Below are 72,089 nucleotides of genomic sequence, written 5' to 3' on the forward strand. Positions count from 1 at the left end.
AATGTTGACACAGTGTCATTCATTATAAGGTAGAAGTATGATGATACAAAATCAGAGTATACAGATAAAACAATGAAATGATATGGATGATGGATGTAAGAAAGAAGAGAACTAGGAAGGGAAGGTAAAGCATGGGGGTCAGGAGAAGAATGAGGAGAGAGAAAAGGAAGTTTTTAGAATAGAATATTCAAGGTCGGGATTCACAGTCCAGAAAAAAATAGTATACTTGTGCATTACATGTACAAATTTAATACTAACAATTTGATATGTTTTTTAAAGCTGCAACAGTTCTTAAGCTATTTGAGATTCGGATCAATGGTGCTTCAGTAGTTTGGTCCTGTGTATGAAATAGTTTTTATGGCGAAAACTGCCCTGGTTAGGGAGGATGATAGTTTGTACATGTTGCATGTCGTGTTTGGTATGTGTGTAAAGCATCATTTTTTGTAAAGCGTTCAATTATGGCTGATGGGAGTATTGCTAAATAACATTTAATTATTTTGTTTGTTTAATATTCAAGGAGACTTTGTTTGCCTGGATCCAAGAGAGGGCTTTTGGCTTTCTTGCTGTGTGTTTACAGCAGTGGGCTCTTTTTTTCTTCATTTCTAGTTATGAGTTATGTTGTTCAAAGTTGTTACAGATGTTATCTTTTGTTTTCATTAATTGGTTGCTTAATTTCTTGTTATGGTTTGAGGTGGGTTTTGTTTTTTAGGTTTTAGAATTCTAGATTTTTTTTTAGAATCCCTGGGGATTTTACGGTAGTAAACCCCATTTATTTAAGTGGCAGAATTCATTTTATGCCTCAACCTTTCATATCATTCCAAACACACAAATATACTATACATGTGTATAAATTAAGGATGGCCGGCCAAGAATGAACAGTAATATGATCTGTTATTTTAACAAGACCTCAAAGAAATCATGAAATATGCGTAGGCTGAGTTGATCAATTCTCCAAGTAAATGATATCAATATCATCTATTTTGCCTTCGTTTGTATTCTAACCTCATTTTCTGTGGCAATGTCAACTTCACAATATTGCACCATTCTTTTACCCAGGTGATGTTAGAAATAATTGTTTATTCGTAATCACAATTATAAGACATTTTTCTACTACATGCATGTTTAATCTGTAGATTTTTGCAAATGTGGTGCAATGCCTGTGGTTCAATTGTATTGATTGGTACTAATGCCCTTTTTATGTACACGTTCGGACTTAACTCCTAATTGCATATCATCGCTGGACGTGTTTAACTTGTCTCTTGTAAATTTCATGATGTGCATGTGCCTTTGAAGACTGTCAAATAATTGTATCGAAATAAAGTATATTTTACAGAAATTCAAAGAAGATAAACTATTGTTTATTACAATTGGCATTTATTTGATTCTATCTCGTCTTTTTCCTCTGTAGTACAATACACCTGCTGGTGTATGAGATATTTATAGAAATAACATGATAATTCTGTGATTTTTGTTTTCCCTCTTTAACATAAGTCATATTTTAAAATTAAGAAAGAAAATGATTTGCTAGATAATACTGCATAGTTTTAAAACTGTAATTATATCCAATTTTATAGTGGCAAGTATGTATATGTTTGCAGGAGGTGTGTTAAAGAATTTAATAGAATTCGAGGATGAAAGGAAAGAAAATATTCAGGGAAAGTGGTTTGATACCACATTGATCGAGGAATTGTTAAAACATGTTGAAAAAGATGACAGTTTCGTCCTTAAATTGAATGAAGATATAGTTAGAGAGAGAGAAAGAGAGGAGCACAGGAGAAAGTTTTGCAAACTTTTTGTGTGGTGGTGTCATTAAGTTCCGTTGGTACGTACAGTGGATGGAATTATTAAAGTTAATTTCCTTCATTATATCTTTCCCAGCTTATCTATTAATAATTTCAACGTGTGCAAGCACTGTAACATCATTTGCGATATAGTGATTCCTTACAGTTAAAATAATGAAGACATATCAGTACGCAATATAGTACAAACAAGCTCAATCTTTATTTTGTATATGTGTCTTCTTTCTTCAAAAGACATAAACGTTATTCACAAAACATAACATTTTCACAAGTCGATACGTCAAAATGCAAACATGTATAAGAAAAGAATAAATGTTACAAACATATTTTGATGATAGTAAGAGAACAAAAGGAATCTCATACAAAGAAGCAATGATATTAATCCAAACTCTATACCACTAGTGATAACGATTAATTTAAAAACATTTACAAATATGAATTGTATTCTTTCCTTGAATTGCCGAAATCTTCCCCCTCCCCCCGAAAACAAAAATAAAGAAATATAAATATCCTTATGATAGAATAATGGTTTTTATATACATGGGGGGGGGGGGGGGGGGGCTAGAAAGAACGGAACACCTGCGATCTACAATTACAACTTTATCATTGACCTAATTCTTACTTCATTAAGAAGATCATTCTTTTTCGAAATGATAAAAAATGATGTCAAGATCATCAACTTTGAGTCATTATGTCATTGTAATTGGAAAATATCCGGTTTTCTTTCTTTCTGAGCCACACAATATAGTGTGACAGTTCATGGGCAATCCCTTTAAATTACCTTGATCTCTTGACACTGATAAAAGCTAAGCCAACATTTTTATTGAACCTGAGTAAGTGGAACTGATGTTGGGATTCCTAGGATTACATTTGTAATGGCTTCCATCAGGGGCGGATCCACGTAGCGATTTTTCCGGCCCGCCCCCCCCCCCCCCAGCCCCCCAAAACGATAAAAAAAATAGGATAATAACGTAAAGTTAACCGTTATAAAACAAAAAACAAAAGCGCCCCATCCCCCCCCCCCCCGCTTATTCGCCGGCCGGCTGAGACGGCACTAAATTTTGTATTAAGATTTGGCTACCCCCCCCCCATTGGCGCCGGCTGGATCCTCTGCAGGCGTGGATCCACGGGGGGGGGGGGGGTGACGGGTCAACAACAACAAAATCTCACGAATTAGGTCACACAAAAAAAAAATAGTGGTCTCATATTCACCGGCTGACTAAGTCGGCGCAAAATATTTCCTGAAAAATTGCACCCCAAAAAAATGCTTCCTACCCCCCCCCCCCCCGCTTATTCACCGACGGCTGAGTCGCAACTAATATTTTCTCACGGATTGGGCCCCCCCCCCTCTTCCCGCCGGCTGGATCCGCCACTGGCTTCCATACAGTAAATCAAGATCATATTTATCAAGACTTTTTACATGATACACAACGGTCAACTGTTGACCATAACTCTTGTTTCTAAGATTGATATTATATTGTGGAAATTAAGATTTGAAAGACAGTATTGCCTTCATTGTTTTAAATACAAGCAAACATAATAATATCCTTTTTTGCATGAGTTAGTTCGAAGTTTACAAGGAAAAGATAAAAATCGACAAACTCCACGTTTGCTAGGTCTTATGCCTACTTCCCCGATTGACAATGACTAGATGCAGACACCGCACTTTCATAGCTCAAATTCAGACGAATCATGTGTAAGAAGAAGTAAACGTTTTTTAGTATCTTTTGACATTGGAATGGGCTTATTGTGATTTTCTTTCCTCAAATTTGATAAAATATTGCTTATAAAGCCTATATTTATTACCTCCACAGTTTCATGGTGTTTTGCCTACCTCCCCGATTGAAGGCGTTTACATGTATGCGTGTGTGTGTGTGTGTGTGTGTGTGTGTGTGTTAACATTGTTTAATTGTTAGTTTGGAAACGTTCTCTGCCTCTTCTCCATCTCCCTATTGAACAATCACTTTCCTTGAAAATAAAAATGGCCTGTCTATAGCTTAAGTTTCTCACCCATGTCATTCCGATTAAGCTGCCCTCTTATATTAGTAAGCGTATAGTGGTTCATTCACTTGACTGTTCAAGGGTTGAGGGTTCGAATCTCGGCCTGACGCTAACGTCCATCCACTTTGGTATGTCTGTAAGGAATCTCTTATTGTAGTTTTATGACCTCCTTCTTTTTTCTTCTGAGGAATGAGAGCATTAATATCACGACAATAGATTATTAGTACCTCGTTTAGCCCTGGTTTAAACATGAAATTGCTTGTTAAAAGCGTACAGCGAAAAAAAGAATTGACAGCGCCTGAACATTATCAGCTAATGAACATGCACATGAACATGAAAAGAGAGATTACTTACTCAGATTGCTTGAAGAGATGTATAAAATGTTCAGGTTTGTCGCATTAAATCTAACAATCCCTAATAGATGAATGATTTAGTCTTCAGTTTGCCAAACGGTTTTCACTTTTCATTTATCAAGGGACATTTTTTCTTCTCAAGACATGAAAAGCAACAGTATCGGCGTATCATATTTCTGAGCTGTTGAATTCCAGATTCTCAAAATTCTATGAGGCTTCAGCTTCATTGTAATGGATAAACGAGTCATTGATATTATGCTTTATCGAGAAGCATTCACAGAGATTCTCGCCCAGATAATAGGCATTTGCGCGCTTTGTGCTGTGCACTTGATATGATATTAAACGGTCTAAATCGATGAAATAGGATTTTATTATGATCCATGGTTATTTGATATCACTTCGTATCGGCGAATGAAATAAAGAAAAAAAGTAGAGCAAATATTTGAACTACCTTCTCATGGTAGACACAGCTGGTGTAATTTTCTGCATTTATAGTGCATTGCAATATGACGGTTGATAGACGTTTTGAAAGGTGGCTTTTAAATTCAATTTCCATGCGATGAAACAAAATGGAAATGATCATTCTATAGGACTACTATACTTTTACCACTCCTGCTACTGCTTCTGTAATCGCTACGACAGCTACTATTTCCCCCGCCTCCTTATACAACAATTCCTCCTCCTCCCCCTTCCCCTTACCGCTCTTTCTCCTCCTCTTCCTCTCTTCCTCTTTCTGCTTTACTCTACATAATACTGCATTACTACTTAGTATTGTACTATATACTTACACTAATACTACCACAGCTACTTCTGCTATACTACTTCTATTAATATTACTGCAATACCACTATGGGGTCGTGTGTCTGGACGCTTTACTAAAATAAAGCCGTTGCATTTGCCTAAAATACATACAAATAGTACTAACCCTCATAAATATTTGTCGTTTATAATTTTTTCTAATATAACTCTTCATTAAAACTATGCTTCTGGCCCCCGTTGCACAAAACTTACCATTGATGGTACTTTGCCTTTATATTCATATTCATATTCATATTTATTTCTTTTCCAACAGAAAGGTAAACAAAGATATTACATTTGATTTCATACGTAATTCATTTTTTCAAGAAACTATACAAATAAACTTTACACATAATAAAATTATTACAAGAATTTCTTAATTTCTGAGGAAATGGGGGGGGGGGGGTCCACTAAAAAGCAGTGCTTGTAGTTTGTGGATCCCCCAGTGACAATCCCTTTAATGACAACTCAACAGCCAATCAAAATCAAGGTTTCCATGGTAGTAACCATTGATGGCAAAGTTACCATCAATGGTAAGTTTTGTGCAACTGGGCCCAGTTATGATAACTATTAATGCTTTTACTACTGCACTGCTCCTCATGCAATACAACAACAACAAGAACAACTCTACTATTGCTACTACTAATGCGGCTGCTGCTGCTACTACTACTAATACTGCCTCTCCTGCTTGACTACTCTACTGGTACTACAAATACTACTACTACCTTATCCACTGACCTTATCGTCCTATCACAGGGAAACAACACCTCTTGAATGGAGAAGAGGTCATTGAGTATATGAAATTAATGTTTTAAATACGAGATCTGATAAAATTTTGTTTCGTGTTCGTGATGTTGATGAGTATTAATAGTATTACATTTTATTCAAAATATGTATATATACATGTACCGGGACAGAAATTCGACGTGTGTCATGACTTACTCGTGCTTATGGAGTGCCTATTGTTGTTATACAAAAAATGAAGAAGAAAAGGATGACTTGAATGAAATAGTTTTCTAAGATGTAAGGAACATTGATATATATCTTGAATATATTCCTTATCGATGTAGTAACAACGAAATGGTTTACGGTTTTTCTTCAACTCATGAAAGAATAGTGAATTTATCGTTATTTATTTTTCAAACTAAACGACGATATAAAAGCATGTCTTCTCAATATCTTGTATGTCTTATATATATATTAATGTTCTTCTTTATGATGAGTACAATTGTTGATATTTTACCCTTACTGCTCCTTCTGGAATGTAATTTATTTGTTTCGCTGTGCTCAATATGTATCGTCGTGAATTATGATGCACTTTTTCGCTTTAAAAAAAAACAACAACGAAATTTTCATACTTTTTAATTTTTGAAATGGATCGCAGACATTTTTCAAGATGTATTTCCTTCTTTATATCATGCAAAGCTGATGAATTTTGATAGTATAAATACGAATGGGGTAACACAGGATTGAAGTTACATTCTTTACAGCTCATCATCCTGTCGGTTTCATCTTTCATTAAACGTGGTTCAAAACATGCGGTTAAAGAAATACTTCTGCTTTTAAAAAAAATCGTTTCAGGGCATCAGCTCACGTTGTTTCATAGACTTAAAGCTGTCCTATTTATATTCCTAACTCTATTTCTTTTCACTATACGGTTGTTGTTTTCAACACCGTGGTTACTCTTATGAATTATCTACTCACTCGTAGATTTTATTTACAAAAGGATGTTGAATCTTTCATGCAGGCATGAAATCAACACTGTTGAACGATCCTTTTAGTTTGTTTATTATTATTATGATTAATATTATTATCAAATATCATAATCCATGTACTATTCGTGAACCAAATCAAGTAATACTTTTCCCGTTGTCCGATCGTAAAGTGTACGGTGTTACTCTCCTTATCAACTACTTGTAGATACAAATTGATATCAATTTATTCATCGTCGTTGTGTAAATATATTATTTATTTCATAGCAAAGAAATGTTCTCTTACTCATCGAAGTTGTTTTATTATATCTTTTCCTCTTCCCTCCCCCTCTCTCTCTATCTCTCTCTATCTCTCTATATCTTGTATTCGTATATAGATCTATAATAGCGAAAATTGTTTGTCATTTACTATGTTAGTATTTGCATTATAATATAAACTGTTTTAATATTCAAAACCACTACTCCACCTGCATGCGCTGTATACTGAAAATTATCATTGGTTATACGAATGTTTAGTCATTCCCTTTAAAAAAAAGCATTTTCTTCCTTTCTAATGAATTGTACAATAATTGGAATGTTGGCGATGATAGTTGGTTTTAAACATAATTATCATCGCAATGAACAAGTAGGAAATGGTGAAAATAGTAACCAATGTGAAATGTGGGTTTTCCTTTTGTTATCATTAATTTTATGACATAGACTTACTGCCTTATTGATTTTAGTTTATTGCTCTAAATTATCGTCAATATCTATCATTGTTTTCAGTTACTTCGTATATGATAATTTTGAATACCCATATCATTTTACAACTCATGTTTCTCGAATGTTATCATATCTCTCCAGGTAATTTATGATCTCGTAATATGCTGATATTTATTATATTAATAACAGTTAAAAATCTTAATATATAGATTTGTTAACTTTACATACATGTAAATGTGTAAAACCGCACGGGAAATTATTTTTGCCTCCAACGAAATAAATGCTATTTGCAAAAAAGAAAACGAAAACCGGTATGAATCAGTGACAGATCGATAAACGGTTGAAAAATTCAAAAATGAGTGATCTGGATATTGAGAATTGTTCAGGTTATCTCATTTAACTATCTTTGCGTAAAGATTTAGGAGGAATTGTTAGAGCTCTTCAATGCCTTTAACACAAATTAATTGCATGATTAGTCGATTCCATTTGGAAAACTAGAAAATGATCGAGACAAAAATTACGTTTTCTACTTCAAGATATGTGAAAAATTGTGCAGTGCCCTCGTCTCGTTTTATACAAACGTCGAGATAATTGTCTGACGGTGAGCGCTTTCAAAAGCTTTATGGTGCTTTTTCTATCGTGGAAAATGTTACAGATGTGTGTCAGAAGGTGTTTTCTTTCGGTCGTTTACGATGTCATTATATATTTGCTGTATTGAATTAATTCATAACTCACTTTTCAAGAAAAGGAATATGTAATGGTCTTCTGTATACTTCGTTCTGCGTATAAGAAGAAACAATGAATTTATTTGATTGTTAGTGCGTTAATTTTGCTTTGTAATTTGATATCTGGTCTACAGCTCAACTTGTCAGTAATACATAAAGATATAATAAAAGTTTACAAAATCATGCTGTAAAATGTATTATTGGTGTACTTAAGTTGCATTGCAGCGACGGAGATTGGAATCGTTTGATGTTGTCATTTTTGTTTGACAGACAGACTCTAAAGAGAAAGAGAGAGTAGGAGAGAGGGGGAAAGAGATCGAGACAGATAAATGTCGCAGCGAGAAGAAAAAAAGCTAAACAATCAATGAAATAACTGGATACATACTTGAATAAACAAAACGAATGAATGATTTAAAATATAAATATACAAATTAATAAATGAACAAATACATAAATAAATAAATAAGAACAAAATATAATTATATCTTACCAAAAAAATATAAGCACAAACGAATAAACAAATAGATACTAATACATAATACATAAATAAATAAGAGATTATAAGAAAATAAGAATATGAACAGTTTTCTTGGAATCCTGCCCTATATACCTCCCCAGCCAAGAAGCTACAAATTATTTCCCTTCATTTTGAAAGGGAGAGAGGGGTGGCCCCTCCGCCCCTGCATCAACCTGAAGACACTGCATCAATATATTGTCACCTTCCTTCGAACTAATGCACTATCCTCTTATTATCAATACATTTTTTTTTCGCCGCGTGGTCATTTCTTTTTGCATGGGTGTTCATTTATTTCATAAAGTTTCTGCAAGCTCATTTTTCCGTTTTTGTGAAGTATAACTACATCACTGAGAAACAAACTCTATCCCACGGAGAGAAAAGTATTTCGGAATTCTTGATTTTAGATTTTCTTTCTCTTTTATTGAGAAGATTAGAAATGGAGTGGTTTGGAAAATAATTTTGTAGTGAATAACCTAGTACTTTAAAAATTCATTAAACACCGAGAAAAATACAACAGAAAATCATGCACTTCAATAAATCTCAATGTAATGCAACTTTGATAACGTAAGAGTATTGAAATAATGTACACGCATGATTTGAATTTCGAAAAGGGGGGGGGGCGGAAATCAAAATTAACGAGGAGCTTAGAAATATTTTTTTGTAGAGAACAATGAATAGCAACAACCAAAGAACATGAATACAAATGAACTATTTAACACCGTATTAACTGTACGTTTTGAGAAAGACGGGGAGTAATCAATGATAATCTCTAAGTTACGCTGCATCGTAAGCCTTCTCCAACGAAAAGTATAAAGAAAATACCACGGGAAAATACCTTTTAGGACCATCCATAATGATGAATATTCACTCTAATGCCTGATGCGTACCACTCATCCATTTTCTGATCCTAATGCACCATTAAAATGCAAACTACTCGGATTTAACTATTTTGGTTTCATCTCTGAGACGCATCTCGAGTTTGACATTAAATCATATGGCACAATGGATAATCCTCAGGATGAAATAGAATACGACAGAGCCAAGACGCCTCCGGGGCATTTGCTTTCTAGAAGTCGCTGGAATAAAAACAAAACAAAACAAAACCAAAAAACCTCTTTCTTTTGGCGAGGTTTCAATATCAAGGAATGACAATTATAATCTTTCTTTGTCAAGATAAAAAGGAGCGATCTTGCCGAAGGGTACTCTGGTACAGCCTTGAATAAACACTTGTCCCCAATGAGAATGACAATATATGTGCATCATTGAATGAAATGTAGAGAAATTCCCCACCTACTCGTTCCAGTTATTTTATTGTTTGAAAGTAAGAGATACACTATATCTGAAAAGAAGAAGAAAAAACACGATGACAGTAAAACGTCCTTCACTTGCGCAGTTTCTTGGAATGAGTAGTGTTTCTTTCTTTTATTCACTTCGGAAAGATATTGGTAAAAGTAGGCCTACAAGTTAAACCTTTGATAATAAATCTTTGGTTGATTTTCAAACATGGTCACGTCTCCCTCTTTTCTTTTCGCCCTACTACTTTTATCAAACAAAATAATGTTCATTTATCACGTCAGTATAAAGTAAAACTATATTGATCATACTACATCGAAAAACGATGCTCTACATCGGCCTGTTCATCTATTCTGAATATATTTGTCATTGTCATTATTACTATCATCACATCCATCATTACCAGCATCACCTTGTTTCACCACCATCATAATCATCTTGTAAAATTGGTAATTTAGAGCATTCTGGATCAAAAAATAAAATAGAAAAGCGTCACACAATTCTTCACCATCAGCATCCTCTTCCATATTTAACGTCAGAACTCTTACATACCTCATTCTCTAATAATTTCGAGTACAAGAAAGAGAGAGAGAGGGAAACTCAGCGAGCTACATACTCCTCGAGGAGCAAGGAGGGGGGGGGGGGGAATCTCATCTTGGACGCACATGACATGTTATGTGTTGATTATCTAATATAGCAAGATTTAAGATACGGCCCATACTACGTAATTACACAGATTATGAAAGTCACAATAACAGTATTTCTAACAAAAGAAAACAAACAAAAATACTGATAATTTCACGTTAAAAATCTTTTATTAAGTACACAAATAGAGTGATTACAAATATTGCACCAGTTGAATAACATCTTTTTCAATAAATAAATGCAATAATCACATGAGCCATTTTGGAGCTTAAACAATGATCAAAGTAATCTTCAACAATGTCATTACTTTTGCACCTTATGACAGCGAGCCAACATTATCAGCAAGGATAAGTATATATGCCAGAGGTTTACCAGTACACAAAATACTTCACCATGTTCACTACATGTATTGAGTTGTCAAACCCGAGTTTACATAAAAAAGACGGACATCAAACACTAAACAGGCTAGAAAAAAAAGGGGGAAATACCTTAAACCTAAAGTCCAATGTTTTCATGATTATTATTCAATTGGAGTTTGCCTGGAGGCGTGACTAGGTAATACTGATTAAGTCCAAGACAAAAGTATTCTCATTAGACGATTGAAGTTACTCCCAGTTACATGAAATACAGCTTCATAAAAAAGAACATTGCTGTTGGGGTTGGGGGTTACTTCTTTGATTAATAGTAACACGTTCTAAGATTCAAGTTTTGCCTAAAAATATTCCAAAAGTTTACATAAAAACAGTGACAATAGGATTTTAACATAAAATGAGCATAACATTTCCCATGAAACATGCGAGACCAGTCTCTTGTAGGGTTAAACAAAAATTAAAACTTGCACCATTACATAAATTTAAGTGAGCAGAACACATACAAAAGAAATATATAAGTTCAGTTTATGAAAACTGATATTTCATATCAAGACATTCAAGATCATCTTCCACTTCGGAGCATACACAAAGCATGATAGAATTGATGGACGTAAGTAGACAGTTTGATTTACATATCAAATTGCCACAGAAAACAAAAGGAAATAAATATACCCTCCCCATAAAAACTATTTAGCGAGATAAGAATTAAGAAAACTAAAAATTCAAAGTGATATATAATGGAAAACATTTCAAAATATATGATCAAATGTAGAAACACATTTGATAACTTCATTATCATGTAAAAGAAGCTATAGCAATCCAACCCTGAATATAATCATCTTTTATTCGTTGAATGATACCTTGCGATGTAAACATATTTCAGATTAGCATAATAAATATTCATACAATTGTTATTTTGGCAATGACAGACAGACAATTTTTATAATTTGATTTTTGTATGTATCAAAGTATCAAAAATCACATTCTTAAAGTACAACACAAGAAGAAATAAGATGAAATTCCATGAACACTAATTTTAAATAAACATAAAACCATTCGATACAGTAATACCAAAATACATGTTCAGACACACAAAGAGTCTTTGTTTAAAAATAAAGAAGTTTCATCATAATTGCACATTTTATACCATGATCAATCTTTCCGTAGAATAGTACATTTTGTGTAACACATTGAAAGTAGCATTAACTTTGTTTTCTTTTTCACAACACAAATTAAAATAAACTTGTACACCTATGTACGAAATCTACCTCATAAATCTACAGAACATCTAAAGTTATCTTGGATGTTGCACAGGAAATTACAGATAATACATGTATGTGCATAAAAAAGATTTTTCTTATGCCAGGAACATAGATATTTTTGTGAGTAGTATTAACCAAAAGTAACACAGCCTATCCACAATACATGTATATGTTTGCAAAAGCAGGGCCAGCTCATTTTCACCTGATATATATTTTACCAGACAACTATTAATGAAGTCCATGATAATAAGGTCAAATCTACAGCCGTCAGAAGACATACACCCAGTCATTCCAAATTAAATCAAAGAAGACTCTATAGTTTATAAGTGGGTAATCATGACAACATAATACAAATAAAATTGACAAATCTTTGAAATTATCATTGTATTCACAGATGTGTGTATAGTTACTTTGCTTGTACAAACCAGAAAAAACAAACAAAGATAAGATAAGTAAGCAACACATTCAGAACATCTGCCACAAGAGCAAAATGAAGGCAAACATTTCAGTCAACACCAATAAGAAGTGGCATTCAAAGATATAAATACTCACAACACAGCCACCTGACTTAGCTACTAAAGATATTAAATACTGCATGCTGACATTAGGGGTTTGCCATCATCGCCATCAACTAAGCTGGAAATAAAATACTTCATTACCATGAATATCAAATGAAGATAAAAGACAGTGAAGTTGGTAAAATTAAAGTTAACGCAGATACTATTTGAATTTTAACACAGAGTTGGAATTGCACAAAATGAGTAGATTTTGTTGGAAAGGTATAATTCAATACAAAACACACAAAAAGACTACGATACAAATAAATAACTTTCTTCTCATAAGATGGCATTTTTAATGTTTAAGATCATGAACCATTCATTAATCTTCAACCCTCAAACAAATGCCTCAAGAACATCTTCAATTGGCACACATATATGTACTTCTTGTACACACATGTAGCCTCATATTGAGTGTCTACCTGCATCCTTCAATCTTTTGAGCTTTCAATCATTGCTGCTAGCAACACTGTGGCATCCATCTTCAGCACCCCTGCGACTATCCTTGTTGTCATTGACGCAATTTCACCATCCCGTATATCAAACACAGTCATTGTTTGTGATGGTCTTACATAAACCCTCCATCTCTGATGTTATTCACATCAACAATACTAATAATCCATGTCAACATCATCATCATCCTTCCTAATCAACAACCAAGGTTCCCCTCAGCCTACATCAGTCCCATACTCACCCCACCCTCATCACTCCCATCTTTACCAAAGACAAATAATCAAGCCCCTTCCTACTACCCATGATTCCCTTTCAACACTCAATCACAACGATTGCTGCATCGGATGGTTTGATGTCTGCACAATCATCATCATCATCATCATCATCAACATCATCAGTCATTGACTTGGTGGGGGTGGGGGACATTCCATGTCACCGGCTGACAGCGGATGTTGTAGTACGGGGAGCAGATCTGCTGGTAGAGGGGTACACGATGAAAGATGCCAATGTTTGCAAACACCAGCTCTGAGCTGTAGTACGTGAAGAAGGGTCCTTCACAGCACGAGCACTGCCGCACGTTCTGCAACATTTCTGTTATAAATTACAAGATAGGCAAAAGTTAGACGATGTTTGGCTACCAGTTTTGTAAGTTTCATTGATGTAACATAAGAAATGTCAATTGCCATACAGTGTGTGGTACATTCTTCCCATCCCTCTCTATATGCTTCTTTGCATTTAATATACAGTTACTACAAACCATATTACCTGGATACAAAAACACATCACACAATATCCCTGCATGCATGTTCAAAGTTACTTAATCATTTTGAGCTTCTGCTGGTATACAGTAATAAATCATCCCTTTTTCTAAATTTCACACGTTTTATAAACAAGAGAGTAGAGTCCTCTTGATCAAAGTGAGGAGCAGCCTTGGATGATATAATAAAGAAATGATAAAGGATTTCTTGTTTTCTAGCCTACCTGATAACTTTGCAGGTAGATCCCCCTTGTTCCAGTTGACCCCACTGCTTGAGATGCACCGTGCTGCTAGCTCCTGTAGGGGTGGTACACTGGTCTCAGGACGGAATGTCAGCTTGGATGTTACCTCCTGGTCCCACTCATCTAAGAGCTTGTCCTGATTAACTGTTTCAAAATGAAAAATGCAGCAGATATCAAGACACAAATTCACCCCTCTAAATTTCTAAATTTCACCCGATAAATGGATGTTATGTTGCAAATGTTTGTTGAAAATTTGTCTGCACCATTATTAGAAAAAGTCTGCCATAAAGACTGCCTAGCTGTGATTGCCACTTTAACAGATAAGCTAATTGCAATTGAAACACCATAGTAATGTACAAATGGTGCCTTACATACCATTTGAAAATAATTACCTCTTAGGGGATTTAATAACCTTCAAAAATTCATAACTTTCATTTTTATTTATAGGGATTACCTAATGTCAATCCAAAATATTATGTGTGAAGGATGAATAATTCCCATTTCAATAAGTTTTGACTATTTAATCCTCGATCAGATATAACAGGGTAAACCATGGCATTTTTTTTAATAATGGCGTAAGTGTAATATACTTCACATCTCTGTATTTTATAACACAAAGCTCAGTGTATACCCAACAGTTTACCACCTCATACATGTATCTGAACAAGCCTTTTAAAGAAGTGTCTTACCACTGAATGTGTAGAGTTGGAGGTAGGAGAGGGAGGCAGGGAAGTACTTGAGAGGGTTGTTTCTAACATGTAGCTCCTTCAAACGATGAAGACGTCCTATCTGATCTGGTAAGGATGTCAATCTAGTGGAAAAATATGGGACATCCACAATAATAATAGTAATAATAATATTCTACTTATATAGCGCTTATTACATTGTCTCTAAGCGTTTTACAGATATACAATGAGGTTTTAGAAGTGGAAGCTAATTTGGTCGTAATCTACAAGATGTTCAAGGATGTATTTGGGGTATAATAAGAACAAATCAAAAAGTATCTCCCTAAATCCTACCATAAGAGGATGTCAGCTTACAAAAATGGACCTGAAAACATACTAACTGCATGTGTGCATTGGTTGTCAAAAAGAATAACAGGAAAGTAAAGTTACATTAGGCCATTAGGTAAAGTTGAGCACTGACTTTTTTTCTATTGCATTTCGGTGTCAATAAAAAAAAGTAGGTAACTACTTATTTGAGAATGTCCTTAATATCAAGGAAGAAGTTGAAGATACTGGACCTTGTATTTTATGACAAGAACAAAGGGCAGTAATATGTGCCTTTGTTGAGTTAGACTCCAGTGAGAGAGAGCTGAGAGAGTCTTAACTTGGAACTCAACCCCTATTTGACTGAAACAGACTTGAGACTCAAATTTAGAGTTGATTACGTCAAGGGCAGTGTTTTGATGAGGCAAGATATTGACTCCAGTCAAGGCTTGAGACGTGAGATTGAGATGACTTGAGTAAGAGAAACTCAACAGCTTCACTTTTCCCGACTAGGGTCTCAATAAAACACAATAACGATCCACCTCTATTTGACTGATCTTGACGTGAGACTTAAATTTGGTGATTGATAAGAACACAGACAGTGTTTTGACGAGTCAGGAAATTGACTTCAGTCTGACTTCAGATATAAGATTGAGAAGAAATCAAGTCAGAGAAAATCAACAGCTTTTCTTGATTAGGATCTCAATCACACACCTGGGCCCCATTTCACAAAACTTGTCATTAGTGACAAATGACAGTTTCTGTTATATGCTAGTGAAATCCTTGCTTCTGATTGGATATCAGCAGATTTGTCACTGATTTTTGTCATTTTGTCATTGAAAGAAAGGCTTTGTGAAACTGGTCCGAGTTCTATTCATTGTTCTGATCCAGTAGATTGTACCAACATACCTGTTGTTTGAGAGCCAGACTTTGTTGAGTGAAGTACATCTTGATAGAGATGCTGGGAGGTGGGTCAGTTCACAGGATGACAGATCTAATTCAGTCAGACGCACCAGCCTACCAAAGGCAGAGGGCAAACTCCGCAGATGATTCTCTCCTAAACAGAGAAAGGCATGTGTATGTGATCAACCTCAATAGTACCACAATGTTTCGTGCACATATACAGACAAGGAAAACGCTCTCGGCGGTCTCGCCTGCATAACGCAATTCAATATGATAAACCAGAACGTCAATGACGTAGCGCTCATCCGCATCTCACAACAACAAATATCGTAAATTTTATGTGGTACACTTTTGAACTGGTCAAAAAATAAAAATTTGATGACTGGAAGGGACATAATTTCATTTCTTTTGCATAAAGTACCATAAATAATCAATGGAGCAAAATCTCACAATTCTGTGTAGAAGTTTAGTGTTCCAAATTTAGCTCTACCAGATAAGGCAAACCAAATCAAAATCAGTCAAGAAATGAGGGAAAAGAAGCAATTTTTGTTATTTTTGGAATAAATTTGCATAAATTACCATAATTAATTTATGGAGAACAATTTCAAAATTCTGTGTAGAAGTTTAGTGTACCAAAGTTAGCTCTACGATATAAAGCAAACCAAATCAAAATTGGTCAAGAAATGAAGGAGAAGAAGCCTTTTTTGTGATTTCGAATAAATTTGCATAAATTAGCATAGATAATGAATTTCATGATTCTGTGTAGAAATTTTAAATCGCCTTCCTAGCCCTATCATATGAAACAATCAGAATCAAAATCGGTTGAAAAATAACGAAGAAGAAGCATTTTGAAAATCTTGATGTTGATGCCACAACAAAGTCTAAGTTTGTTGACCTTAAATGACCTTTGACCTCAACTTAGTGACCTGAAATTATACTCACATGATTGGGGAGACTTGATAACCCTATAGCCCAATTTCCATTGACTAAGAACTTATACTCTCAAAATTATATCAAAAATTCAAAAACTTAACCTTAGGTTAAGTTTTCGATGATGATGCTACAACATAGTCCAAGTCTGTTGACCTGAAATGACCTTTGACCTTGACTTTGTGATCTGAAATTTTACTCACAAGATTGGGGATACTTGATTACTCTATAATCAAAGTTTCATTGACTAAGAACTTATACTTTAAAAATTATATCAAAAATTCAAAAACTTAACCTTAGGTTAAGTTTTTGATGTTGACGCCGCCGCCGTTCGCCGTCACCGGAAAAGCGGCGCCTATGTCTCGATTTTTGCTATGCAGGCGAGACAAAAATGACATTTTTGATACAATATTTAAATCACGATGCCTTTTGAATGCTTCATGCTAATCCAACTTTGTTCTGTGATAAAACTTTCTCAATTCATGAGCCCACTTTCGAATACAAGAAAGGCATGCTTTTCATTAAAAATAATCCAATTCAGTAACACAATACAGTGCCCCTCTGTTGACAAAAAGAAGAAAGGCAATGATCCTATTTAAAAAGAGTGAAATTCCCCTTCTTGCTTAAACTTAATGTAGGCTATTCTCCCTTTATGCAAGAACATGGAGGATCAGACAGAAAATAGAGAATATTTCATGATGGTAAACTTGACAGAAATATCAGAGTTCTATCAAGATCAGACTTAAAAAGGGGAGGGGTGAGACATTTCTTGAAATCAACACAGTTCTGGCACTCACCGACATAGAGAGCGGTCAGATTGACCAGGTTGCACATCTCGTCCGGTAATGAGGTCAGCTGGTTGGAATGGGCACATAGCTCTTCTAGGTGTGTCAACTGACCGATGCTACCGGTCAGTTCGGTCAGTAGGTTGTTGGTCACATTGAGAATGACGAGGATGGACAGTCTACCCAGGGTGGATGGCAGAGACTGGAGGTGGTTGTTCTTGCAATCTAGCTCCTGGAGGTGACTGAAGTTACCTATGCATTTCTGACAAAAGAAATAAAAGGGAGAAAAAATTCAACTAAATAGGTACTGCGATAGCTATGCACATGAATAATGCAGTCACCTGTATTATTACCTGGTAAAAAGGAGCATCCAAATGTGTGGATTCATTGAAAACTCATTATAAAAAGCTGTGACTAAAACAAAATTCCTGATATAACAAGGTAATGTTCATGGTCCCACTGTAGTGGAAACATATCACAGAATACACCATCCCTCCATCCATCCTTTATTTGAAAAAAATAGTTCTAAACCCAGTTGGGATATGTCTCGATTCCAATCAATACTAGAGAGTTCTGATATACTCTACATGCATAAAAAGGTTCCATATAATATACAAGACAGGAAATCAATGAAGTCTTAGGGAAATTTAAGGTTCAACTGTATGTGTTTTGTGATCAATTATTCTTTCGTTTTTTTTCTTCAAAATTGGGCAATAATTAACACATAGAGACAGAAGTCAGCATTAAGAAATATTGATATTGTTAATATAAACAAAAGTAACTATATTTTCCATTAATGTGGGTATGGTGTCTTGCCACAAATTCCTTAAATTGAGAAGGATGCAAACACATTACATAGCATACAAAAGCATTCTGATATAAGTAGGCCTACTAACTGGCAGTTTCTCAAGGCAGTTGTACTGTAGGAAGAGTTGCTCTAATCCGCCCAGCAGGCCTATTTCCTCTGGCAGTGAGACAAGCCGATTGTTGGACAGATTTAGAACAGTCAGCTGGCGACCCACATAACCGATCAGCTGAGGGCAGCATTTCAGATTCATGTAACTGCAGTTTACAAGGACAAAAAGATGGGTAGTTATTAATAAAGATGCAATCAACCTGTTTAAGTTTCTGCTTTATCAATATGGCTGGCAACAATTTAAAAAATAAAAAAACCTAAGATTTTAAAAAATGGAGATATGAACCGATATAGTCATAATCTTATTTTCTGTGCTACAGAGTGTGTAATATATGCTGGGACTATGCTTGTACACTATTAAGGTAAACATTACACTGTTTATCAATGCTTGTTTATCCTTTACAAGTATTGTAACCTACTTCACCCTAACAAAGAGTTATTCAAACAAAAACAAAAAACAAGTGAGCATGTTGATGATACTTCACAATATATGCCACTTTTTCTTGAAATTTTCTGGACTGAATAAATGATGCTTTCCTACAAGATCTTGAAACAACACATTCCTACCTAATGACAAAATGGACCAAACTCTTTTTTTCTTCTTCTATTCTTTGTTTGACTAGGATAGGAGAGGAGTTGTAGCGGTACTGACCTTATGTCTACTTCCACCTGTTTCTCCTCGCATGCAGTCTCCACCATACCCAAGGCTGCAGCATCCCCTGTCCCATGGGCTGAACAGATGGACAGCTTGTTAGCACGGCAGCACGCCCCACACTGCTTGTAGCTGCACAATCAAGAGAGTGAGTGATTGAGAGACAAAATGTTATGCAAGGAAATGGTGTATGAATGAGAGCAGCGTATGTTGTGACTTTTGCACAGAAAAGTTTTGTGAGGAAAATATACTGGATAAAGAGATACAAGACATAGGTGTAACACGACAAAGATGAGCGAGAATGGAAAATAACTATAGAAGAGAGAGAGAGAGGGGGAGGGAGGAAGAGATAGAGAGAGAGACACACAGGGCAAGGATGCAGAAATGGGTTAGAGTGAGGAGAAGAAAGGGGAGAGAGGTAACATGAGAGAGAGAGAGAAAGGGGTAAAGAGTGAAGGAACAGAGAGAGGAGATAGATTTGAAATCTCTGATAAAAATGTAAAATGAAATCTCTTACTTATACACCAAACGCTGCAGAGCCATGTCCAATGTAATGAGAAGTATAAAGCAGTTACCTCTATACTTAGATCATTCTATGAATGTTCATGCATGTACATGTATGTGGCTCCAGACAACATGTAATCATAGCCAGCATGACCTTATCTACAGGAAACATGTGTAATTCAGAACTCTTGTTTCTTGCTTTTCCATGTGACTGTGATTATCAATTTCATACTTTCTATTCCTGTTTAACTGAATGTTTTCACTCTTCTCCATTATATTTGTCCTGAATGTTTTGTATTTTAAATGCATACCATACATGTATTTGTATGAAACCTGTAGAAGGTCAACCCCACTCTTATTCATTTTACATTCTTTTCTCTCTCGCTACCAGTCACTTCCTAACGATGATCGCTTCCTCTTTTTTACATCCCAGCCATATCATTTCATATTTCCTTTAAGTCCAATCCATCCATTTTATACAAATTTTGACAATATTTATATCCCTTTCCTTCCCTGTTTTGCTCTACCTGAGGCCTTTCTTGTTTCCTTGCCCTTTATCTCTCCCCACTCCTTTATACTTCTCATCCCAGATGATTAACAAGAGGCCCACACCACAGATACTGACTGTCAAAAAATATCAAGTAAAACATACTCAAAATGGTTGTTTGGTTCTTTGGTTACAAAAACTGATCCATAATTTATGATGTTTTTTAAAACCTTTGAGCTTGCTGGAAGCTACAAAGTAAGATGAAACAGACAACATCAACAAGCTGGAAAATATATCACTAAATATAATTTCAAAATGCATACAGTACGAGGGAACTAGGAAGGGTATGCCAAATTGCTTTAATAGTCTTGACTTTGTCACCTTTCCTGAAACACTGAATGACTGAGGGCCAAAAGAAAGTCAAGAACACTTGATCAGTACAATACCCCTTTATCTCTCCCTCTCTCTCTCTCTCCTTGCCCCTGGTAGTGACTCACTCACCTGCACTTCCTCTTGGCTTGCAAGAGACCGCAGCTCCTGCAGGAAAGGGAGGGTTGCAACCGGGGGATTTCCCTACAAGAAATGATGACCTCACCACCAGAACGTGGACTGTCCCTCCTCATGTTGGATAAAGAGCGCTCATGTTTGCGGTGCTGCAAGTACAAAGGTATGATGGATGATTCATAACAGTTGGAAATGGATTGTGATTACATCTTTCTGCAATAGGGTGTGGCATGATTACATTGCAGAATTAAGTTCCACAGCTGAAAAGGTTGAGTAAACTATTATAATCTCTTTGCAAATAAAATAAAATGTAACCTATGACATTTGGTGCAATGCATCTAGGTAATTGTAGGATCTGCATGAGCATGCCAGTGCCAATGAATAGGGAAACTAAAACGTGGTACAATATAAGTGCATTGTTAAACATATAGTTGGCCTCTCCATACTTGCCATGCATGCATGTATGTTTATACACAGACATATTTAGCTGCTTATAGAACTGTGGTTGAAATCTGAGAAAAGCGTTGGTGTAATACTTACTGTAATCCAGCGCTTGGTACTTGTATGTCCCACGGTAGCACCCGTAGCTAAGGGCCCATACACAGCTTCATCCCCCCTGGCAGCATGGCCACCACACCTCCTCCTGGCCCCGCCCTGCTTCTCCCCTCCCCTCTTGTCTGGCGCCCTCACTCCATTGCGAAGCAGACCAAAGACCAGGCAGACCACCGTGAAGGAGAGTAGACCCACGACGAAGATGGCCAAGGCAAAGGACTGGAGGTCATCAGTGGCCGAGAGAAGGTCAGTCAGTCCGGACAAAGGAATGAGGCCCTGGAGGGTGTCAAGCCAACATTGCTCCATGGCTGCACACTCACTAGCATTTCATACCTAGGAAGAAAGGAATAAATAATAATATAGTGAAACTTGTCTATAAAAACCACCCAATGGAGACAAAGAAATTGATCTTTATACACATGTAAACACGATGGCGAGGTCTGTTCAAAATAAATTTTAAAATGTGGTCGTCATAGTCAGCTGGTCTTTCTATACAGGTGGTCACTAAAGCAGGTTTCACTGTGATATATTACTCATCATCTTGTTTACTAAGCAAACCCTCATCAGCATCAATGTTGTTTTTCCCGAGGGCCAGGCAATTATTATTACCCGAGCAACAGCAAGGTACCCATTTAACCACCTGGGCGGAGAGTGGAAAATGTATAACAATGTCTTACCAAAGGACATTAGTACAGGGCTGGAATGTGAACCCTCTATCCTTGAATTGAGAGTCAAGTGAATGAACCACTATAATACCACAACAACTCCATAAGCAAGAATATTCATCATTGGCAGGCCAACAAAAGTTTGCTTGTTTTTAATCACCTCAAGTAACATGACTAATTAATCCTGTCCAGATATAGTAAATGAAAAAAATAACTTTAAAATGCTCAAACTTTTGGCCAAAGATTAAGTTGGAAAAAGTAAAAAATGGTTCTTTGTTTCTTTGTTTTTCAAACACTTGGAAAATCTTTTCTGAACGGTGAACAGTCTCTAAATGTTACACATTTTACAAAGTCAGTACCGGTAATTAACGATTCAATAAAGGTTTCATTTTAAAAAAAAAGCACATCTTACAATAATGAACCCACCATGCAATAACTCTACAAAAATAAACAGCATACACATCTACATGTACACAGTATACACAACTTGTGTGTATAAATCCCCAGAAGCCTTTAAAGTTGTCCTCAGGTATCCCCTTGGGGCTAAAATTTAGAGGGAGTGTGATCCCCTTCCTCTCTGTTTCAGGTCACCACAAATCTCTGATCCTTTGGTGATCTGGACCTGCCCACGTCACCTGGTCCATATTTAGACCCGGTTAGATTTCAGATAAGTTTACAGTAGGTTGAATTACACCTTTGCCTTTGACTCTATCATCATGGGGATACATACTGGACAGGTCAATCTCTTCTAGGGACGTCAGCAATGTACACAATACCATTTACACTGTACATGTACAGGGGTATGGCTACAAATCATGTACAATGTATGAAAATAACTCTCGGGCGAGGGGGGGGGGGTGGTGACTGTCCATGGGGGTAATTTTCTGGGGTTAATTGTCCTTGGGAGTAGTTTTCCAGGGTGGGGGGGGGGGGGGGGGGGGGGGTAATTGTCCCACTGGTTATGGACCGGGGGAGATTGTCCAGGGGGTTATTGTCCTAGAACCGACTACTGTATAGTAACTTTGAATACATGTTCAGCTGTGCAATGGTTTAGTTTTTGCACTTCATTTGTATATTCAAAGTGTCAAATAGTTTTACTCCCTTTCCCAGATTTCCTGATGAACTGGAACTCAGAAAATTGCACAAAAAGAGGCTTTTTTGACAGTTCAAACATGAAACTACATGTATATCTGCATGGTACACTCAGTCTCACACAGGCTACCTTCAATGTTATAATGATGCATTATTTAAATGCAAGTATTGTTGCAATCCAGATTTCAGCCTAAATTTGAATTGCCTATTTTATTTAATTTAATTTAATCTTTTTATTATAAATCTTTTTGTTGTTGTACTTTTCTCAGTAACACAAGTAAAAATAAATGAAGTAACACATCACTGTTTGTACAGAATGTCGATGTCCCAATTGTAAAAAAATAAAATCCTGAATGATCCAATTTAAGAAATGTCCAAAACAATATCCAAGATGATGTCCAAAACAGCTGATGTCAAAAAATTGATATGATCAATAAATATCAATTTATGAATGCACTTACTCAAACAATCTACTTACTCAAATGATGAACAATAAATCACTAAATCACTGATTCACCGATGAAGCTCTACAGCATCAGGTAGTTATGCTGACGGAATTCTGATTTGATTTGGTAAAACTGACAGCTTTTATATATATTCTCATGGAGAGATAAGAGCCTATTATTAAAAAGAGGACCAAAACATTCTACCTTACACCAAAACAAACAAATTTATTTGGAAGCTTCTGATATATGTGCTGTGTGATTCAATTTAGTTCTGAACATTGCAACATGCAAGAGAAGGGGGGAATTTCTTGGTGTACACGTACAATGAACAGGTACATTCATTGTAATAATCTGTTTATTAACAAGCCAAAGAATCAGGGGCATTCCCTTGGTCCAGCTACTATAAATAGCCATATTGTAATGGTTTTATGCTCTTTACCTCAACACAAATACTGTTGTAATCATTCCTGCATTAATAGGCAATTTACTTAAAGAAAAAAATTGGCCACCGAAAGTGAGTAGAAATCCTAAATTATTTGTAAAAGCATTAAAGCAAGTATCTTAATGAATTGAAGACTTTAATGAAATGATTAAAATTAATATTATACTTTATCGTTCTAAAATCCATTACTCTTAGAGGAATGCAATTGGCTACATTTCGACATTATATTGTATAATGGTAAAATTTACAGGTAATATGCAATGTCGGTCAACATTATGCACATACACGTACATGTATCTCCAATTAAAATACTGAGGAACAAGACTGAACTGTCAGTTGTGTTGAGATTGCTAAAGTATAATTAGTTTATCAACTGAAAAAAATAAACCTTCTGATGAGTATTAAACTTTCAGGGTATAATTTCTCACCCTTGAACCAAATAACACTAAAAATAAAAATAAGAGTAGTTTCTACCTGAAACTTACTTTGTAAATGTGTAATATATAAATATATTTCAAAAAATACACTCATCTTGGATCGAAGACAAACAATTTCAAACATGTACAGTACATGTACATGTAAGTCATCTTTATTCCAGTGAAAGAAAATCAAAAAACAAATTACATTAAAAATACCCAGGCCCTCTGCTAGAAGAAAATAATACTTTCTGATCAGGAGACCGGGTCACAGATATACATGTAATAACAAAATAACAAACACAAGAGTCAAAGAACCCAATACCAATTTACCAAACAAATAGAAAATACTGGAAAAAGAACAATAACAAAAAATGTATACCATCATCATCATTATTATAAGTAGTATGTATTGTTATGATTATATTACTATCATTATTATTATTATCATTATCACTATTGTAGACTATATATTAATGATAATAATGATAGTACCGTAACAATAATTATACTACTAGTGATGATGATGACGATGATGATGATGATGATTATGATGATAATGATGATGGTATAGATAATAATGATAATGATGATGCATGGTTATGATACTGCATGATGATAATGATGATGATGGTATAGATGATAATGATATGATGATGGTGATGATAATGCATGATGATAACGATGATGATGATGGTGTAGATGATAATGATAATGATGATGGTGATGATAATGCATGATGATAATGATGATGATGGTATATGATAATGATAATAATGATGATGGTGATGATAATGCATGATGATGGTATAGATGATAATGCATGATGATGGTATAGATGATAATGATAATAATGATGATGGTGATGATAATGCATGATGATAACGATGATGATGTTGGTATAGATGATAATGATAATAATGATGATGGTGATGATAATGCATGATGATAATGATGATGATGGTATAGATGATAATGATAATGATGATGATGGTGATGATAATTAATGCATGATGATAATGATGATGATGGTCTAGATGATAATGATAATAATGATGATGGTGATGATAATGCATGATGATAATGCATGATGATGGTATAGATGATAATGATAATAATGATGATGGTGATGATAATACATGATGATAATGATGATGATGGTATGATGATAATGATAATAATGATGATGGTGATGATAATGCATGATGATAACGATGATGATGATGGTATAGATGATAATGATAATAATGATGATGGTGATGATAATGCATAATGATGGTGATGATAATGCATGATGATAACAATGATGATGTTGGAATATATGTAGATGATAATGATAATAAGGATGATGATGGTAATGATAATGCATGATGATGATGAGGGTATAGAGTCTAGATTATATTGATAATAAGGATGATGATGGTAATGATAATGCATGATGATGATGATGGTATAGAGTCTAGAATATATTGATAATGATGATGAAGAATGACATGGATAATGTTATTGTTAATGTTATCATTAGACATTACAAAATGATACAGATCTACATGTAGATCTAAATAATAAATAATAATAACATGTTCTCAAATTCAGTCACTCAGATCATATCATGCAGATCATATCATGCAATCACGATTTCATTTTCACAACAACCATGACAAACATGACAAATGCATAGACTTTTCTAGGATGTTGACAGCCATTGGCAACAAGCGCAAGCTGTCTGTGTGATCGCTCAGCTCATCTCATCTCCCTCTCGTCTCAGTTCATTCCGCAAAGATTCTACTTCTACTTTTTCTAGTCTAAAGTCTTAGAGAACTATTGTAATAAAGAAAAGTAGCCTAAAAATTAACTTTTCATCTGCATAAAATTACATAAAAATACATTCTTTACCTTGTCATTTGCGCTAAGTTCAATGGAGTTCCATCAGCGTCCGCAGTCTCCAGCTGCAGCGCTTCCAGTGTAGTGGAGCGTTTCCAGTGCAGTGGTAGCTCTCAGATCATGATCAGCATGCATAAATATAGCGGATGCATGCAGGCCTGGCGCTGGATCTGGCCCGAGCTAGGGCGGCGGACGTCCGCGGTCTGTCGCCGCAGAGCATCAGCATTAAACAACGAGCGGACAGATTAAAATGAGTGAATAGCCAATTTGAATAGCAAATATTAATGATGACTGGTAAAAAAAAATATGATAAATTTTTAACTTATAAGAGATTATAAACCTTTTAAATATTTAAAATATTCTTTTAAAATATTTTTTGAACTACAAAAAAGCTTTTAAAAAGAAAAAAATGCAAAATATTTGATTGATATTCATACGGACAGCTCTTTGTTCAATATAAGAAGGAGGCTGTGTAAATATTTTGTCGGTTACTTCAGGTTTAATTTTCACGGAGGCGTGACCTTTGATGTTTTAAAAACATGTTGCGATGTGTGCATGGCTGGATCTCTCTTGAACTGTGACAATGGCGGCCTTCATGAGTTTTCCTGTGACTCGGACCCATGCCAAATTTTCAAGATTTAACTTTTCTATCGACCATAACTCTCTCCATCTTGGCATATCTAAGAGCGCTTCTAGTCGTTTTCTTGGAGATAAACTCGACAATTATGCAATTGTGTCTCTGATAACTGAACACGAGAGCTCAACTGCAGAGGACAGGGAACTTTTTGTTTGTTTACAGATTTTGGATGATGCAGTGGTGAGGAAGTCCATCTCACTTTCTCAAGTGTCAGAATGTCCAGATACTGTTACAGTCTATGCAACAGAAACATTTCATAAACACTACAAAATATTAGACCACGAAGACGTCTACATCAGACCTGTTAAAGCATTTCCTCTCACCAAAGTTGTATTTGGAGCAAGAACGAGCAGATGCTATGAATGGTCAAAGAAGAGGCTGTTCAGTACAGGGCTCCTTGTGTCGGCGTGTCAACAGAAGGTCTTAGTGCGGGCAAATGATAGATTTCTTGCACCTGTGATTCCGGTATTTAGTGGAGACGAGACGTACAGCTTAGCAAATTACATGGATCTGATTGCTTTGGAATGCGAGCCCGTAACGCAAGGAATAATTTCAGTCAACACTTCCATTGTGATCACAGATATGTCAAGTGGTGTGTTCTTCCCCGATGAAAGACGCCTGAGCTCAAGACAAAACAGAAATGAGAGAAGAGATGGTTCTGATGATGGAACAGTATCGCCTTGTTTTCAGCTACCAGAACCCCGCATCATGTCAGACTTTGCCCAGGGTCTGCTTGAATTTTGGGAGCACCATGAACTACAAAATCAACACTCTGATTCCGGCACAGCTGATGATATGTCTCTCTCTTCTGGAGCAACCTTTGACATCAACATGAACGGCGACCACCTGAACCCCTCGAGTCTGACTTTAAGACCAGTACTGATGCCGACATCTTCCGCCCATAGGAACGCATTTGGAAAAGGGAGTAGATCTGCCTGTAATTCATTCATCAGTGACCAATGTGAACTAGTGTATAAGCTTGGAGTGACCAAAGATACGCTTGATAGACTCCATGCTTACAACGGCAGCTGGGTCAAAATATCATTAGCAGGACATCCCTCTGAGACTGAAGAAGGGATTGATGATAATTATGTAGCAGACTTAGACAGCACTGTCATTGAAGAAGCTGCTGTCACCTCATTACCTAGACCAAGACCTGGTAACCTGGATCTCATTCAAACATCTACAGGTGTGTGTACCCCTAAGAACTTGCCTGTAAGGCCGTCAAAGCCACCTGTACCACAAGTCATTCATCAAACAGCCACAGATACACAGGATGTTGTCATAGATGCAGAGAGAGATGACCAAACAGAAGAGAAGACAATGGACCAACCTCCCCTTCCACCTCGAGAGGGTCATCAAGAACAAGCCCATCTTGCTCAAATCTTTGTTGTCAATCCCAAACTCTACTCAAATGGGGATAAGAGGAGCAAGAGAAATGGAGCCCATGTTCCTTTCAACTCTAATGAAGTTGAATTCATTGTGGAAGACGATTCAGTGGCAATATCCCCACAGCTTTGGTTTAACATCCAGGATCATCCTTCTCAACTCATACAACCAGATGCTATGGTTTCTGTAAAGGTAGTCTGTTAAAGGATATTGCTTGAAAAGTTTTGATGAAATGAAGTGAAGGAGAACTTTTAAAACTGACAAAATTGTTCTTAAAAAGGTTTTAACTTTATCAAGGGATTCTGCATTCACCGATGCTCAGTGTAGTTTAATATGTTCTTATTTGATTATTAATCAATACTTTCAGGTGATATAGAATTTGTAGGTGAAATGTTCACCTGGTGAATGATTCTTTGTTGTTCTTGTACATTTTAATTTACAAGCAACTTTCCCATTTGCAAATATTTTGTCAGAATAAATTACATTTTCTTTCTTGTCCAGTTTCTTTTACAAATTTCTATGTACAATATTCACTGATTTCATTTATGTTTGTCTAGCTTGCCACTGATGAACTAGAAGAATACTCAAGTATTCTGACTACATCACAGAGCATCACAACCAGCTGCAAGCCGCCCATTGCCACTGCTGTTCATCTCTCCCTCATCAAGTCACCACACTATCCAATGACCAGCCAGTTTGACGATGCAATCAAGAAGTACTTAACTGTCACTAGGTGAGACTAGGACCACACAGTAACATGGTTAATGTGATTGTCTGCTGAGATTGTGTGCCTGAGAGGCATAAGGCAAACTGAATCAATGTAACCCTTGGGTCTCTCCTTCCGGTATAACCGATTAGGGGTGTGCAGGAGTTAGCATATGAGTAAAGCACCCTGGGCATCTTTTCACGAAACTGTCATACATTGTACATGTAAGTACAAGTTCATCAACACCCCATTGAATTACTGATTAAATTTAATACATGCAATTCAATGGGATATCAGTGAACTTGTAGTTATGACAGTTTCGTGAAACGTTGCCCTGCTTGCTCTCAGCAGACCGGTTGAAGGAAGAGGCATACATACATGTGTAAAGAGAATGCGCCTTCATGACTTGCTCAAAACTGTACCAAAGTCTAATACTTAGGCATGCACCTAGTAAATCCCAGTCACACCAACGAGAATAACACCAGATGGACAACAGACCAATCAAACAATTACATTACCCCGAGTGGCAGAGAGTCTATCGGTTTAGAGTCGGTCTGGTGTCGGCTTGGCAGTGTGACTGAGGTATTACAAGTGAAGGGTACATCTATTTTTTAAACCTTAGCCATCTCTGCCAGGGAAGAAGCACCCTTCCACAGCATGGTAGATTTCTCTGATCAAGTGTCTTGTGAATCGTGTACATGAAGAGATTTTGTATTTAATGTTTAATGTTCTAGACTAAGGTGATTTATTTAACCTCAATTGAATATAATATATGTATGCATGTTTGAACCATCGTAATTACATGTATCTGACATAGAATAATCAGTGATTTTTACTAAATGCTGCTCTCACCATTCTAAATTTTATGCTTATAACCTTCTTTTACCTTTTTTTCTCCCTCTTTGAAACCCAACACTTTGCACAGGCTTCTTTCCACAGGGGATGTGATAAGCCTGAGCACCAGAGAGTTTCCTGAATTCACTCAGGAAGCTGGAGAAGGGGGAGGTCAGCGTCTGCCCAGCATCTACTTCCTGGTCAACAAGATTGTGTCGCCAGTGGAAGGAGCTTTATCATATCTAGTCAACGTCCTGCATACAACAGTCTATCAGGTTGGTGCTTGTTTATAAGAAGCCTGTGGGGGGGGGGGGGGGGGGGGGGGGGGGGGGGGGGCAAGGGTGACAAAATGCTATTATCAATACTTACAGGCATTTGGCTTCTTTAAACCATTCCAAAGCTAAGGGGGGGGGGATTTGACAAAAAAGCATTTGGTGATATGAGTTGGCTTTATCAAACTAAAACATTGCCAAAGGTCTGGGAAATAAATCATTGCCATTAGTCATTCACAGTGACAAGCTTTTTTATAGCAGTACTTTACATAACAAGTAGTTACAGTACGCTTTTACAGTTCAATTTTCACAAATGAGAGGCTTTCTTGAAATTTCAGGGATTTCTTATCTTTTTAATAAATCCAAAGAAATCTAACCCTAGTATTCAAAGGGTTGAATAAACCATATTCATTTGACTTATGGAGTTCGAAACAAGTGTGTCATCATCCCCCTAATATTTTTAAGAGGGGTGCCAGTATATGGATTTAAGATATCAGGACTTGAATTTGTGTTATATCAACATAATCAGCATATAAATGCCAATATCCTCTCTGTTATTGTGAAACATGATGTACAACACAATACCTTTTTCATCCAAAAAAGATAATGATTCTTCTATTAAACGCAGTTCTTGTTCTTGAAGTACTTCATCTCTTATCCTTGCTTCTGCTTCTAGGAGGGGCCAAAGCCTAGCTATATTCCAGTGACAGCAGACGTCTACCTTAGCAACAAGTTAGATCCCTTGTGGGCCTCTCCTGTCCCTGCAGGAATCAGTAGATATCCATTTCAACTGGAGCAACTCATCCTTCCTTTCCTTTTGGGCAGGTTTGTCATTTTGTTTGCTATTTTCAGTTATTTTGATCGATTAGCATATGTTTTCAAACTCAATAAAAAGTCAGAAACGGAGGATTTGCTTAATAATAATGAGGAATCAAGATTTTATATAGTTAAAATAGAAATAATAGACTGGAAAATTGCTTCTCAGGTGCCCTGGCCATTATTACTTTTCATGTTGTTGTTCTGTGATATTCTTCTTCTATTGTATTGATGTTCTTGTATATGTTGGGTTTTTTAATTGACAATAAATGAAACGAAAAATGTAATGAAATGAAATATTATGGAAACTCTATTTTGAACGATCATAATTTAAAGTCAGGAAAACATTTTTTGTTACTTTTTGATGACACATTGCAAATACCATAAAGATAATGGAGGATAAATAGTCTGTTGGCAGGTTAAACTTCACCTTTTACAGCAACTTTTATGCCAGGATTATTACAAAGATAGGCTACTTGGTTAAAACAAGGGGGTTCTATTCTAACTCTGGGGAGACCACTTTAACAAATATCTGGGTCTTTCTGAATTTTAGATTAGATTGTTGGGAGTCCCGCATCATTTATGTTTAATATTTCGTTTTAGAGCCCAGTGTGAAAGGCTCCCTGCTTCCATTCTTCTGACTGGCCCTGCTGGGTGTGGCAAAGTGACCTCAGTCAAAGCCGTCTGCCGTCAGCTCAACCTGCACTGCATAAATGTGAACTGCTACGATCTCCTTGCTGACACCTCTGCTGCTACGGAGGCTAAAATCAGGATTGCCTTTTTAAAAGGTATTCTTAAAAAAGGGACCACTATTTCACTTTTTATTTAGTGTGTTGATCAAATCGAAAGTGTTCTAGCTGAAGTTCTAAAGCAGGTGTTTATTTGAATGAAATGGATTTGTGCCATGTACAAAATTGCACAACGTATGATGGAACCAGAAACAAGAGAGAATGGTGAAAGTGTACAATATCATTGTCTTTTCTTGTTGGTATCTCCCTCTCCTCCGTCTCCCTCTTCTTCTCCATCTCCCTCTTCCTTTTTTCCTCTTGTTTTCTCTCTCTTTCCACTTTCATGCCTCTTCCCATCAACTGCAGAGCCTTTATGGTACACAAAATAGAAATGCCTGAGATATAAATTACATATTTTCCCATTGGAACACATACTGATGCCACATTTTGCTTTGTTTTGTTTGCCAGCTGGTATGAGTGTACCATGCATCATTCTCCTGAGGAACATAAATGCTATTGGCAGAGATCGAGAAGGTTCAGGAAACGGTATGTATTGTTCATGGAATATATACGTTTGTGCTAAGTAATATTTATCTGAGTAGAAAGACAATTTAGCCACAAAATTGTGATGTAATAATCATGACCCACATTCTTAAAACAAACTATTATTATCACAATCATGGTAATAAAATATATGCCAGAGAAACTATTGTAATGTTGCAAAATCAAGCATAATGCACTTATTCCTGGTTACATTTATACTATTTATTTTGGTATTTAAGATCGCGAAAATATATCTAAATCTGATTGCTTATTACCGTTGAAGAATCTCAACTTCGTTTTTGTTTTTCTTCCCATTATTTTGGTAGCTATTTTCTGTATATGCTTTATATGTTTCCTATATTGTTCATGTTGTGTACGTCTTGTACACTGTATACCCTGCCAGTGACACAGTTGTGTCATGGACCTGGGTTCAAATGTTTATACTTCTTTGTTTATTACGCTGAATAAAGATGATACATATATTAAAGCTTATGTAAACTGTTACAATTGTCTGTGTGAGAGGTGAGGAATTTTGTCTTTTGAATTAGAAAGATGTACGAGCAGATTAGAATAGTGAGTTATTTCATTTTATCTTAGATATAAAATGGATGTGGATGCCATGTGAAGTGTGTGCTCTAAAGGAGTTGTGCCTTAAATATGTGCTTTCAACTACTGATTTTACTATGTCCATCTTTTTATATGCATTTATATTGATACACAATTTTATGTATTTATATATTGAGTGAATGAATTAATTGAATTGAATTGATAGGTACACTGTATATTGATTTGCAGAATTGAATATATAAAGATAAAGGAGATTAAACTAATTTTGGTATTTCCTTCTTATGCATTATACACTTCATGCAGATGTATATTGTAAAATGTAAGGGGATCATGCAAAGATAATTTTGTTGAAAATATGCATGTGAGCTAAAAAGTCATTTTTGTCTTACCTGGGTAGCAGAGCAAGACATCTAGGTGTCTCTATTTCTGTTGTCATTGCTGTGAGGGTAGTTGTTGTAAATGTTGTTGTTGTCCATAATCATGATGTACCGGTATTCCCAATGACTATCTAGAGCTTTGAGGTAGATGCGATAGTAATGTAAATTATTCTGTGTCTGGCAAAAGGGTCAAATTTATTAACCTTTATGTCTGATTGATGCATGTTCAGAATACAATTTCATGCGTAGATGCAATCAAGGAATGGTCAAAACTTTGACATGCATTTTACTCAAAATGTATACACACTGTCTGCACACACACATAGCACTTCTGCTGGGCACATAGTAGTTGTGCGTTCTTGCCTGTATAAACTGTATTTCTGTCCCATGATTCATATTTGCACTCTTTCTGTTCATTTCATATATCAGACATGCGGGTAGCAGCATACCTGAAAGAGACCATCAACGGTCTCCATTCAACATACCCTGATTGGCCAATGGTAGTCATGGCAACAGCGCCCTCAGCAAAGCGTGTGACAGCCGACATTCAGAGCTGCTTCTTACACCATTTAGAAATGGAGGTATGGATATGTCACCATGGGGGCATGGAAAATGTCTTTCATGACATTTCATTTATTTAATTTAATCAGTGTTCAGGAGGTTTCTTATAATAACAATCTTCTTTTCATATGGGTACTAGTATACAAAATGTGTGATATGACCTTAGCTTTGTATTTAGAAACTTTTCATGCAGATTCCTGAAACAATATTGATTTATATGAAGTACTTGTTTTAGTTATCATTTCACGTACTAAGTTGTACATGTATATTAAAGGTATAATATGTCTTCTCTCCTTTTCTCTCCTTTGTTATTGTTTCTTCCTGCATTCCTTTGGCTATCTCTTTCTTATCTTAACTCTCATTCTCTCTCTCTCTCTCTCTCTCTCTTTCTCTCACTCTCTCCCTCTTACTGTGCTCTCTTTGTTCATTCTTCTCTTTTACTGTGTCTCCCTTTTCTATTCTCATTTGCTGTGTTCTCTCCCACATCCTTTCTCCTCGCCTGTTTCCATCCACTTTACTAGGTTCCTAACGAGAATGATAGATGTGAGATATTACAAGCCCTTTGTGAGAAGTTATCCTTGGCAGCAGATGTTGAGATCCCTCATATTGCTAAGAGAACAGCTGTAAGTATTGTCATTGTAAAAATATAGTACAAGACTCTTTCTGCTGGCAGTCTGTTAATCTGTTGTGAATACAGTCCAAATACTTGGGTTAGGGCCTATCAAAATTGAGTATTATACCAAGATCAAAAATTGTTAGACAAGTTTAAGAGTTTGCCAGTGGCTGTGTCTTCATCATGTATTGGGTTTTCTTTGCAGCAACTGCAAACTTGTAAGGTTAGATTTACATTTTCATATGATGTACATGTATATTGCATGGCAGTGGACTGTATGGAAAAAAAGGATTTTTAATTTTTTTTTTAAATTGTCACCTAATATCAGTGTGGTTAAGAGGCAACTTTGTTTCTAGACTTGCTAATCAGAACTCACATCTTCTCCATATTCCTTTTATCAGTAAACACTGCTTTCCCCATCCTCCGGGGGGGGGGGGGGGGGGGGAGTATTGTCCGAGATGAGCTTGTGATGCTTTATGCATATACCATCAGAGTGACACTTCCCGGGATCATGGCTGCTCTGTTGGAATTCACTTTCCTCCCTCCCCAGTCCAGAGGAAATTATTTAAATTTGCATTTTTGTATCTGAAACTTTCCCAATCCTCAGGGTATGATGCTATGCCAGAAGACCTTGCATCTATTAAAGGGGAAGTCCACCCTGAAATTAAGTTTGTTTTAATAGGAATAGAAAAATGAGAGAAAGTCAGTGAAAGTTTGAGCAAATTCCGATTAAAAATAAGGAAGTTAGGATTTTTGAAGTTGTGATCAATCAAACACAAATTGGCAACTCTATGACGTATCATGCGAGCTCAACTTCCATTTGCTCAGTACTAAAAAAATCTAAAATTTTCATTTTCCCTCAAGAAAAATTTCAACCATACATGCACCCTAAATATAATAATTGCAAATATGTTTCTATACTCCCCCTGCAAGGAACAAATATATATTCCGTCATCAATAACGAAGAAAACATGATTTTATGGAATATTATGCACAAAGCAAATGAAGGAGAGCTCGTATAATAAGTCACAGAGTTGCCAATTTGTATTTGATTGATCACAACTTCAATAATTCATAACTTTCTTATTTTCATTCAGAATTTGCTCAAACTTTCACTCACCTGATTTTCTTATTATTCTGCCTCTATCGAAACAAACTTATTTTGGGGGTGGACTTTCCCTTTAATGCCCCCCTCCAATATCAGGGCATAACTGTCTCTGATTGGGACAACTGCTCTGTTGGAACTCACTTTCCTTTCTTCCTCCCTAATGTTCAAAAAGAAACCTTTGGTTCCGAGAACTTTTGCACCAAAAAAAAAATGTCAACCATCCCTCTTGATCTGTATCTCTTCTCACTTTCCCCCTCCTCAGGGTATGGTCCTGGGTGACCTTGCGGCTCTCCATGCGCACACCATCAGAGCAGCACTGTCCAGGATCGTGGCAGCTTGCTCCGTGGGTAGCAAGTTGTCCATCCAGGAGGAGAAGGACATCTGTGGTGCCGGGGTACAGATCCATCAGAGTGACTTTGAGGTGGCCCTGAGCAAGCTCCAGTCTGCCCATGCTGACAGTATCGGAGCTCCTAAGGTATATCTCCGATCCTGTATCATCAAGTTTGCATTCTTGACAAAGATTCATTATTTTGATTCATTTTTTGGAAAGCTAAGAAAGCACTGGTCCAGACATTGTACAGCTTCAGATTATATCTCTATTTCTGGGTAATTGATTTGTGTGTGTATAAGTACATTTGCTTGTTCCTAAAACTGTGCTTGTCAGCTTAAAGCCCATCTGTACTAGTTTGGCCAGGGGGGATAAGACCTCCCTGCAAGGTCACTGGCAGGTGGTTTTCTCATCAAACCAGCTCTCAATTAACATAAGAAAAATGGGATCATGGGGGACCAACATGCACCAATTAGGCATGGTTTGCTATTTAGAGGGCGCAAGTAGCTACAAGTAGTGCAGTGGGGCTTTAAGGTCCCTTTCCTAGGACTCACATGAAGGTTTCCCACAGAAGTTCAACCATTTCCAAGGCATTTGCTGAATTTACTGAAGTCACTGGCCTAACCAGCGATCCACTTTAGTTAACATCGTCAGCTGATGCTCTTTTGCTTTACCAATCAAAATCACATCTTGTGAATACCATCTTGCCTTTTCCTATCTGTTGAAATCATCTGAATTGTATTACACATATCATGATCAAACATTTACATAAATGTAGGTGGTTAAAAATTCCCAAAAGTAGACATTTAACCTTCTATACGTGTATCTGGAGACCAAGAAACTGTCTTTCCTCATGAAATTTGAAAGTTATATATACCGAGTGAGTCAAAAAAAAGTTTACACCTAGAAAATTTCTAATCATTTTTAAAATCATCTATGAACAGTAAATTATTATACATCTTATGAAAGAGTGTTTTATCCCAAATCATTTGGTACCATTTTTGTGCGGTATGTGTTCATGCTTGGATGAACAGGTGGCATTGTTTGCGAGAGTGCAAAAATCGACTTGTATTATGTTGGGATTAGCGGAGTGAGAGAATGGATTGAATGTATCAAATGAAATGCATTGCATATGTTTTTTTGAAAAGGGCAAAGTCACACAAACCCACACACGTGCGCACAAATGTTCGTTGATATTTGTTATTCGATACTTGATATGTGTGGCATGATTAATTTTGTTAGGGATGTTATTTTGATCTGCAAAGACCGAGTTAATACCCAAATCCCAATTGTTTTATTCAAACATCACATAGGTAAATTTGGCGTGAGGTTGATGTTTGCACTCTCGCAAACAATGTCCCCTGTTCATCCAAGCGTGAACACATACCACACAAAAATGGTACCAAATGATTTGGGATAGAACACTCTTTCATATGACATATAACAATTTATTGTTCATTAATGATTTTTTTAAATAATTAGCAATTTTCTAGGTGTAAACTTTTTTTTGACTCACACTGTACATGTAAACGGTTTTGATTAAGTTCTCAAAGAGGACTTCAAGCCATCTGTTCCCTTGTAACAAGCTTTCTCAGCAGTGAGGTAAAAACAATCATCAAACATATCATAGAACTCTGTTGGTATGGATATGAACAAAGATGAAAGGATTCACAGCTCAGAATTGATATCTTAATGTGATAAGTGTTTGTATACTACTCATATATAAGTCTGTAGAAGTCAAGACCCTCTTTGTTAAAGATGTTCACGTATGGGTATATAGTTGTTCGTGAAGTAGGCAAGTTTGGCGATCACTACATACACTGAGCCAACGGGTATTACACTACCGTGCGTAAAAAAGTTGTGCTGCCCTGTATATACCCACGCATTGAGCGACTTTAATATATCAAAGTAGTTCATTCCTTACTGATTCAGTCTCACAACAACAACAACAAACCTTTAATTTCCATATGCTTCTTAGATTCCGAGTGTGAGTTGGGATGATGTGGGTGGTCTATCGGATGTGAAGGCCGAGATCTTGGACACCATACAGCTACCTCTTCAACACCCTGAATTGTTTGCTGCAGGACTCAGAAGATCAGGTCAGTTCAGGCTCTTTATCATCTCAATACAAATTCCAAGATAAGGTGGGCTGCAGTCTATTTAAAATGTGTGTTCTATCTAAATCCAATTGTATCCAGAGTTACAGATAATCTTTAGTTCTGGCTTGAGAGGTTGAGGTTGAGAAGGGAAGAGGGATTTTCATTCCCCCAATATATCAAGTTTTATCCACTAAATTTTAGTTTATGTTTTTTTAGGATCTACCATTTTTTCTGGGATAGTGTACTATAGGTGCTAAAATTGGTTGAAACAATATTTATGACCTCTTCAAATGTATCTGAAAGTTATCGACCTGTATTCTTGAATGCCACCCTATGAATAAACTTGACCTGGTGTCATCCTCATCTGAGTGCCCAATGTCAACTCTGATCTTGTGCCCTGTACAGATTCTCATAATTCTATAACTAAAAGAAGGTATAAATACTTTCCACTATGAAATTACTTCTCTTTTTCATTTCATGACAAAATTAATTGTGTTTATATTTTGTTACACAATAGTAGCGGTTCATATGGTGTGTAGGGATTGACTCTTGGCCTTCCGTGCATCAGGGGACTAAGTTAGCAAGTATTAACTTGGGTAACTTTCAAGATTATGGGCAATTAGCTTTTCTTCTTTACAAGAAGACCTGATTAGGGTGAAAATCTTTAACAACTGTTTTATTTCTGATAAAGGTGTCTTGCTGTATGGGCCACCTGGAACAGGGAAGACGCTCCTAGCCAAAGCTGTTGCTACAGAATGTTCTCTCAATTTCCTAAGGTATGAATGATAGTCGAAAGAGGGTTCTGTGACACGTGCTCCTGCGACAATCGCTCCACAGACAGTTTCCTGCACTAAACAAATCTACTTGAAGCGATTTTCCATCTTCAACTCTGCCCCCAATACTACATGTAAACCTAATCTTAAAGGAGAATGAAAGTCAACATATAATAATTGTGCATTTGAAAAATATAGTATCAGTCATTTGAAATCACTAAGAAAATCTAAGATCTTGTTCATCATTTTTTGATGAATCAAATTACAATAGGTCATTTCATCAAGATCCTACCGGTGTCATGACGTAAATGCGCTATGGATGCATGATTGCCCAACTATATCAATCATACTTATAAGTACCGGTATCCCTCCTTCCTTTTTTGTTGGTAGTTGTCCATACCCACACCTACCCAAATAAGTTAAAACTAGCTTCTTTTAAACTTTTTCACAGATGAACCTTAAATTAGGGATACTAACATTGTTGTTTGAAAATGTAATTTTAAATGTCCTCTACATAATGATGTAGGTTAGGCGCCTTGGATTAATTCTCATGTGCGAGAAGCTGCACCTTATTAACCAGAGAGCGCATGCATCAAAGCCGATTGGGTTCATCCCGGATGCACGATTTGCCCACGAAAAGCTGCATTGTGTGTGTCCGAAGATCGTGACGTAGTTTTCAAGCCAGAAAAACTGCGATTAATTTTCAACCCATTGAAAGATTCGTCATACTTGTTTAGCTCCCTCTGCGGCTAAACTAAGTTATTTAGCTTAGCTTGAGTTCGTGTCTAATTAGCGCTGTATAATGCATAATGATCCATTCCAAATATACATATTTGGAATGGATCATTCATTATGCACAATAAAAACACCGTTTAAAAGGGTTGTTTACAAGTAATAAGACCTTTTTAAAAAATTCAACAAGTTGTTGTATTGTAATGAACTGTTAGCATTTTAAACAATTACGTTTTATCTGTGTATATATAACCGAATGAATTTTTAAAAAATAGATTTTTTTCGGGGAGGTAACTTGGAGGTGTCAATCTAGACACACGGGTTATGGGAGCCTCATTCAAATTTAATTCTCCAGCAATTAATAGACATAAAGACTAGAGGTTTTTTTTCTCTCTCGCCGGTATAAACAATTGCATGCTGGCCATAAAGCCAATGTGTTGATTCATGAATTCTTGTTTGGAGACTATGCTATTCCATTGTCATTTAACTCATAGAGGCAAAACACATTTTACGGAAGGTTTTAAATATTATTTGTTTCTTTGAACTTTGTATAAAGCCCTCTCCAAAGAAAATATTTTCTCTTGCTTCTGTTTATCTCTTTTCCTCCCTCTCTTCTCTTTCACTCTCCCCACTCTCTCTTTTGTTTCTCCACTGGCCCCCATTATGGGTGCAGTCTTTCTCCCTATCCACATTCTGCCCCGTGCCCTCCCCCCCCCTCCCCCGTACGCTAGTGTTTCTCCGGCTTATTATTATCATTATAATCATCATCATATTATTATTATTATCATTATTTAGATGGGTAGGGTGATGAATAATGAAAGGAAAGCAATGAATTATAAAAATTCGTTTATAATCGTTTAAAAATTTGGGTTGGTTTTACTCTTCCATTCAATAAATCTCATTAAAATGTGAAAACTGCACTCATTATACATTTTTTGTCTTCCTCCCTCCCCAAGTATACTACTGTGTCTCCGGCTTTTTGTTTTTGTTGTTGTTAGGTGGGGGTAATGGAAGGAAGCTAACAAATCATTGATTGACATTCGTTTAGAAATTTGCGTTAATTTTGCTCACATCACAAACAAAAATCTTATTAGGATAAATCAATACTCTTGCACAAGATTCAAGATTACGATACTTTATCTCTCCAATCGTGCAAAATATAAACTAACATTATCAATTGCTCCTGTTTGTTGTACTTTCACGTTATTCATTATAATCGTTTTTTTTCTTCATAAGCATGTCCATTTTTCTTTCACATGAAATTCTGATACTGCTGGTACTTCATTGGGAGCAGCGTAATCCGCGCTCGCCCTGAAGAAATCTCATGACGGCAAGCACCTTAGTACCTCATAATCCGCCCTTCTATTGTTCGAGTTTATAACCATGACAACGAACTCTACCTTTGGCCAAGTTCATTGTTCCTCTTAAGTAACATAGATGTAGATAGGCTTCATACATAACTCTTTTCGTATAATCATTCTATATACTGGTAGTTCTAAAATGCTTTCAAATATTTTGTGTCGTTTTTGTTTGACTTTGTCAATTTACTTACAAACTATTATAGTCAAAATTTGCCAATATCACCAAACTATTACGTTTTCCCTATCATCTTCCGCTCTAGAATACTATTATTTATTTATTTTTATTTGTTCGATCCTTTTCACATTTTTCTTGTCTCTCTCTCTTCAAGATTTCTTCTGTTTTTGTAAGGGTATTTATGCTGCTAATTTTTTTTTCAGTTGCGCGGGCGGGCGGGCGGGCGGGCAAACATTCCAGAGGGCTCACCCTCCAGGGGCTCATGTCTTCTCACCCCTAATAAAAACACACATGCACGCCTTCCCATCCTCTCGCAATAATACACAGGCGCACGTTTACACTTCATACAACACTCGTACATAATTATATACACACGCCCTTTTTATATTTGTTTTTATTAAACACATGTAATATAAAACCTGCAAGTTAAGGTTAAAAAGTTTGAACGCTTTATGATCATGATCATCATTCTTCAGTGATCACCATATTATTATATGGAAATAATATTTAGATCATGAATGATTATGTTAACCGTTAATTATACCCTGTTCATGACACTGTTAATAAATATCATGAATAAATCAAAACAATGTTTAGATACTGTTAATAATAGTTTCCCCTATTTTCAACAGATAGGTGAAATTCAAATTCTAGTATCGCTTCAAATATTTATGTTAACAATAAATTTTAACATGGATATTAGTTTTTTTCAGGCAGAAAGAAACTCAAAAAAAGATCTTGCATTGGCATGTGAGTGTATCATTATAATTATTCATATTGTTTTATCAATTCTTGTGAAATAGTATGCATTTAAGCTTTTGGAGCTTTGTTGGGAGTATTTGTATGAAAGAAAGCGTTATTAACTAATAATGCACATGATATGTATGACTTGATATTGATCGCGATCACTTTGCCATTCAGTCAAGTAATGAATAATATTATAGAAATTCAAGTATTTATTATGTGTTTCTGTTCAAGCTTGTATTATAGAAAACAATATAGTATAAAGAAAATACAAATTCAATTCATTATGTCTGTACGATGAACATAGTACAATCATAATCTAGTTCAAGCACAGCGTGACCAAAGAAAGTCATTATATTATTAGTATATCTTATGAATATATATATTTGTGTATATTAATTATTCATGTATATTTATACACGTAAGTGTAAATACTTGAATTTGAATTCAAAACAAATTGTTCATAGTATTCGGCAATAATGGTCATAAACTGACTTGCTAAACAATAAGAACAACAACAGCCCATTCACCGTCCTGTTTGTGTGTGAAGATGGAGCTGGGGGATTATTCCAATGAAAGAAACAATAGCCGGATTATCTGAACTACGGTCTGCCCACATTGCATTAGCTTTGTCATGATCTGCAGTGATCTGCAATGTTTTGTATGCATCCACTGAATACTAGCTTCAGGTGTTTGTATCCCGGAAAGGGGGGGGGGGGGGGGCACTGTATCCAATGACCGGGTATTTTGTAACGCTTGTATTAAAGGGATAGTTGAGTTCTGTTTTCAGACCGCAAATGCCTTCAAAGTGCATGGTTATTGCTCTTATTCTTATCTACATGTATGACATTTATAGTGCCCTGTTAGAACCTAAAATTGCTATGGAGGTAATTTTAGACCCCAAAATGTGTGAAATTTAGCCAATACGATACCAATCCAGCTACACTTTTAAAAAAAACCATGGCGACCGTTAATTATTTTTAAATTTAATGGGCCAGCTATTTGTAGGTAATAAAAGCAACACGAAAGTGCCAACAAAAAGGCCAACATATCGGCATTGGCTGAAATACGACGTAAAAGGCGTTATTTCATTTTTTCAACGTTTTTTTTTCTTTCTCATCTCTCTCTCTCTCTCTCTCATATCTCTCTCTTTCTCTTTCTCTCTCTCATCTCTCTCTCTTTCTTTTTCTTTCTCTCTCATCTCTCTCTCTCTTTCTCTCTCTCTCATCTCTCTCTCTCTCTTTCTCTCTGTCTCTCATCTCTCTCTCTCTTTCTCTTTCTCTCTCATCTCTCTCTCTCTCTCTTTCTCTCTCTGTCTGTCTGTCTATCTCTCTCTTTGTCTATATCTGCCAATGTCGTTTTCCATCTTCATCTTTCATATTGTTTTCTATTCCGCCACTTGCTTGCAATATAATATAATGAAAATACACATTCAATTCATTCTGTCCGTATGATGGACATAATCATAATCTATTTTAAGCAAAGCGTGACCAAAAAATGTAATATATAATTATATATCTTAAAAACAAATATTATTTAATATATTATTCATAATATACACGCATATTATGTGAGTGCATATACGTAAATTAGAATTAAAAAAAAACTTGATCATATTATTCGGCAAAAATGGTCATAAACTGACTGACTTTCCTATTAACAACAACAACAACGACAGTACATTCACCGGCCTGTTTGCGTGAGAAGATGGAGCGGGTGGATTATTCCAATGATAGAAAACAATAGCCGGATTATCTGAACTACGGTCTGCCCATTTTCATTCGCTTTGTTATGATCTGCAGTGAAAAAGCAGGAAGTCTATTCATGTTTTGGATTTTCGAACCCATCAGCTGCAATGTTTTGTTTGCATCCACTAAGTACTAGCTTCTGGTGTTTATATTTCATCAAGAGATTAAGAAACATTCAGAAGAAGCTAAAATGAACGGAGATAAGAATATTACAGTACAATAATAATTATAAGAAGTAAAACTTTTGAATATAAATCTCTGTTGCATCAAACTGATATGACAAAAAATGTTTATTATGCTAAGTATAAATGTGTGATAAATAATTGTTCTTAATAAGTTATCCCTTTGAGGAAGGGAATCTGAATTCTGACCCTAAATAGTTTGAGAGTTAAATGGCCTATAGAGGGCAGTCAACTGGTATCAGTTGAAATCATTATGAGTAGGTCGAGTTCTGTTCTGGATTCGTTGGAGCGTACGGTCTTTTATACGGGATTTACGCACACGTTTTTTTAATAGAGGGTTTCGGACGATTGGCTTTCACGCAAACTAGGCCACGTTGCATAAAGCCGCGTGATTACTGCCACTCGAATTGATCCAAGGCGCCTTACAACGAAGGGTTTCATTCTCCTTTAACACTTACCAGGAATCTAGACCTGACCTAAATCCTAGTTACGTATGCAACCCCAAACCTATACTGGTATGTGCATCTTTGATGAAGTAAAGCCCAGAGCCAATGTTGCCAGAGCAAATGGGACATGGCCTTGAGATAAAGGGCTTGTCTTATATTTTATGGCTTCTACACTTCTAATGAAGTAATAGTTACGAGTCATGCTGAACAACAACATTATAGGCAACAAACACACTGAAGTATGTGAATGATCACCACTGTTTTTTCATACTTTTGTATTTGAGCTCATTAGTTCCTTATAATACAGTGTTCAAGATTTCATATTTTTTTGCTGTATGTCTGTTATCTTAATGACAATTTCTCACTAGTAATTTAGAGAGATATTATGCGGATGGAAAAAGGGTGAACATCAATGAACTGTTGAAAATTTAAGTTTAAGAATCGTATCGTATGGGAATTTTTCACCCATCAACCAAATACCATAGTGCCAAAATGTACTTACAATTCTGTGGATATTAGATGAGTGACATTGCATTGACCTGTGACTCATTAAAAAATCTATAGTTTGATTTTGCTTTTCTTATGCAACTATTTTACCTACAATTTTTTAAAGCACATTTACATAGATAGAAGATGGTGATCATCAAAGATAGACAGTCGCTGAACTCTGAATGAAGAAGAGAGAAGAAAATTAAATGACTGCCATGTTTACTATGAGCTTTATAAAGTCATATTTGTGTTTCTCTTTCTTCGCAGTAGGCAAAGTGACCCCCCCCCCCCCTCCCCCTAAAAAAAAAAAAGCCTTCCCAGTCCCCAAAAAGTTTATGAATATGATTTTATCCTAAAAATTTAAAACAGTTTTATTTTCTCTATATTCATAGTGTGAAGGGGCCAGAGCTGATCAATATGTATGTTGGACAAAGTGAAGAGAATGTGCGAGAAGGTAGGTGGTCATTTCTATACGTGTACTACACTATTTGTGTGTGTTTACTGACCAGCAACAAAATTCCCTCTATGTTCAGCAGTAGCTGATTCGCTCATTGAATTATGTACCATATTTGTTGATTTGCACAAGACAATAGCACAGTGTATAATTAATGTCTAGTCGTAACAGTATATTAGCTGTAGCACGTCTCTCCTGTCATCCATAGGATGAGGTATGATTGAAGTTATTTCACTTTGATTTGACTGCCTTTATCAAAATGCCCTTTTAATTAAGAAACATAATGCCCTCCACAAGGGATATGCTCTTGAGTAGGAGATGTTGAAAATGTGATAATCATTTCAGCTTACCTAACAGCCAAGAAATAAACTACAAGTACACGTAGTTAATTGCCTGTAGCAGACCTGCCAACCAGTACGATTAAGTTTCGTACAATTCTTAGAAGCAAATACGACAGTACGATTTTACTCAATAAAATACGATTTAAAAAAAAACAAAAAAAACATGATTTTTTTTTTTTTTTTAAATTTTTTTTAATTTTTTTTAAAAAATAATAATAATTTGTGTGTGTATGTACCATTTTCAATGGCAAAATGCACATTCTGTCCTGTAAAGTGTCCTTCAAGCATCTCACATCGGCAATTTGATGATGTTCATTGGTTCATCGAACACAACAGTCATGATGAAATATTTAACATATTTAACCAATGATCCATTAAAAAATTTCTTCCTGTATGTAGGAACGGTAAGAGGCATTGATCCGCGTAACAGTACGTGTTTATTTTTAAGAATACAACTTTTGATAGTAAAATACAACTTTTGGGATTGAAGAATACAGTTTTTGAACTCCAGAGGTTGGCAGGTCTGCTGTAGGCAAGCACCCAGTGGACCAACAGCTTTGAGGCCGAATTTGCCACGGAATTCCTCCAATCAGATCCAGAAAGAAGATCAGTGGAGACAAACTGGTCCATCATTGTCAACTTCTTGAACAGGTGTTTGTCTGAGCTTATTCCTTCCAAAATGAGCAAAGGAAGGAAACATCTTCCTTGGATTACTCCTCCTTTGAAACGCCAGATGAGGAAGAGAGATAGCCTATTCAAGAAGGCACACAGCCAGTCTTGCTCCACAGCTTGGACAGCCTACCGACAATTCAGGAACCAAGTTGCCAAGAATGTGCACAGAGCACGTTGTGAGTACGTCAACAACATCATCGGGGCAAGCCTTAAGAACAACCCAAAGTCTTTCTGGTCTTACATCAAGACATGTCGTTCTGAAAACATTGGTATTCCTACCTTGCGTACTCCATCTAAACTATGCGCCTCAGCATTAGACAAGGCAGAGACACTGAACGACTACTTCCAGTCTGTCTTTACTCCCCACCAGCTCCAACCTCTTGTACAGAAAGGACCTTCTCCTTTTCCAACTATTGGTCACCTGCATGTTCACAGGACTGGTGTCGAGAAACGCCTCCAACAACTGGACCCTTCAAAGGCCAGCGGACCTGATGAACTTCCACCCAAGCTCCTAAAGTTGGTAGCTCGCGAGATTGCTTCTCCACTGTCCTTCCTGTTTCAACAAAGCTACAATAGTGACATCCATTCCAGCCCAATGGAAACAAGCACTGGTTACCCCTATTCACAAGTCGGGAGAAAAGTGTGACCCCTCCAACTACAGACCGATCTCACTTACCTGCGTTTGCTGCAAAGTCATGGAACATATCATCCTGAGCCATGTGTCGAAGCATGTTGCAGTGAATAATATCCTCACTGATGCACAGCATGGCTTCCGACGAGGGTTGTCCGACGAGGGTTGTCAACAACCACTCAATTGACAACAGCCGTCCACGACTGGTCCTCCATCCTACAGCAGCGTAGCCAAGCTGATATAATCTTCTTGGACTTCAAGAAGGCATTTGATCGAGTACCACACCTTCTCCTGTCAACCAAACTTCAGTACTATGGAATAAGTGGTGACTCACTCCAGTGGATAATGTCTCTCCTCACTGATAGACAACAGGCAGTCGTAGTTGATGGATCCAAATCAACATGGAGGGATGTAACATCTGGAGTCCCCCAGGGATCCGTCATCGGCCCTACCCTCTTCCTGTTGTATATCAACGATATCCAAGACAACATCCAGTCCACAATGCGTCTCTTCGCAGATGACAGCACCCTCTATCGTGAGATTCGATGCCCTGAGGACCATCAAATCCTAAAGGACGATCTCCAACAGCTGTCCAGGTGGTCTTCAAACTGGATGATGGACTTCAACGTGAAAAAGTGCGCTATCCTCACCATCACACGGAAGCGTACTCCCAGCATCCGAGAATACCACCTGTCAAATGGACTGATTCCGAGAGTGAAAGAGTACAAGTACCTTGGAGTAACGGTTGCTGCTGATCTCCGTTGGAACAAGCACTGCCAAACCATCCGGCATAAAGCAAGCCGTACTCTAGGTCTTCTTCGCAGGACTCTCTCACCCTGTACCAGGGATGTAAAGTCCAGGGCCTACACAGCCTTAGTGCGCCCCCAATTGGAGTATGCCTCAGAGGCTTGGAACCCACACAGCGTCACGGTCACAAAAATGCTAGAGCAAGTACAAAGAACAGCGGCTCGCTTTGTGTACCGTGACTACAGATACACCACATCACCATCAGCTCTTGTGGCAGCTCTAGGGTGGGACACGCTTCACACACGTCGAATCCTCGACCAATGCACCCTTCTCTACAAGATCCATCACCGACTTGTCTCCATACCTGCACCAACTATTGTTATCCCTGCTACATACTTCGGAAGACATGACCACAACCTGAAGTATGTAATTCCTGTTGCAACTATCGACTCCTTCAAGTTCTCATACTACCCAAGAGCAATAAGGATCTGGAACCATCTGCCAGGCTCAGCAGTCAATGCAACAGGAATAACCAACTTCAAGGAGGCTGCTCTACCCTCCATCAGAATGATGCAGCCCCCCGTTGGTTCTCACATCATATAAGCCTACTAGCTTGGTTTTTACTTGCACTGGACTTAGCATATTTTACTGTAAATTGACAAGTGCTTTGTCCACACACCATTCCAGCAATTCATGACACTCCTTGTAGTCACTTGCCTCACCTACCATCCCAGTATAGCTTCCTGAGTGAGCTGCCAAAGGGATTACCCAACCAAGTACCAAGTCCTATCTGAGATACTTGGTAATGGAATGTTAATGCCATATACCAAAGCAAACTACATTGACTCGATATCAAGCTAGGGCACAACCAGTTACGATACCACCGTTCCTCCTCTGAGCCATTGAATGGATGTGAAAGAAATCAAATTGATTTGAACATTCACTAATGATTAGATGCACAGGACTGCATGTTCAAAGTAAATGAGTAGCCTCTTCAGACAATCAAGGTTAAGGAGAAAAGTATGTTCATTGATTCATCATGGCATTGAATTTTCATGGATTGGACATTTCTTTCTTGCCAACCCAAGGCTTTTTTCATAGGGGGGGGGGGGGGGTTGAGATAATTTAAGTTTTAATTTTTAACATGGTCCTTTTTAATTTAACAAGGGTAGCCACATGAGTATTAGTATCTCTTCCTGTGAGTTCTGCAATTATTATTACTCCAGCATTGGGTCACCCCACTGGTACCCCTTTGGTGCACCTGGGAAGAGAAGGACAAATGTGGGCCAAACTCCTTGTCAAAGAATACAAGCACTGAGCAAGGATCAAACTGTAGGCCTCTCATATGAGAGCTAAGAGCCTTTACCAATGTTCCATAGTTTTGATTTATTGGTGCATTAAGACCCTGTTTGATTCAACACACAAATGTATGGGTCCTAGTGTTCCATATATCTCTGTAAGTGTCAAGCCCTTGAACTTCAACATTAACAGGTAATTCACTAATCGAATGGAACATTATTGTCTGTTTATGCAGTGTTCATACGAGCGCGGAGTGCATCACCCTGTGTCATCTTCTTTGATGAGTTGGACTCGCTAGCACCCAACAGGGGCCGGAGTGGAGACTCGGGAGGTGTCATGGACAGGTAACCACTAGTCAACTAGCAGTATCTACTTAATTTGTTTGTTTAATTTTGGTTGTTGTTGAAACATTTTCAGTAGTAGCAGTAAAGAAGTAGTAGTATAAGATGTTCTAGTCACAGTTGCTGTATACAATAGTAATAATGATAATAATCTGGATTTATATAAAATACCTTTCCTAAGCGCTTTACAGATAGTATTACCCTGGTTATTAGATACAGTCATGCACAATGGGCACCATCTCCACTATCTGGGGAGCAGTCCTTCCATATGGTCACCGTATGGTCATAGGCAATTACTAACAAAAATGCTTTCGTCATCCTACCGAGTCCCCATATCTCTCTTGGGTATTGGGTGGCAAATGTAAATTGTTGCCTTGCCAAGGGACATTAATGCCGTTTCGTGGATCGAACCACGACCTTTGATTTTCAAGTCAAGTGCTTAAATCGCCTACGACACTTCCGCTAGTGTTTAATTACATATATAGTCAAACAAAATGCAGTAGTTGTGGAAACTAAAGTAACTTTTAAATTAACTGACATGTTATGCATCTTCTCTGGTTTACAGGGTGGTTTCTCAACTGCTTGCCGAGTTGGATGGACTCCACAAGTCAGCCGATGTCTTTGTTATTGGCGCCACCAACAGGCCAGACCTCCTCGATCCAGCTCTTCTTAGACCAGGAAGGTATGTTAAAGCCCCACTGCACTACTAATAGCTACTTGCACCCTCTATATAGCAAACAATGCCTAATTGGTGCCTATTGGTCCCCCATGATCCTCTCTTCTTTTTATGTTAATTGAGAGCTGATTTGATGAGATAACCACCTGTCAGTGACCTTGCAGGGAGGTCTAGTTCCCCCTGGCCAAACTAGTACAGATGGCCTCATAAATGCATTTCTGTGAATGGACCATAGAAAGGCTTGTCAACATGTGACCACTGACGTAGTCAGACCACAGCAGTGTTTTGTATTAACCCAAGGGCTACTGAAACAGGATGGGTCATGTATTAAGCCTATGGGAAACAGAGAATTTGGGAGTCAAGAGGTTAATGTGTAAAACAATGGCAAGTGGGGATGGTAAAAAAAACTACCTGTGCACAACGAAGGTCCATCATGTACTCACAATTTGTGTATGTTGTGAGATACAGAGATGTTAAGTGCATCGTGTCATTATACTGCACCCCAGTGATGTACTGAGCCATATGTGAACAAGGCTTAATTCTGTATCAATAAAATGTGAATACCGTAGTTAAATCAAGAATGAGCCTCTCTATATCACCATTAAAAAGACTACTAAGTACACAATTGTGAACAGTCGGGTTGCTTTGAAAAAGTACAAAAAAGTTTTGAAGTAGGTCAGTGAGAAAGTAATGACTTTTTGGAAAGTTGAATGCATTATGCGTTATGAAAGAGGAAATATCAGTGTGTTGCACTTGCAATGAGATAAAATAAAGTGCGATGGGATGGTAATGTGCATAATTAAAACTGCATGAATGTGGAGAGTGAAGTAGGCTCAGCACTCTGACATGGTTTAAAAATGCTCAAAAGTGAAGCTCATTAAAATGCCAGCATCAAGTACTAAATCTGGGTCATGGTATTGTCTCTGTATCACCAATAAAATTACATAAATTACGAGGGTTCAGTGACACAAAGATGTAACTCCATATTTTGCCAAAATGAGTATTTGATATCAAAATGTTCAGAAAAATGTGGGATTTTGAGGAAACACAAAGACTTAACTCCACCCAACACCCCATCGTAGTCAATGGCTAGTGAAACATGGACTGAACTCCTGGCCTAAGTGCTCAGTGACACATAAACCATTTTTTCTCAAAATGGAGTTACGTCTTTGTGTCACTGACCCCTTGATATGTGAATCATTTCTTGCCATCTGACATTTATCAGTGAAGCCACATAAGGTTAATGATGTAGAAGAACGATTAACAAAAAGTGGCATAAGAAAACACAAGATGATAGGGGAAACCAACAAAGAATATCGTTATGATTACATGATGGAATGAAACAAATAAAATAAAGAGGGAGGGATAGATAATATCAAATTTCTTTTTCACTAAATGTTCCCCCTTACAATGTATAAAGCCGATTTGAAGAAACCATTAAAAAAAATTGGCACAGCGAGCCGTGACCCAAGTGTTTTTAAGCGTGCCGTGACCCGATTGTTTTAGTAAAAGCCCTTTTCCCAATAGACTGTAGTGTTGCACAAAAACGTTCACTTGGGAAAACGGTTTTTTGAAATTTCGAATTCCAATAATGGATATCATAATATTCAAACACGAGATTAGCTTGTAAAAGTTATGGGATTCGTTTCTGACCTAAAGGTTTATAATTATAATTGCAGCATGAGCTAAACCTAGGATTTTGTTTTAAATCAGAGACAAAGTCACCCAATACTTTAGGCCATTAAAAAAAATATACATGTTTAGCGTCCCCGCCCGCTTCCTTTTTGGGGGCCGCCTCTTTTTTAAAAAAATTTTTGTTAAAAGAACAAAAACATGAAGAACACTGCTAAAATGGATGTATTTCTGATTTAAAAAAAAAAAAAAAAAATGTCGGCTGCCATCTTGAAAAATAGCCCGAATGTCAGGGAAAATGTACCGAGCGGCCATTTTGAAAGAAGAAAAAAAAAAAAGGGCCTCCTCCTTCCTATTTTTCGTAAAAACAGGACGCTAAACATGATTTTTTTTTTATTTGGCCTTATGAAGCAGAAAAGACGTCAGAACTAACCTCAAATGTCAATCAATAACGATATTTTGTTTCAGTCCTATATTAATTTCAATTGTTATAACGTAAATCCTTGTTTTTGAGGTATGGGATTTGGATGGTTTCCAGGTAATGATTTCTGCTGACATTTTAATAAATCACTCAGTTGATTTTCAAGAACACCTATGACATCACAGCAACATACATTGGGGGGCGGGATGTATCTGCCCATATCTATATTTGCTAGGAGTTAGGAGCTAGGAGTCTTGGGTAGCATAGTGAAACGTAGTAGCATGTAAAGAGAAGTCCTGAAGGCAAAATGCATATCAGTAATAGTGTTTGTTAATTAAAAGGTTTTTTTGACATACCGGTACCTAAAATTATCAACACGGTATATGCATTTACCAGCTCCATATTCTAATGATGTAGTTTTACCTCTGTGTGATAAAATTTGATTCTCAAAAATCATGCAGTTTGTGTTCCAGACGCTTCTTTCAGTGCCATGATATTTCACTGAGATACCATATACCATATACATCTTTTCATACTTAGTTCATATAACACTGGTTACCTGGAAGTGTTGAAATTCTCCCTCTGCATACAGCCAAAATAGGAAAGAAAAAAAATGCTATAGATCGGTGAAAGTTTGAATAAAATTGGAGGAACCATAATTTTGAAAGTTGTGATCAATGTATTTCTATACATTTTGAGTATTACTCAAAGAAAACAGCGCTTAGGAGAAAACAGAGAATACTTCATATTCCACTGGCACTGACTACATTTTCTCAATTTTTGAAATGGCATAGTGGCGTAGATTTAGTGACCTCATATTTCAACATTCATTAATTTCATTATTTGCCTGATTTATTTTAATACGTTCCTTCAGCTTCTCTTATACTTATGCTTTCACACTTTCGAAGTGCTGATGAAGGTTGATAGCCCTTTTAAACCTAACCTGCCTCAAGAACCTCCATTGCTAGGACTCTAGAGCTGTCCCTGCTGTCTACCATCAACCTATTATCTTCTCTTCCTTGAATCTACCAGGTTTGACAAGCTGCTGTACCTTGGTGTGAGCAAGGATAGATCATCACAATCAAGAATACTTCATGCCCTAACAAGAAAGTGAGTATAGTATACTCGGAACTGCATAATAAAGATCACTTACCTGTCCATGTTTATCAATATTTTTTTTTTTTATCAGAGACGCAGCCCTGTACAGGTTTTAAAAACTTTTTTCTGCATCCCCAGACATGTTTGTTTCTAACTGAAAATCTGAGTAAATCCAAATTAAGATGGAGAGACATGAAAAGAAGTACCAGTATTTGTAGGCAGGTGGTCTATATATTCAAGCCCCCTGTTGTAGGAGTTCTAAGAAACCCTGATAAAGTGAAATGCTATTTTATGTAGCTGTTGCAGTTTTTTGTTATAGGTAGTTTATTATCATCACATGTTACTGAATCCACTAGTTTAAAAGGAATAGATGAAACTGAAAGAAAAAGCTTTGACATTATTGTGCCATTGATGCATGTACAGTTATTATGCAGAAAAGCAAGATCCATGTATCTCCTGCACTTCCTTCCGTGCGTGCGTGCGTGCGTGCGTCAGTCCGTAACAAATCTGGTTTCGATCGATAATTTCAGTAATATTTGAAGGATTTTAATGAATTTCGATATGAAGGTACATGATATCAAAATACAGACTAAGTTCGATTTTGGAGTACGTAGGTCCAAGGTCAAAGGTCATAGCTCATTAAATATGCGAATTAGGTTTTCGATCCATAACTGTAGTATTGTTTGACGGATTTTAATGAAATTTGATATGAAGGTTCATGGTATCAAAACACAGCCTAAGTTCGATTTCGGAGTATGTAGGTCAAAGGTCATAGCTCATTAAATATGCGAATCTGGTTTCCTTTCGATAACTTGTCTGAGTAATGTTTGTCAAATTTTAATGAAATTTGATATGAAGGTACATGGTATCAAAATACATGTACAGCCTAAGTTCGATTTCTGAGTATGTAGGTCAAAGGTGAAAGGTCATAGCTCATTAAATATGCAAAAACACCTAATTATAATGTGAAATTGTGGTTAATTTCCTTGCCTAGTAATATAATAGTATGGTCCAATGTTCTGATGTATATAGGCCATTTGTACCCTGCGAGGGGATGCTACGCTTTGCGTTGACTTGTCTTCTTTATTTCTTCATATTTTTTACCCTTTATCTCATAGAATAATGTCATGAATGTGAATTTACAAGGCTACTGATTCGAAAAAGGGTGTGGAAGGGGGTCCAGACATGTTTTTTTTCTTCTCCCTTTCCCCTTCCCCATTTCTTTTCCCTCTTTTCTTGATCTTTCTTTTTTCCCTCTTTTTTCACTCGATGAGTTTCTATTTGTTTACACCCCCATACCCCGTGTAACTATGCCACTAGCTCTTGGATAAGTATATGATATAATAATAGTTAGCTCAAACACCTTAACCTAAACAAGGTTATTTAAAAGAAATTATGAAAACTCCTTTATATTATCATGACAAATTGATTGCATGCAAAAATATGACGAGAAATGTATTGTGCTGAAAATTGAGGAATATTTTTTTTTGGAAACTTTATGCATGTAACAAACCTTGGATGAAACCTTACAAAACTGCAAACTCATATCATGTAGACCTGCACAACATCCCTAGAATTCTATAAAGTCTTCCCAGGCAAGGTTATTATTCTTGTATTGTAATAATCCTAGATTAAGTAGGTAACGAATGTGGGAGTATCTTGCCAACGATTGTGTCATTAATACGTCATTAATGCATATTTATCAATGTACTTTAAAGGTCATGCACAGTTCTAGGATATTTTGGAAATTGGATGGATATTAATTCTTTCAAATTTTGGTATATTTGGATGCCCCTGTGGATGTATTATAAGCACTAGAAGATTTAGCCCCTAAAACACTTCTGCTTTTGAGAAGTTTAATAATAAAAAAATTACCGGTACTCCCAGTAAATTTCAAATATTTCAAATATCGCCTAAGGCCATTCCATGGTAGCTGCGACAATGAAAATCTCAGAATATGCAGTTCTGATATCTAATTTCCAAACGGGAATAGCAAATTGCTCGATTTTAGTCCAGAAACATTGTTTTAAAGCCAAAGTAATATTAGTCTTGAGAGGGCACTATACAACATAAAGAGTTCATTATTTACGATTCCATCACTTGAAACGCGATTTCAACCGCGACAAAGATCATAGAATATTGCAAAATTCATGACCCCATACCAAAACTTTGTATTACCTTTAACACAGTAAATTCAATTTTGTTTTCACTCTGCATTTGAACTTAAAACAGTTTAGATTCAATTCTATTATCATTATGTATCCCTCTCTTCACTAGATTCAATGTGAGTCCCTCGCTGGATCTAGAGGTCATCGCCCAACAATGCCCTTTGACCCTGCGTGGGGCAGGACATCAGAGATCATGTTCAACATATCAACAACTGTTTGAAATGTTATTTTATTTTCATTACGCTTCCCCTTTTTCACTAGATTCAACGTGAGTCCCTCCCTGGATCTAGAGGTCATTGCCCAGCAATGCCCTTTGACCCTGACTGGAGCAGACTTCTACGCCCTGTGCTCTGATGCCATGCTCTGGGCAATCAAGAGGAAAATAGCAAGTCTGGAAGCAGGTTACCTCTCCTCTCTATTTTCATTCAATCTCACTGCAATCTTCTTAACGAATATAGGCTTCTGCTTTGGTTCTGTTAACACGTTCTTTGCTAAGAGATGCATCAAATTATAGAAAATATAATGAATGAAGTTGAATTAAGTTTCAAGGGTCAAATACTTGACTCTCAAAATCACTTGCATGAAATATCTTCCATGTGAACAATCTTCAAACTGCTTGACCTGTTTCTATTCAAGCCCCCGGGAAGAAATTCCTGTCCGAAATTGGAGATGAGCATTAAAATTTGTTGGTGGGAGTTGAACAAAATTTATGGAACATATATGCTGTAAATGGTCACAGTCAACATAAAATCTTGCACGTTTGGCTCTTTTTTGCTTTTTTGACGAGTGAAACATAAGTTCACTTGAATTGTTTTACCAACTTTGTTCAAAGGTCTCATGGTCTCAAAGTCAAAACATTCATACACTATGCCATTTTGGCTCCTCACAAAGTTACTTGTATAGTATTGTGAATTTCTTGCTTTACTTACAAGTAGCATATCAAAATAATGCCTCATCTTAGAAACTGTATTTTACTATGATCAGTCCAACCATTTCAGATATTGCAACATAATGCGACATTTGACCCAGGAGGTCGTAGAATGTTATGATATGAGTTTGATGTTTGAATAATATATCATATCAAGTCAAATGACTGATGATTGTTTTTTTTTCTATTCTTTCTTGAACTCCCTAGGTGAAGCTGTGGACCAAACTACCATAGTGGTAGATGAGAATGACTTCTTGGGAGCCCTTGATAGATTAGTTCCCTCCATCTCTGAGCTCGAGCTCAATCATTACAAACAGATTCAAAACAGAATCAGCAGGGGCTTGTAATAAGTATCCAGGTCACCTAGTACTTCGGAACCACCAGGAGGGTGTTTCACAAAACTTGTCATCAGTGACAAATGACAGTTGTTGTTGTTGTAAGCTACTTTAATCCTTGCTTCTGATTGGTTATCAGCAGATTTGTCATTGAAAAAAGACTTTGTGAAACAGGTCCCTGGTTTCTTATGGGTTAACCAAGAGACCATAATGGTTGATGAGAAAGATTTCATGGGAGTTACTGAACACTGTGCTTCCTCAATCTCTAAGCTAGAGTTCAACCAGAAACGGATTAAAAACAGAATCAGCAGGGGCTTGTAATAAGCCTTCTGGGTCACCTAGTGCTTCTGAACCACCAGGGAGATGTTTCACAAATACTAATATCGACTTTAAGTTGGACTTAACTATGGCAGGCCATTCATGCCACTGGTTGCTCTCACCGTTGCACAGTGGGCCAGAATCGCCTCATAGTGTGCCAAAATTCAAAATCGGCGAATGGAATTTTTTTTTTTTTTTTTCATTCGCTTGGGGAAGAAAACATTCTAAAGAATATTTTTCCACCCATATTTTAATATTTAGCGAGTTTTAAAAGTGTCATATACCCCTGCGAACATGGGAAAATCTATATGTTGCTCCAAAAATGATAAAAGAGGCAACTTTACAATAGGTGTTGAGAATTTATGAAAGGAAAAGCAATCAACTTGATACTGCGTGCACTTCTTGCCTATTGGTAACCCAATTAGAAAATACAATGACCAAATTCATTTTGGGAAAAATGAGCATTAAATTTCACAAAAAAGGAAAAAATTGCAATTTTTATATAAAAGTAGCATGTTTATTAGGATTCCTGCCGATTCCCGCAATGATGTTAATCTCAAAATGTCCGCCCAAACCTAAGCTTTCCATGTATGGTATTTCTTTTTGCTTGAATTTGCTACACTGCATGTGCAGGCGCTTTTCCTCCCCACGTCCATTGATTATTATTAGGCATAATCGGTACACATTTGTACTGTTTTCGTTTACGCACAGCCAATTCAACGCTCGTCCGCGTAACCATGGCAACGCACGGTGGGCCAGGGAGGAACCAAAGTGCGCCAAAACTCATTTTTTGGTGATTTTTTTTTTTTTTCAATTCTCTTCTTGACCAGTTGAACTGTAATACATTGAGGAATACCTCAGTGAAATATTTAATTCCGGTAAGCACAACTAGGGTACAAATTTACTCCTTCAAACAGCAAAATCCTACACATTCACAGTTTTAGTGCAAAAGTGACTTATTTTATAAATCTTTCAATTTAACATGAAGTTCTTAAGTTATTGATATGAAATTGCTCTCACATATTCCTGATAGTTCATTTCGTTGCATGAATTGGTTAATATGTATAGAAACACAATCTTCATTATATATTAAAGGTTAATTCACTGAAAAATGGACTAATTATCCATGTTTTTTATAAATCCAGAGAAAACGTTTAGATTTCCGCAGAGTTCCACTTATATTTTAATACCACCATTTTGTCTGATGTCTAAGCTTTAAGTTGATACCAAATTTGGCTGCCCGATCTTGCCCGTTGTCATGTTAGAGCTGATTCCCCTTGCCACATTGTCCCGAAAAATATGTTTGTTTTTAGTCCGCGGCTGAATCATGAAGGATTCGCGGTCATAAATCACGTCGCTTGGGGGTGCGTGACACTTGTTCTGACACCGCGGACCAAAATAAACACATTTTTCGGGGCAATGTTGCAAGGAAAATGGCTCTAACATAATAATGGGCACAATCGGGCAGCCAAATCTGGTATCAACTTAAAGCTTAGATATCAGAGAAAATGTTGGTAATACTATTTAAGCGGAAATCCCTGGACATCCAAACATTTCCTATGGATTTATAGAAAATAAATCCCCAGAAATTAGTTTTGGCACACTTTGGTTCCTCCCTGGCCCACTGTGCGTTGATCTCTCAATTATAATCTTTAGATAATAATTTTTCCTTCAGTAATGAACTAATAAAAAAGGTAAATTCTGTAGATTTGTGACCACGATTTGTATGTCCCTTGAGAAACCAATGCCAGGAATGATTAGAGGAACTAGTGGCATAAAAGGCCTGCCATAGTTAAGTTCAACTTAAAGTTGATCTTAGTCTTTGTGAAACACTCCCCAGGTCTCTTATGGGTTAACCAAGCAACCATAATGGTTGATGAGAAAGATTTCTTAGTTGCTACTGAACAGTGGGCTCCCTCTATCTTTGGGCTAGAGTTAAACCATAAATTAAAAACAGATTCAGCAGAAGCTTGTAGCAGTTCCCAAGATCACATATTATTCTACACCACCAGGGTTCTTTGGGTTGATCAAGTGACAACAATGCCATGGTTGATGAGAATGATTCATAGGGAACATTTGTTCAATTAGTTCCCTCTAATGATGAGCTAGAGCTCAACTACTACAAACAGATTAACAAGCTGATGCTTGTAGGGATTCTTTCATTAGTTTCCCAGTTTAGCTGTATGATAGCTGCCATCGGGATTATCTCTACAAGTAACAAGTAATTAGATGACCCAAGATCTATACATCTGATCATGTTTTTGAAGGACCTGGTTTCTCCTGGGTGGACCAAACTAGTGGTTGGTTTGAATAACTTCTTGGGAGTGCTTGATCGCTCAGTTCCCTCCATCTCTAAGCTAAAGCTCAGCGATCACAAACTAAACTGCCATGCGCTTGTATTATGTCTCAAGATCACCTTGTGTTTCTGGACCGCCAGGTTCTTTGTGGTTGAATGGCTTCTTGGGAGTGCTGTAATGATTAGTACGTCAATTCCCTAATTCCTGCTTTCTCTTTAGAGCTCAACCATAACAAACAGATTAAAAACAGAATCAGCAGAGGCATTAAGACATTCTATCTATCTATCTATCAGGCTATAGTTCACCCAGACGTTGGACAAAGCCCTCCTCATAATATTTCCATTCTCTTCTGTCTCTAGCTATCCTAGTCCAAGCGGCCGTTCCCATGTATGATGTTAGGTCATCTCTCCATCTTCTATTCTGCCTTCCTCTTCTTCTCTCTCCCGTCCTCGGTTGCCATTCTGTCAAACGATTTGTCCATCTATTGTCCTGAAGTCTTGCTACATGCCCAGCCCATCTCCACTTTGATTCTCTGACTTTCTCCATGATGTTTTTACCCTTTGTTTTCTGGCGTATGACTTTGTGATTGATTTTGTCTCGCAGAGATAAATGCGACATATTTCTCTCCATAGCTCGCTAAGACATTCTAATGATGACTAAAAGTTCATACCAATCATTACATTTCTGCACTGCTAGGTTTCTTGAGGGTGTCACCAAACTATCTTTTTTTAATGAAAATGATTTATTGAAAGCCCATTATTGCCCTTTTTTAAACCCCGATGAAAGCGACTCACAGCAGAATTAGCAGGAGCTTGTAGTCGGTCGTAAGAAGCCCCAGCATCCATACACCTCAATGTATTTCTGCAAAATCACATTTCCCTTTTTTTTAAACTTGAGGTCAGGAGGAATGCCAGCGACCACCTTTTGCTTCTTAAAAATGGATTATGACCAGTTGCACAAATTTTTGCCAACAGTAGTAATTCAGTTCTTGAATTTGAATTGTAGATAAAGCCTTAATTTGCGGAAACGTGTAACAGTCCAGGATATGCATGTGAATGTGGAAATGTACAAGTACATGTACATGTATGTCAATCTTGTGATCTCTTCGGGATCTCTTAGGTGAGTGGGCTCAGTTGATAGCTTGTATTCCTTCCAAACAGGGGAAAGTTGATGCAAATTCAGCCGTGGCATTTCATAAAAGACTAATGAATCGTGTCCATACTGTATTCGCAGAGAAGGACAGGTGAACAGTGGCCGTGAATTCTCTATCCTAGAGATCCTCTACTGCAGAAATACCCTTATCATGTCAAAAAACCCAGTGCAGTTATCATAAACGACTGGGGTGTTTCCTTATATGTCTTGGCTTCAGATTGAACAATGAGGAGTAAAAACTAATGAAGGAGGGTGAGACAGAAAACGACACGGAAGAGGAGAGGAAAAAGGGAAGAAAATGAGAAACCCTCTTATCCGTTTCTAAAACTAAATGTTTTTAGTAGACATAGAAAGATGCCCATAGCAACGTCTGTATCTAGCCTTAATATAGACAATGCCATTTTCTGATAACAACAACAAGTCCAAAGCAATTGTATGATCTACAATGTCACCTTCTCAATCACAAAATCTGTGACTTCAAAGTGAAAGTGGCAGAGTGAAAGTTGACTTCCTAAGTAGTGTAAGTGTCTTTTCTTTCCCAGAATATTCCATCTTATAAAGACAAACAACATATGACTGCACACTGAGGTAAATGTTACAGCAGATTTTCGAACGAGGGCATTTAAAGTCCAAAGCAATATTTTCTCATGAATTGCCCCCCCCCCCCCGGCCCCCCTTGGACCTCACTGCCGGCTAGATCCGCCCCTGTCATCTACAGTGTCGCCTTCAGACCCACCACACCTTGTGACTTCACAGTAAAGTTATGGCTGCACTAGACTTTGTTGGACAAACATTAGGAAATCTTTTAGGTCATCAAAAACCACCATAAAAGTAAACAAAAATCGTCGTAAATGTGCATGCATTCGTGAGCTGGTCTATTTGCTTGTCATGCAGGAGGGGGCAGGCAGTCCATGTTAATAAGTGTTTTTCCCATTTTCCCCATATTTTTTTTTTATCATTCAGGATTCAAATTTACCCTGACATTTTCCAATTTAATCAACTAATCAGGAAATGAAGATCATGGTCATGTAACTGAGTTATGAATGGTGTGGCAACACTTTTTACAGATTACATTAATCATTTAAAGAGGACAACATTTGAACAACAATGAATGGAGTTTGAAGAAGGCTTTACTGTTATGAGGATGTATTATGATCGCATTTTAAACTTTAGGTTTTGATCATTCTTTTTCTGTCTAGCTCTTTCTTCTTTACCTGCATTGTATTCAGATTTTCTAATCGGTACTCGATATGGGATTCTAAAGATGTGTAATGGTATGACTACAATTATATCAAGTTTCATACTAAGTGGAATTCGAAATACATGTGTGTGTAGGTTATAATGTTGTTTAATATTGAACTTTTAACTCTGAACTTTGTTTCCTTTCTTCAAGATTATGTGCCAAAATTATATAAATTTATGATGGAATATTTTATATAGATTAAACATGGCTGTGTAGCACAGTGTAATTTGTGTTTCATTTTTATGAAAATTAATGTACTTGCTGATTTAAACAAGGCAGTTTAACTATCTAATATGTTCTTCACATTTAGCGCTTAGAGACTTCAGTAGAAAGCGCGTTATAAGCACTGTTTTCTTAATATTATGGTATTCTTCCATCGTATATCCTCATCCAATATTACTACTATGCTGTCATTACAATGACAACTATGCTTACAATTATACATGTACATCTATTTTGTGAATGAAATAAATTTATTGCAGATATCTTAAGCTATACAGGGACAGGGTATAGACTCTTTTTTTCTGTGTCTCACTGGATTATGCAAGTCATGTGACAGAAGAGAATAATAGCACTTGTATGTTGATGAAAACTATGTGTCGTAAGAATTGCCTTGCCTTAATTGCTGTGATAATTTATATATTTGTTTGTTGTTCATGATGTACTTTGTTTATGATGTATATGCTGATTCATTTATATGTAGTAATAATCATACTTTTTTACACATTACATGTACTTGTATTAAAATATATACATATACATATATTTACATCATGCATGTATATGTGTTAAAATACATACCCCTGGTAGGCCTATATTTATTTCTACATGATAGACATATGTATACATTAAATATATTTTATTCATGAAGTTTATAATAATGTATGTGCATGAATATGTATTTTGTGAATAAAATTAAGTCCTTGCAAAATGAAGTAGTTCAGACTTTTGTCTATCTTATTACACGTGTCTCATTTGACATTCAACTATATGAGAGAATGTTTACATGTACTTTGTGAATGAAATTCAGTTGATGCGTTGTTCAGACATATTTTCTACCTACTCGAAAAATACAGAAGAGGAACGTGAATTATGATGGTATGTATATCTATAATGTTAATGAAATAAAACATCTTGTTATCGCTTTATTGAATGGTATCTGTTTGTCTTTCATAAATGTACTAATAAGGATTGAGAGAATAATTGTATGTTGCTCGATCAAAATCTTTCTCGTAACAAATGTCACTGTGTAGCTGTGAATATATGTACATGTATTTGAGAGAAATGAAATCACAGCAAAAGTGAAATACTTTCGACTTTGAGAGAATGATGACATGCTTTTAAAAATCAACACGTTTTTATTTATCATCCTTTGGCAAAGAATTGATAAATTGATCACTTTTAAGAAATATGAATACTGTGTGATGATAATGAACATAAATTTCAGAGCGCTGTCATTGTACCATTGCCCTCGAGCATCAATTTTCATGAAATTGAATTTGAAGTGCTCCAATTGTGTTTACTGCACTACTTTCAAATTGTAACAAAACTTCATCTCCCCTCTCACTTGCATATTATCCATCTTGTGAGGCCTTCTCCCCCCCCCATTTATTTGACTAGTACGCCAATTACCTTGCAGCTAGTAAAAAGTAACGTCTCCATAGACAGAAATATATAGTTCGGTTTGTGGAGACGTTACTTTTTATTCTGGGAAAATATCGGGGAGGGGCCGCGAGATAGGATTTACTTGACCTGTATAGCTATCCTCCCTAGATTAGCATGAATCTCTACAATATCAATCTACCAAGATTTCCTTGAAATTAATTATAGGACTTCACCCCTTCCCCTCCATTTTTATGTAACCCAAATGATGTACAAGGCAAGATATTTATTCGAATTCAAATTCAAATGTATCCAAACATGTACTATCCTCTCAATTTTTATTTCAAACAAGGGATTTAAAAAAATATATAGTTGCAACAAAGATAAGAGAGTGCAAATTATTAAAAAAATACATTAAAGGGAAATATAAAAAAAAATACGTAATACAAGATGCCTCTTTGGCAATTTAATACAGAGATGATAATGAACTACGTTTCATGTAATGATTAAATAAGAAGATTAATGATGATGTAATTATCCCGTGAAGGAAGCCCCGGCCGGAGGCACAGCGTCTGAAGAAGGGCAAGGCCCTATATACACAATTTATGTCTCCGTTTGTGCGTGGACATGTTTCGTAATAATTACATTTGTTTTTAAATCCGGCTACTTCCCAGAAGTATTCAAAGATGGATACATGCGTGATTGTAAATCATTCATACATGTAATTTGAAAAGGTTAAAGAGTACCTTCCATATATCTTTCGAAACCAGTTGTATTATTTGCCACGCGAAAACTAAAATCGATGCCGGCAATCTCAACTTCTCGTTTGACATCATTACAGTAACAATTTTGCTGATTACGAAGTGAAGCAGAAATTAAAAATCCATAAATCAATGAACAACTATAAAAGCACCAGTGAGATTGTTTGCACACGACGTGCTTATGTATGTGGGAAACAAGCCAGCTGGTTATTGGCGGCTGTATTATGTGTATGAGAACTCGCAGCTGCCTAGAGCTCACGTATTCATTTACCACTGCTCTAACGTAGACGTATTACTTTTATCGGAACTGTCGAAACGTGAATATGAATTTGGTGTATATTGAGCGGTCTAATTATGATAAGGAGGATGATACACTGTCGCATTCTTTTAAAATTTGATTTTTTGTATCATGAAAGCTAGGACTTCTGTTCGGTTAGTTTGGCATTAAAAACTAAATTATGTGGTGTAGCATTACCATCGCGCGGTAACTTCTTCTGAATTTATAATATATATTTGAAGAACGTTAAATGAAAGTCTGACAACTAATTAATTACCTCCACAGTAGAACTGGAGATGATTTATTTGGTATTTTTTAAATATACTTTATTTTTGTTGGTAATCGGGGTCGTACCGAACCCTATAAAGTGTATCATCTTCGACAAGACTATAATAGGAAAGCAGGCAATATTGAGAGCGAATAATTACTGATCGAGAGACAAAGAACCTATGATTTTTTTAATGCGTTGTAATTTTCGTTCTTTCTCCATTTCGGAGAGGATAGTAAAAGGTAAAAAACCCATCGATTTTTTTAGATTGCATTTTGCATTGGGTGTTTGTTTGGTGTTTTGTACTTTCTATTTAATACAGAGTATAATTATGCCGAGACCTTGGTATTTCATTAAAAAATTAACCTGAAACACGTTAATAACAAAATTAATAATGAATATGTATGTACAATTTTTATTTCGTAGTTTCCATATTCATTTTGTTATACAAATATCCGATACATTTGTTCTTCATCTTTTTCTTTTTTTTCGGGGGGGGGGGGGGAAGAATTGACTAGATAAGACGGAATGTAAACCCAAATCATCTAGGACTATCGTCTCCATCTTTTCTCTTCATAATTTGTTGCCGGGGGGGGGGGGTAACATATCTATAAACCTCATATTCTCATTGCTTGTATATATAGTTTCAGTAGCGTACGCACGATTTTTTTTTTGGTCCCAAAAAAAATCGCAACGACTCGACCAGCCGCTGAAAAAGCGAGGGAGGGGGGGGGGGGGGGGTAAGAGGACACCTTTTTTTTTGGGGGGGGGTCTCGAAATTTGAAAAATTGACATTTTGCTCTGTTGGTGGGGGGGGGGCGGTAAGATCACCTTTTTTAGGTCAGCTATTTGCTCCAAAATACACACATAAAAACAAAACTGATGGGGGGGGGTGGGCTTAACCCCCAACCCCCCCCCCCCTGCGTACGCGCCTGTATAGTTTGCATAATAAGTTTAGAAATAGAGTAGGTGTAATAAAAGAAAAGTCAAGGGACGAAAGTATAATGCAAAGAAGCAAAAGTATAGAAGTGTTTATATCTTTCTTTTAAATGCATTCATAATTTACGACGCGAAGTCTAAATAGTATAGATAACTGTATAATTATGCCGTTTTGTTTGTTTTTGTTTCTCTCTTGGGAAGTTCGTCTTTTCCATGTATTTTCATGCTTTTAGCTTTTTTTTTCTCCATGTTTTAACTTGATAATGTACTGACTTTTTTCGTATATAATGTACCTTATGGCAGATTAGCCTCGTGATAAACAAGTGATCATTTAAAATCTACTTCAAATACTATCTGTTATAAGGCATTCGCCCATTTTTTTTTCTTCATTTTTTAGGAAGGCAAATAACAATTTTGAACAATATTTTGTGTATAAAGCTTTTCGATGGCACTCATGTTTTCAGGGATTCGTGAAATGTTGCCTACACGTACTTCTCTTATCCCCTTGATATCCTGATATCACGAAGCTAGAAAAAGAAAAACTGTACAATCATATCATATTTTCTGTTGATTTTGGCCTTGTGGATTGTACATGTAGTTTGTTTCATTATAAAGTAACTACATGTACTATGCACGCGTTGTCAAGAATACACGTACAGTTCTTCTGCAAGAAAACAGCTCATTAATTGAACATTTATCATTAAGTCACTGGATTCGCAACCTTGAAAATATATTAATTGGAATGGTGCAGGTGGATCAATGGGGACATGTTGTTTTGATAGAACAGATAACTGAGATCGCGGATTCTCTGACCCCCCCCCCCCCCCCGGGGGGGGGGGGGGGTGTGCTGAGGTCTCAGGAAGACAAACAAAATATGATTAAACAATTAATGTTATCAACATGAGTCGGGGGAGGGTGTTCATGACTGTCGCATACTTTTTTTAAATTCTCGAGTGGGGTGGTAGGCAGATTTGGTGTGAATGGCGGTGTGTAGGGGGGGGGGATGTGCAACTGTCCCTGTCCCGTTAAATAATTCACCGATGTATTATGTATTTCTGTTTTTACAACGGATGAGTCGTAACATACAAAGGCATTTTCTACGTAATTAGTTTATGAAATAGACGCCACTCCTCGCCTCGCCTCGGATATTCCGATTAAATCTTCTTGCTCGATCTTCACTCGGCACTATAGACGGAGCATGCGCATTAGCGTTGGATACGAATAGTGGCGCCCGTATCGGTGTGGGAAGTCTGGCAGGTGGTGGTACATGAAAACCACTCTCTATCTTCCCCAGATTTCCTCTTAAAACACCTGTTGAAAAACTTGACAAATGTATGCCATAACGGTTATACTTGGTATGGTCCTTTTCATGATAGATTGTTTAAAATGAAAATAAAACGCACGAAAATGCCTGATCTTTGTGGCGGATGCTCCCCCAAAACAGATAGATTCGCTCCAAATATGTGTGTGATGCGCAGATGAAGTTTGTTTATGGCAATGATGCGATACGAGTCGTTGTCGTCGCTGCAATCACTCTAATGCGATCCCATCAGGTGCGGGGTTTGTGGCGACTTCATTAATATTCATAAATTATGAAGCAACGCTCAGCCAGTCAGCGAGCTCGACATCCTGGCAGGCAATTAACATGACGAGGTGTGGAGCCAGCTTGTCCTCTCTCTCTCTCTCTCTTTACTCCTCTTTACCAAGGGTTTCTTACTACAGTGTATAGCGCTACGCGAAACCATGGTGATACAGAAGCCTCGCCGTCTATTGCATATGATGTTTTTCAACTACAAACTGAAATCTGTTGTCGGTGTGCACCCAAGATGGCCAACACTCGAAATCTAAGCAGAATGTTTCCGAATAACTATTCATTTTTTAAGGCAAAGCGTGAGCGGAAGAGATAATGCCTTTCAAAAATAGGATCTGTAATCTACATCTTGTAAACCAAGTGATGGTCAAAGTTTGAGGAACCTGCCGGGAAAAACGTCAAACAGGTTTCCCAAAACTGTTGTTGACGGCTTGTGTCGAAAGTGCGGTTAGTGCTCAACGAACAATTAGTGCGCAGTTTGTATATACAAAACGTTCGTATAGCGGGAGATTTTTATCCGCCATCTTGGTCTCCTTTACTGATATCATTGTGAATACATGGATGTTTGTTCCTTTAACCACTTGGTTCTTACTGATTCACTTTTCGGGACCATGATACCTACTAACCGTGAGCAAATAGTACCTGGATGTGGACAACATTCCAAGAAGATTTAATCTTCACATGATTTTGAATATTGGCGCATAAACACCACGGTAGCAAAAACAGATAAGGGTGGTCGCTAAACAGACCACATGTATGGAAACTAACATCGATAAAAGCAGTGTAACAATTGTTTTGAAATGTTTTGATGGTTGTTTTTCAGGTGGTGTTTGATCAGACTATTTTACAATCACAAATGTGGTGTAACGCCATCTTAGAGACGGCAGGATTGCATCCAGCGTTCACCAAACCCAGCGCGATCGAAGGAGGAATACTTATACCATGGATAACCTACACATCAATATGGAACCACTCATATTTAGGATGTGATCCTGAAACATTACCGTTTGCTGGTCTTGCAAATCAGTTTTAAAAAGAAAGAGGACTTTTCGTTTGTTTCAGCCACCACTTCGGCAGAAAGAAAAGGCAGCCAGAAAGAGGCGGGAACAGTGTGGTATCGTGATGGCGCGGGGCACTACATTCTGCGCCATCCTTCATCTTAAAGAAGATAACGCTCGCTTTGTTCTCCTTGTGCTGATCCTTCTTTTGTATATGCTAATCGGGGCTGGGATATTTCACTTAATCGAGGGATCAACAGAGACTAGGGAAAGGGCGGAATACGTGGTTTTTTTCCAAGATTATACGCGCAAACAGCGTTTCAATAACGCAACTTTCAATGAAACAGAATTTATGGAGGTACTAGAAAGATATGCGAGAGCGTCTGCTAAAGGACTGCTCCCTGAGAAAAGACCCAGATGGGACTTCCCAGGAGCATTCTATTTTGTCGCAACGGTTGTATCAACAATAGGTAAGGCAACGATGTCATTTTCTTTTTAAGAATGCCTATAACCCCCTTCTTCATGATCCTCTATATTTACAGGAACGATGTGGCACTATATGTGGTTCTTACCACCCTGAAGAAATTGCATTTAAACTGGCGGGTGTACATTCATCATTTATAGACAGGCCCTACATGATGTGGAATGTAAATCTGAACGATTATACCATGTACGAATCTTCATTTAAAATAATACATTATCATTGGACCCATTTAGCCATTAGGAAAGAAAAGTACAACTCTCTTTAGAACCAGAGTTATAGCAAGATTTATAAAGAATCCGTTATGTTGGTTTACCGTATAGTCATGTCACAGAATGTTTCCCAGATTTTGCTTGCTCAACCCTAACATCACTTTGAAGCGATGGGTGTAAATATCTGAAACCATATCATCTGACAATCATTATACCAGCATACTTCGAGGACCTCTAACCCGTGATCTTGGAAAAATGAATAAAGAAACCCGTTGCAGCGAATAAGTATTTTATGACGACATTTAATTTATTCCTTGAACGCAATACAAAAAACGTTTAAATTTCTTAAACAACAGTCTGTACTTAAAATAAACTTGTAAAGACTTACATCGTTTGTGGCAATGCTGGGTACAGATAAATGGGAAAAGTATTATGTTTGTGAGTGTGTGTGGGTGTGAGACGGAGGGTGTGTGTGACGGGGAGTAACATGATGTGTATTTGCCTGTGAGTATATGTTGTCAGGAGAGGCTTTTGGCAGCTCTGTCATTGGAATATTTTCTTGATCTCGGGTATACTGACGCGAAGCTTCACTTTGACTTATCATTACTAGATTTCTCAATGAACTAAACCAAGCTTTTGTACCATATTAACTGGATTTTCTCGAAAACTAAATGATGCAAGTCCGTCTCTTACATCATCTATTCTTCCAGCTGAAGTATATATAGGTATATTATGTATTTAAGGTTTATGATAGCTCATTTCTGGATAGAAATAAACTGTAGATGATGAAATAACTGACAATAAATGCACCTTTTCTGGGGGTTTGGGGTGTAAACTACTACAAGGCTCTCATTACTAAAGAAAGCTCTCCTTTCGTACCAGCTGTCAGTTTACCTTTTGGCGCGCGGTGTGATCAAACATTACGCCATAATATAGATCCTCCACAAATCGTGTCGTTTTTGTATTCAAAATTAATGTCACACTTTCGGTTAGACAATTTAATTTTTCAGGCTTGATTTGGAAATCCTCGAAAGGGTTATTGACAACATATGGACATACTTCAGTCTTTAATTATTTTGATTGAAAATAATCTCGCAGATATTCCTTTTAAGTCAGGCAAAAGGAAACTTTTGATATACTGAACAAAAATAGATAATGCTCCTTTATTTTTTACAGAAAGGAGACACCATTGAATTTCGTTTTGAATTTGATTTGTAATGGTAAAGCGAAAATCTCTAAACATGTCAAATAATTATGTACCAGGCCGACGGTGAAAATGAGGATATTCCTAGAGAAAAATCAGAAACATTCTGAGAGAAAAATGTTAGTAGTATGTAGACTTTACATAACGGGAATGCCGGTTCGATCATATATATATATATATATATATATATATATATATATATGTATATATATGTGTGTGTGTGTGTGTGTAACTATCTCAATATTGGTAACACGTATACTAAAAACTCATTATGAGTGTCCTTCTTGAAAGATTATTAATGAAAGCTTAAATATATCTCAGGAGATTTCAGTTTAAGTCTAGATTGTTTGCATTAAAGAGGACAAAAGTTTGAGTAACACGCTAATTAATTTCACATCCTTTGTCCACTCTGATTTTTCATTTATATCAGTATGATGGTGCCTATATGACAAATGTGGTACATGAATGAACGACTTCAATAGAAACATTAGTTTTTTAAGCTTGTATAATATTGATGCGATTCATTAACAAAGTGGCAAGTTGGGGAATTAATTTTGATCAAAATAATATTTGTCTCGACCCTTTTATCTCAGAGCCTCTCTAAATGAATCATAACAAAGTAGATGGCAAGTAGATTGATACAGATAAGCCCATTATAGAAAATTACATGAATTCAACCATTCAATTTATTTAGTTGGCTTTTAAATACAAATTCATCGTAACAAAACATCGTAACAAATAGTAATAGATATAATATACTCAAGATATATTGTGATTGTAAAACAATTAATAAAGCTACATGGAGACTTTAAAGTGAATTTTGATGATGATGGGGAAAAACACATTCATTAATTGGTCTTGTTTTGGTCAGAACGGTGTTCTAAAAGTCATTAAATTAAAGTCGTTTATGACTAGACTTATGTTGCGCCCTGGAGCCAGGAAATGTTGTTAAGGACGAAACGGCGAGACGGAAACATCTTCTATATTCTTATTCTGCTCTCTCCTGGGATATAATGGGATGCATCTGCGAATCCTTTACGTAACAATACTCGCAGGGGCACCCAGCTATATCGAGTGCTCTCCACTTTAATGATTGGGAAAGAATTGGAGTCAAAAAGCAATTAAAATCTGCTCTCATCAATTAAACCAAACCATCAAGAAACCGAAGATGATAATTGGAAGTGGGTCCAACAATTCTTTGTGTGTTTTTGTCCCCCTCTCTCTCTGCGCTTTTGTGCAAACTCGTTGACTGGTCTTGATGAGCACGGAGCGAGAGCGCTCCGGATGCTGGTGTCAAGACAACGAAGCTCTACGTCAGTGGGACATAGGCCTGTTTAGTTCTCTGTGTAATTAAACCCTCACCTCCTAATGTAAGGATAGCGATTAATGGAGAACGACGGCTAAAACTACTATCGTACCCGTGCTGATGATATTCGATCCGCCTGGGCAACGATGGACGAAATTAATTTATAATGGAGAGAAATTAGCGCCATCGTCAGGGCTTGCATACAAGCCACCGTAACCAATAACAATGTCTATCGAAGGTCTGGGGCTAAACTTAACCTCTGAAGTTCACCCAAGATGGTGAAATAAGAAGTCTTGATTTGTCATGTTATGTGCAATACTTTCTACTCTGCAACTGTTCACTATTACATTGGATTATGTATTCTCACTGACGTTTTATCGTCTTTTGTGTATTGTTGACTGTCTATACGTATCACAAATTCTCGAAGCAAAAATAATAGAACTTGATAGTAACGACGCCAGCAAGATATTTATTTGACCGTTCTGAATATAGCTGTGCGATTTCAGGGATTATAGCTATTGTGAGGAAATATAGCTTCATAACACATACGTCAGAGGGAGATATGAATATACTACAATTTTTGTTTCGCAAAGGACGAGGACGATATAGAAAAATCAAACAATATTAAGACACAGCGCTAGAAACTACTTACATTTCTTCCAATTGTGAAATAATATATGCACGACTAGATATGTAAAGGAGCATGATGTGAAGGAAAATAAGAAGTATAAAAAAAACTTTCCCGTAATTGGATGCATGCATAGCTCCTAATATGGACTCTCATCGGCGGTTCGCTGGCGCGCATGACTGCACCCTTTACCCTTATCATACATTAGATGCAAATGTTGCCGTTCGGTGCATTCATGAATCATTAAAATAAGATGAAGCGCTTCCGCGACGCCATTGTTTCTATCTATCTTTGATATTACAGCCCCCAAACCCGAATTCATCAAATCGTGACCTGAATTCCGCTAGAGCTGAAATCAGCCCATCATTTCAATCCATTAGGAAATACGCCTTTGGGTTACTTGGAGGTAGTCATACCAACATCAGTTTTTTTCAATACGTGCACGTTAAAACAAAAAACATGCCACAATTTCGACGTTTTTATTCAT

General features: G+C 36.8%; 3 protein-coding genes across 3 annotated transcripts; 2 read left to right on the forward strand and 1 right to left on the reverse strand.

Annotated features, from left to right (window-relative positions):
* Positions 1 to 10,696: 10,696 nt before the first annotated feature.
* Positions 10,697 to 26,681, reverse strand: LOC587871 (leucine-rich repeat-containing protein 58). Its single transcript, XM_030999382.1, has 10 exons — positions 26,367 to 26,681; positions 21,398 to 21,742; positions 20,855 to 21,006; positions 19,363 to 19,494; positions 18,691 to 18,856; positions 17,807 to 18,056; positions 16,086 to 16,233; positions 14,877 to 14,998; positions 14,170 to 14,331; positions 10,697 to 13,779 (listed from the first exon to the last, which is right to left on the reverse strand). The coding sequence occupies exons 2-10, from the start codon at positions 21,713 to 21,715 to the stop codon at positions 13,583 to 13,585; spliced, it is 1,647 nt and encodes a 548-aa protein (XP_030855242.1). The 5' UTR covers positions 21,716 to 21,742; positions 26,367 to 26,681; the 3' UTR covers positions 10,697 to 13,582.
* Positions 26,682 to 26,850: 169 nt separating this feature from the next.
* LOC115929516 lies at positions 26,851 to 28,279 on the forward strand. Its single transcript, XM_030998625.1, has 2 exons — positions 26,851 to 28,206; positions 28,259 to 28,279. Exons 1-2 carry the CDS (start codon positions 26,938 to 26,940, stop codon positions 28,277 to 28,279), a joined length of 1,290 nt encoding a protein of 429 aa, XP_030854485.1. The 5' UTR covers positions 26,851 to 26,937.
* On the forward strand, positions 28,194 to 57,600 carry LOC580015 (peroxisome assembly factor 2). Its single transcript, XM_030999101.1, has 17 exons — positions 28,194 to 28,572; positions 28,938 to 29,113; positions 30,012 to 30,195; positions 30,869 to 31,017; positions 31,612 to 31,796; positions 32,205 to 32,282; positions 33,653 to 33,804; positions 34,306 to 34,407; positions 35,768 to 35,980; positions 37,812 to 37,932; positions 38,624 to 38,708; positions 44,975 to 45,036; positions 48,962 to 49,070; positions 49,633 to 49,749; positions 52,829 to 52,906; positions 55,324 to 55,463; positions 56,198 to 57,600. Exons 1-17 carry the CDS (start codon positions 28,315 to 28,317, stop codon positions 56,335 to 56,337), a joined length of 2,349 nt encoding a protein of 782 aa, XP_030854961.1. The 5' UTR covers positions 28,194 to 28,314; the 3' UTR covers positions 56,338 to 57,600.
* Positions 57,601 to 72,089: the final 14,489 nt, after the last annotated feature.

Source organism: Strongylocentrotus purpuratus, unplaced genomic scaffold (genome assembly GCF_000002235.5).
Source record: "Strongylocentrotus purpuratus isolate Spur 01 unplaced genomic scaffold, Spur_5.0 spur5_scaffold_5, whole genome shotgun sequence".
NCBI classification, from domain to species: Eukaryota; Metazoa; Echinodermata; class Echinoidea; order Camarodonta; family Strongylocentrotidae; genus Strongylocentrotus; species Strongylocentrotus purpuratus.

Coding starts and splice junctions, on each gene's coding strand:
- LOC587871 (XM_030999382.1), bottom strand. CDS start 21,715: ATGGAGCAATGTTGGCTTGACACCCTCCAGGGCCTCATTCCTTTGTCC. Junction 19,495..20,854: donor CAAGCCAAGAGGAAGTGCAG/GTGAGTGAGTCA, acceptor TTGATTGTGCAG/CTACAAGCAGTGTGGGGCGT. Junction 16,234..17,806: donor TCTGACCGCTCTCTATGTCG/GTGAGTGCCAGA, acceptor TTCTCTGTTTAG/GAGAGAATCATCTGCGGAGT.
- LOC580015 (XM_030999101.1), top strand. CDS start 28,315: ATGGACCAACCTCCCCTTCCACCTCGAGAGGGTCATCAAGAACAAGCC. Junction 30,196..30,868: donor TGCATACAACAGTCTATCAG/GTTGGTGCTTGT, acceptor TTCTGCTTCTAG/GAGGGGCCAAAGCCTAGCTA. Junction 33,805..34,305: donor TACACCATTTAGAAATGGAG/GTATGGATATGT, acceptor CCACTTTACTAG/GTTCCTAACGAGAATGATAG.
- LOC115929516 (XM_030998625.1), top strand. CDS start 26,938: ATGGCGGCCTTCATGAGTTTTCCTGTGACTCGGACCCATGCCAAATTT. Junction 28,207..28,258: donor GTACCCCTAAGAACTTGCCT/GTAAGGCCGTCA, acceptor AAACAGCCACAG/ATACACAGGATGTTGTCATA.